Raw genomic sequence first — 72,089 nt, forward strand, 5'->3', positions numbered from 1 at the left:
GTAAATATTTATAATAATAATGTTATTATAATTAAAAAACGTATGTGTAAATATTTTTTTATTTAGTCTATAAATATATATACATTCATTTATTGAAATAATATATATACTACTTAAATCAATATCTTAAATTTTTCTATTAAAAAAATACAAATACATTAACCGAAATTAATAAATGGAAATCAAAGTACATTATTTGTACGCAATAATAAAAATATCTTATGTCGGAAAGAGAATTTATTTAAAAACATTAGAAATATGCATTACAAACACATCATCACGCATACATACACGTATAATATACATATATATATGCTCGGATAGTTAAATTTGTCAAGAATAGATTTAGAAAATATCTGCTATAAATTTAAGACTTATTTTCTATTGCTCAACTAGTGCAGCCATTTCGTTCAGTTATAGAAAACAGACCCTTAAGAGAGTGTCGACAGGAATAATATATAACAGGAATCTGCAGAACATGATGACAGATTTGACTGCAGAAACTGAGCAGCCGTTTCGTAATCATTTAAATAATTGTATTTCATTTAAATATTTACTAAATGACAGATTCTTTTCGGTTTCTGCAGATAATTTGTTATCAGATTATATCAGCAAAATCTGTCAGCAAAACACGAGTTTAATGCGGATACAAATGATACTGGATCTGTTGTAATATCTGCTGCCAATCTGTTATTGTCATACTATGGGCAATTTGTTTAATATAGGTATATATATATTCTCCACAGTTGAATCATTTGTCTATATTGCTATTTGATCCAAATTTTGATATAAAGCAAAAGAAGGTGCAAAAGAAAAATAAAATCTCTCTTCTTTAACCTGCCAATATACTTGCCATGATACTTAATTTAAGTATGTAAAAGATGCACATTTATGCAATGGGGAAATGCTCCGTCTTCTTTGTAGTCTTCTATTTATTTATGCGGCAATTATGACTCCTTGCGCGAGAAGCACAGACACCTATTTACGTTATAAACAAAATATTAGATAGCAAGATTTAAAAATAAAGATAAATATCTTATTTTATATTTTATTAACACAATTATACGAATATATTACAAAAAAACTATAGTTAAAAACTATACATATTGTGCATATAACAAATTGTATGTAACAATCAATTTTAAGAAACTTTAAACCTAAAAGACGAAACAATAAACACATGCATATGGATGTATGAGACGCGCACAAAGTACATAGTTATATATAAAAAGTTTTACATGACAGTTAATTTCAAGAAACATTAAATCTAAAAGATGAAACAATAAATCCATGCATATAGCTATATAAATGACACACACATACACATACAAAGTACACAGTTACAAAAAATGTTATGAGTTAATTTCAAGAAACCTTAAGCCTAAGAGACGAAACAATAAACCCGTGCATGTAGATATATATGACGCACGCACACACACACACATACAAAATACATATAGTTATAAAAAATGGTATATGACAGTTAATTTCAATATAAACCTTAAGCCTAAAAGACGAAACAAGAAACATATGCATGTAGATATATGACACACACACAAAACACAAACTTGGGAAAAAGTACATTATACTGTATGGACATACATGCATATAAATATATATTGGAATATATCTTTATTTCTTCTCTCCTAACTCTCAATCATTTGTCTGTACCTCAGCTACTCGATCCACCTCGGTACGAGCCAAAGAGAAAGCGAGAGAGAAGAAAAATTTTCTATAATAATTAACCCTGTATGATTTCATAGAATATATAAATCGCAAACCTAAAGAACAAACGGGAAATAATAATAAGTTATAAAAGATAATCCATCATTTGACTACTAATTAGCCGAATTTCATAATAATACGCATATTATAGTGAAAATAAGACTGCATGCAAACAAACAAGTAAAGAATAAGTCAGAAAAGAAAAGAATTATAAATGTAAAATATTAAGAAGTTTTCTATTTTTTTTAGTGACTTTTTTATCAACATTTTTGGATGCTTTATTATGTTGAGACAAAGTATAGTAAATACGCATGCGCATAAATAGTTTTATTAAATAAACTGTTGGAAAATTTGGACATGGTGCTTCAAAAGGTACGGCTTGTGCAAGTTCAAATAAATATTTACCTATATTTTTTTGGAAACAATTACTTTCAAAAGTAGTGACAAATATTTTTTCTAATTCATGTATATAAAAACAAAAATTATGACTTGCTACGTTCAAATTTCCAAATTGATTTTCTTCTGTGGTAGTAAAAGCTCGAAAAGAACAATATAAACTAGTATCATCTATGACAGTCTTGTTTTCATTAAGATAAGTTGTACACGCTTCACATGTATGTATTTGTAGACATTTCTTAATTAAATACCCGCATACATATCTAAACGCATTTTCTTCTGGCAGATCCATATTGTAATAGTCATGATTGGGGATGTCTAAAATTGGACGCGTCGCCGAAGATGGAATGAACGCAGAAGATGATGAAGGACTCGAACATGATTCTCCAATTAAATTTAACATTTCATCTGTATCTACAGCACAATTTTGCGTATCTGTATGTTGTAAAAGTTTCATACTGAATAATTTTTTAAAAGCGCGAGTAAACTGTATTGGTGTCGGATTTAAGCAATTACCGCCTTGTTGTCTAATGGAACCAAAAAAATTTTCAATACAGTCTTGATTTATTCTTCGTGTGCGAAGATATGGAAAATCATAACATTTTAATTTATTCCAAAGTAGCATTATACTTCTAATTGTTATTTGCCAACATTCAAAACAATTAACTCTAACTCGTGAACCTTTTTCATTAATTACTTTTATATTTTTCATAAAATTTATCATTTGTTCTAAGAAATTAATTTGTTTTTCGCTTCCTGTAAATACTTTTCCATATTCTTTAGGGTTATTTATTGCAGAGGAATTTAAAATATCAAATAATTTGTCAAAATGATCGATGAAATCTATTGTTCCTACTGCCTCACTTGAAAGAAAGCCAGAGGACATCTGAGTACACATGCCTGCAGCTACGCGATTACTAAAAATTTGAACGGCATATTTGACTTTCATTTTTTGAAAACTGGTAGGTTCAATATGATTTTTAGATAGTTTCGGAGCGGTTTTAATCCATTGCTTACTATCTATGTTATAAAAATCGACAATATGAGTCCATAAAGCAACTTTGTCCATTCCAAATTCTATACGATGTTTGTATAAATTATCGCGTGTTCTTTTCATTAAATGGGGAGTATCAAATATGTACAATATTTCTAAATCGTCAACTAAAAAAACTGAATTGTTTATTGAAATGCCCAATTCACGAGACAGCTGCATGAAATTAGACCCCATATCCGAAATTAAAGCATGCACGGTAGCACCACAATTATGTAATTTACGTATAATGTCAAATATAATAGGTTTTAATACATCTGCTCTACATGTTGTTTCAACAAAACAAAAGCAGACTGGAAGTTTCCAATCACCTGCAATGCTGCGTGCCATAACAACAAAAGCATTTTTTGCAGGTTTCGCTGATCTCTCGTTGCCTGTATTTTCAAATCCAACTATTTCATCTTGTGAAAGATTATAAAATAAATGAGCTTTTAAACTCATTTCATCGATGCACAATATACAATGACGTTCTAAAGGCGGTAATGAATTTAATTTTACAGATAAAGCGTCAAAAATTTTGTTGTTTATGCCGGGTTTAATTTGCCATGTGTGCGTGAATGAATGTAGACCACGAATGGAAGGTAATGCAAACTGTTTCCTAAGTTCTCGATAATTTCGCGGACTTAAAAAAAATAAGCTTAAAGCAAACCGTTTAAATTCAGGACTATATCTTCTCCCATGTTTGCTTTTAATTTTCGCGTCAATTTGTGCAGATAATAATTGTGCAAAATTAGTCGGTACCCACACAGCACAGGATATTTTGAGGGACATTTGTGCATCCGCTGGATATCCACCGGATATTAAATATCCACTGGATATCCACCGGTTATTGAGATATCCCACTTTATCTGTAGGACATCCCTCAGATAAAGTGTGCTGTGTGGGTAGTAACTTACAGCCTAATTGACGAAGAATTTTGTGTTCCTTAGATTCTTCCTGAGACTTTGTCTTGCTTTTTTCCAGGTTCTCAACTTTCTTTCGAAGCCGTCTAAGCCTTTCACGCAGCATTTTATTTTCTGCTTTTAATTTCAAACGTTGTTCTCTCCATTTCTTCTGCCGCGAAGTTTCTTTTACAGCTGCTGAACACATGCTGCTGGATGTGCTTCTAAACAATAGAGAAATATTATAACATTACAGAAATATATATTGCATGTATTGAAAAAAAAAAATAAAATTATAAAACTAGAAAAAATATAAATTTATTGAGAAAAATTAAGTAACAATTTTAATAATTTTACAATCCTGTACAGGAAAAAAAATAAAGTACAAATAACATGAGAATTTTGAAAACTTCTAAATAAATGTAATTAGATACTGAATATATTATGTAATCATGTAAATAATTATTTTTTACATTTATTTTTATTGTTTTAAAAAATTAAAAGAAAAACGACAAAATAATATAAAATATAAAACTGAGAAATATAAGTTGAAATATATTTCAATGCGTGCATGTGTATTTATAAATTGAAATAATAACTATCATAAACTGTATATCTTTACAAATAATACAATATAATTAAAATGCACACACTACATATGTTGAATGAAGTAAAAACTTACGGTTTAGCAATTTTAGCATCTCTATCCATGGCTAGCGTTGCGTTTGACGTCTGGATACTACTGAAACATATCACATACATTTTTCATACCCTACATTGATAGAAAAATAAAATATAATATATTTTGCAAAAAAAATATATTTTAACAGCAAAATCTATTTTTGTTATTATAGAAATATGTTATTTAGATAGATAGAGATTTAGATAAGTTATTTAGATATATAGAGATTGAAGAACCTGTTTGTTTCTTCTTGTTGTTCAACAACTTCAATCACTGCTTCATCTTCCTTATCATTTCTTTCTTGTGTATGTTCTTCTGATGCTGTTATCACAAGTGTATTGCTGTAAAAGTTATATTATGGATAGTATTATTATATTTCATACATTATCAAATATTGTTTATATTATTTAATGTATATTATTATTTTATATTATCAAATGTTTTTTATCTTATCAAATATATAGTATCATTTTGTATTATAAAATATTGTTTATTATTAAAAAATTTAAATATTATTTAGAATGAACAATAATGTGCAGTATAAAAAGTTTATTACTTACTCTCTTCCAAAAAATATTGTAGGTACAGCATCAGGATGAAAAGAAGCTCTTTTTTGGCCTATTTTGTACCACTTTTCTTCAAAATGCAAGTGGCATAGTCGATAGTTGCGATGACCATATTCTGGGCCCATCACTTGCAAGTCGAGTCTTCCGGATGCATGTATCCATTGCAACCATCTAAAAATGTTATGCCAATTTGTTATTAACATAAAAAATATATTACATATATATAGATAGATTTTAGGGAAATATGAAAATATTGAATTATGTGTGTAGATTCAATATATCTATATAAAATTATATACATGCTTTAAAAAATGATAATTAAAACCAAATTGTACCTATCATGTTCCTTAGGAAATAAAAAAAAGTGTCTTTTCTCCGTACTATTATTGTTGCACTCCTTCGCAACACACCATAAACTTGATTTACGATTCATCTTTTTCGATATTTTTCCTGTCTTCTAAGAAGCAGCACCTGCAACAAAGCTAAGATCAAAAGTGCTTTTTGGAAGAGAATAGAAAATCTGTACAATATTATTTATATACAGATTAACTATTCTCTCTAAGACTAAATATAATTTTTCTTGGTTAACTGTCAATTTTAAGTTTTATTTCTTTCACTCTTTATGTAATTGAACACTGAACACTGAACACTTAACACTAAACACTGAATACTCCTGCTCACTTTCTCTATCTTTCACGTCTAACTCCGATTTCTCGCACACTTCACTTCTGTAAGATGTCTGTTACCGCCAATTTTAACCGCTATATAGGTAAGAGAGAAAGCGCTATAGAAGAAATAGAGAGAGGAAGTGCGACAGAAGATCAGTTCTGTGATTGGTTATCTACTTAGCTCGCGCATGTGCAGTTGAATTTCGTACACGCTGAAATCGGGAGAGTTGCGCTACTGTATATACTGTGATAAAACGGAGCGTTTAGTATGAACAGTTATACGGCGTAAGGCGAGATTACAAAGGTGAACGAGTCGTCATGCGGTGACCAAGACAGGCCGAGGACTTTGAGCGTGTCATCGCGATTGATCGGATAGTCCGAGGATTCACGTTGGTCCTCCGGGATATCCGTCAACAGTTCGGGTGAATTCGCGGCCCATTTTCGGAGGGGAAAACATCCGCGATTCATTAGTCCGACGAGTTGCTTGCGTTTCTCGAGCAGAGACCGAAGGTCGTCTGCTCCGAAAAGAACGTCATCGACGTAGGTCGATTCTTCGATTATTGAAACCGCGTCGGGAAAATATTTACATTCGTCCTGAGCTAATTGAAGAAGGCAGCGCTGCGCGAGAAAGGGCGATGGCTTTTGGCCGTAAGTCACGGTGAGCAAGCGATACAGTCGAATCAACAGACTTGCGGGAGGGCGCCAAAGAATTCGTTGATAATCCGCGTCGTCACGATGCATGCGTATCTGACGGAACATCTACGCGATGTCCGCCATGTATACGTAACGGAATAATCGCCAGCGTAAAATTATTGCAGCGATGTCTTGTTGTAGCTTCGGTCCCGCCATTAGGAAATCGTTGAGAGTGGTTTTATCGTCCGATTTGCTCGACGCGTTAAACACGACGCGTAACTTAGTAGTCGTACTCGATTCGCGCAAAACGAAATGATGCGGAATGTACACCGGGGGGTATCGAGAGGGCTCGTTGCGTCGCGTACCTCTTCCATGTGCCCCATGGATTCGTATTCCTTGAGGAAATCGTGATACTGAGCGGCGATCTCGGGTTTCTGCGAGAGTCGGCGCTCCATTTTGGAGTATAAGAAAGAAGCCTTTCGAAAGGTGTCGCCTATGTGAGGGGGGCCGTTCTTGAAAGGCAAACGAACAATGTAACGTCCTTGAGAATCGCGAGAATGCGTACGAGCGAAATGTTTTTTGCAACGTTCTTCCTCTTCGGTGAGAGGATTTTGAGAGGGGATACTTTCGTCCTCCCAAAAACTTTGAATCAATGAATTCGTATCCTCGCAGGATACGCAATTCAGAACGGAAGCGAACTCTCCGGCTGGGCGCGCGGTGCCGGCAGGACCGGAGACGATCCATCCAAAAACAGTAAGCTGGCCCGTCGGGGTGCCGACCGGGCCTTGACAGAGGCCGTCGAGTAGCAGAGAACCGTATAAATCCGCGCCGATTAAGTAGTACATGAATCGGGCGATTACAAGAGGGATCGGGATCTGCTAACGGTAAATCGCGTAGATGCGGCCACATTGCGGCTGGCTTTGTTTGAGAGGCTGTGTACGAAGTAATTCGTTGGTATACGTAGCCCGAAAATGGGAATATCGGTCCCTGGCAGAAAAATGCATTAGTTGCAGTAACCATAAAATATTGGTAGCTTTTTTTTGGTTCCGGTAACTGTACGTTTTGTTGGGAGTATTATCAATGTTTAGTTGTCAAAGGGTATAAAGTTTGATTGGCATTATGAGGTAACGCCTACCAAAATGTATGGTATGAAGCCGACCTCAACCAAACAGTTTAGTACAAGCGAATTTGCCGCCGCGCGCTTCAGCGTCGCACGAGGCACGCTGCTGCGCGACGAGACCTCTTGTGTAGAGGTTAGATTGACATGTAGACTGTGCGTGTGTCTTGCGACTCGCGTTCTGCGTCTTATGTAGATAGGCCTTTATAAATATACTTTTTTCATAAATATATTTACGAACACAAAATTTCGTAATGAGCCGACACTGGTTTCTGACATTCACCCGACATTATAAGAAATATTATATCATATATCCAATTCAAAATTTTATTACTCTTTTTAAACTGCATTTGTTTCTTAAGATGATTTTTGAGAAATTATATATTTGCGCTGGTTGACATATGTAGACTAAATATAACACTAACATTAAATTAAGAAGTGGTCTACCACGTAAGGCAGTTGGCTCACGATCCAGAGGTCCCGAGTTCGAATCCCACCAAGGTAAGTGTGTTTTTATATGTGTTTTTAAATACGAGAAAATATTTATAATCATAGACTGCATCTTAAGAAACAAATTTAGTTAAAAAATAGTAATAAAATTTCGAAATAAATAATTTTTTTTTGTTGGGTGAATATTTGTTCATTATGGTTGTAACATCCATAAATTATGGTACTCCACACTAGTTTGAGTTTAGTAATGACAACTAAATTAATTGGTTATTCTTCAATACAACCAAAAGTGTGTTAGCCTTAACCAAAAATTCGTCAACCAATTATTTTAGTTGTTACAACCAGCGTGTTTCATTGGGCCATATACAACCAAAAATTTCTGTTGTTTTAACCAAATTTTTGGTTTCCACAACCACCCATGTGCGAATTTCAAAAAGGCTCAGTGCTGGCTTGGTACTGGTGCCAGAATTACCAGTACTGGCTAACGATTCTGGGCCAGTACAAGCTAAGATCGGGGTCATTACTGGGGCAATGTCGGAATGATAACACGGGTCCCAGTCTTGACGCCAACTTTGGCCCGACACAGAGTACTAGTACGGGGACAACACTGATTGCCAGTATTGGGCTAACTCTTGGCGCCAACATTGGCCCGACACAGAGTACTAGTACGGGGACAACACTGATTGCCATATCACTCGCGGCGTGTTGCTTCGTCCCGCGGTCGTTACCTCCGGCGCCGCTCGAGCAAAAAGCTTTCTAAATTCCCTCGCGGCGTGTTGCTTTCGTGCGGTTGTTACCTCCGGTCCCGAGCGAAAATTTTCTAAATCGACCCAATACATCCCCAGTACTGAGCCGACTTTCGACCGTAGATCAATATTATTTCTGGCCTTATACACGGTCAATACTGAGACGAGACTCACCTCGGAACAAAATATGGTTGGGAAACGATGCTCCCCGCATCGACTTCGTTGCCCCTTTCGTGTACGTATTCCACAAACGTTTTACACATTCGTACGGACCAAGCGAAACGCGTTTGCACGTCTGTACGTATCGCTCGCCGAGCGCACCGAACCTCTTATAGTACCCAACCGGCCGGCCGAGCGATCGGCGACGCACGGTCTTACGCACGATCGCTTACGGGCGTCGGAGGCGAGACGCGAAGCGAGACGAATGACACTATAATTGGGAGTACTTGTAACCGAGAGGCACGAACGCGGTCGTTACCTCCGGCGTGGGCTCTAGCGAAAAGTCCCCTCGCGGCGTGTTGCTTCCGCGCCGCGGTCGTTACCTCCGGCAATGCTCGAGCAAAAAGCTTTCTAAGTCCCCTCGTAGCGTGTTGCTTTCGCTCGGTTGTTACCTCTGGCGCCGCTCGAGCAAAAAGTTAAGTCCCCTCGCGGCGTGTTGCTTTCGCGCGGTTGTTACCTCCGGTCCCGAGCGAAAATTTTCTAAGTCGACCCAATACATCCCCAGTACTGAGCCGACTTTCGGCCGTAGATCAATATCATTTCTGGTCTTATACACGGTCAGTACTGAGACGAGACTCGCCTCGGAACAGAATATGGTTGCATGGGAGTACTGGTCACCGAGACTGGCACAATACTGATCTAGCGGTTTATCCGTACTGGGGCAGTACCATCCATCAAGTCTTGGCAGCCAATATTGTGCCACTTCTGGGCCATGCGGACAACTCTGGCAGAAGTCCGACATTCGCACATGGGCAAACACTTTTCTGCGTGTGTTTGTCGCATGGCGCGAGCGTGAGATTAACTTGAGATCGCGCGACTCCATTAAATTTCTCTCCGAAGCAATGTATTTTTAACGCGGCACGATGACGCTTGGTTCGCATAGTCTGACAAAGAGATTCGGATATGAAACTGTATGTCGAGCCCTGATCTAGTAGCGCACGTATTTTGAATGAGCGGCCCTCGATAGTAGGGTAAACCAGCCAGTGAATGAACAAATAAGCGGTGTCTTCTATTCATTAGAGACGTGAAATAAAATTATTATCCGTATCACTTTCAGCATCGATGTAGTTGATTCAATATATCATACTGATTATTAAAAAAAATATTAAAGGTGCTTTCAGAATAAAACATTTAGAATATAAATGGAAAAGTGACAAAAGGACCGATATACCAGTGAATGAACAGAATTGCCAGTAAATGAACGGCTGCTTACCAGTGAATGAACATATGTATTCCATGTAGATACATACCTACTAATGTATATAGATCTTAATAATTAAAGTTAAATATTATATTTTAACAATCACAGAATGTTATTTTTGCACTGGAATAATACTATAAAGCATATAAACCTATGTATTATAAAACGTGCGCGCGTACAGCTCTACGTACATACACAACGAGTGTCGGCGGCAGTGGCGGCTGGCGGCACGGATTATAGGTTAGGGTGACATCGCGCGGAACAACGCGATGTTTACGGCAAGCGGCGGCGGGATTGTTTTGATTACGTCGCGAGCGCGGGGCGGTCGAGCCTCACCACGAGGGACCCGTCGCACCGCGTAACGTCGAGACTCGTGGGTGAGAGACGACGATGCACGGTGACGATTAAAGTGACAGCGAAATGATTCTCTTCAGAGCGGGCTCGATCCTCGGCCTCCTCGTCCTGGTAAGCGGCTTTCGGGAGTACCGGATTGAATCATACGTATAATAGCTATAGAGACGTTTTTTTTTTAATTAAAAATGTCGAAAATTAAAAATGTCAAGTCAATTTATCCATTACTATCTAGATACTACCTAATTACCAAAATAGAGCCCACATGTTCATTCACTGGGAAAAGGTTAGAAAATCACACCAGTGAATAGACATCATTATATTTAGCGTATTTTTACGAATTTACAGAAAAATGTTTGACAAAATAAAATATTGACTCTATCTTTACTTATATGATGCAATATTTACCTTCGAAAATCAATTATAACGCTTATTCAAACGTAAAATCGCAACCTCTCCAAAATTAACCTCTTATTAGCTTGCACGTCATAAGCATAAAAATATTTCTCCTTAAGTCGACACTTTGTTTATAACCGTGACATTGATCTCAACGCCACCTGTTAATTTTTCTCTTAATTTTCATCACAAAATTATTTATCTTTGACCCATAATTTTTTTCATATTTAAAATATAAGTGATTTTGTTCATTCACTGGACCCCGTTCATTCACTGGCTGGTTTACCCTACACACACACACATACTTCCGGACATTCCTTTTTAATGCAATATTTCGACGTTTTAGAACACTCTGAACATATTAGCATAAAAAACTCAAAAAAAATGTTTTCTTTAGTTCTACCCCTATTTCATATATATATTTTTTAAATTTGGTTGACTAGATCCAACTTTATACACAATCAAAGGTTCATATACGAATTTACGAAAACAAAGCTTCCTCTATGAGGAAGCAATACAATAAAAATTGACACAACTATAATTAACGCAATGGTGAAACCATTGAGTTCGGAGTAGACATACTGTAACAATTATAATTTAGAAAAGTTAATTAAAAAGAAACAATGACAAGTATCACAAGTAGTTACAAAATATGTACATCTTAGTTTGTTTCTTTCCGCTGTGTAGCGCGCACGACTATTGGGACGCCGTGTAATGTAAAGTCCGCTATAGTAAGAGTTGCGTAGAGACAGAGACAGTCGAAGGGAGATGTAAACGACCAGAATAAATAATATATTTTGTGTAACAAGTGCGGGAAGTTGAGAATTGGACACGAGTGCGGAGTGGACGCACGAGCCGGCTTCGAGTGAGAAATCTCTTGCGCGTGCGGAATCGGCCATCCGTCGCACAGATGGCGCGCACGCAATAGGCCACTTTCCACGCACATTGTAATATAAAATAGGGTGCGTAATGCTAGGTCTACAATGCGAGTCGTAAAGTCGTAAGTCGTAAGAATTGACCAATCACAATCGAATTTGAGGAGAATAATCGACTGTGATTGGTCAATTCTTACGACTCACGACTTTACGACTCGCATTGTAGACCTAGCATAACACGTGCGGGTTGAGAATTGGACACTCGTGCGGGTGATATACATATTCGACGAAGATCGAGAGTTTGCATGCGAGAAGAAAGAAGAACATACAAGCGTACCGGGAAGCCGCGTAGAAGGATGGATCCTCACTTATTTACGGTGATTCAATTAAAAAATATTCTACAGCGGTATGGTTTGGCCACTTCCGGAAGAAAAATCGAGCTTGTTTGCGAATGCAACAACGTGATCCGACGGGAGCATGGATTGAGGAAGCAGCTAGAGCTGCTAGACAGGCTGACGTGGTGGCCAGATAGGATGAGGTTGGTGAAGACGAAGATAACGCACAGGCAGATGATGTAGATGCTCAGGAACAAGAGGGGGCACAATCATCGTCGGGGACACAATCATTGTCAGGAACGCAATCATTGTTAGGAAACGATTGGCGTCAAACAGAAGCTGCGTTAACGGTGAGAGAAAAAGCTCTTATGCAGAAGGAAATCGAGTTTTTGCGAAGGGAGAACGAGATGTTGCGGTCGTCTCCTAGAAGTATTTCTTCGACAGTATCAAGAACTACTATGAGTATTAAAAACATTAGCGAGCTGCTCAGCGAATACCATGGTTCTAGTGACGATTTTGAACGCTGGAAGGCTCAAGTTTATTTATTTAAAAAATACTTATGAATTGGATGAGAATTCTGCCAAGATTTTGGTGGGGTGCAGACTTAAAGGAAAAGCACAGGAATGGTATTATTCCCTAGTTGATAATTCAATCTTGTTATTAGACGAGCTTCTTGAGAAAATGGACGCCATGTTTAATCAACCACTGGGACGACTGGAGCGGAGACGACAATTTGAGGCCCGCAAATGGAAGAAGACGTTTAGTGAGTATTGTCATGACAAGCTCATATTGGGAAATCGGGTTCCTATTGCAGAAGATGAGATGGTAGATTACGTCATCGAAGAAATTCCGTCAGAAGATTTACGAAATCAAGCCCAGATGCATTCTTTCGAGACTGTGCCAGCGCTATTAAGAGGATTCCGAAAGATTAAATTAACAATGCCCGAAACACCTTGTCGCAAGTATGTTGGAACTCAATACATCAAACCCAAGCTAGGAGTTCCTAAAACGGATAAGGAAAGTCCGAGCAAATTAAGGGGGTCGACGCGAGGAAGCAGTAAATGTTACAACTGTCAGGAAGTGGGCCATCTCGCCAAGAATTGTACTGCTAAGAAAGAAGATTACACTGATTGTTGAGAATCTAACGCTCGCAAAGTGAAAGCGAGCGTTGGGAATATTCGAGAACGCTCGATTTGCTCCAAAACGCGTTTATTTGCCTTCCCCCCGGTTTTTTTGGTGTTTTCGCTCGCGCCCGGAACACAGGTGCACATCGCGTGATCGCTCGTACAGCGACCAATGGTCTGGTCGCTCGACGATTTGGAGCCAATCAGCGTTTCTCACGTATCTAAGTTTCCTCGCGGAAAAGTTCGGAGCTCCGGCCGCGATCGCTTCGCTTGCTCCGGCCGGGAGCTCAGTGAGCCAAGTGTGCCTTAGCCATTCGTACGCGACACTGATTGTCGACATCGAAAACGGACCACGAATCGGAGCGAGTGTAAAAGCGAGTGCTGTGTAACAAACTTTAATAAATTGACTGTTACATTTTATAAAACGAGAACCTAATTATTTTGAACTGTCCTCGACTCGCCGCGCGAAAACCCGGAGTGGTCCACTTAACATTTAATGGTCCTTCGAGCCGGATAGTGCTAAAAAACCGGCATAGACAGTTCGACCGTCTCCATAGTGATCGCTTGTGCTTCGAGACAGACACTGTCGCGCTCGCTCGACTCGCTCGCAAACGGAGTTCGCCGTTCGAACCGTCGCAAATCGAACCAGATTCCCGGTTCATCGGGTACTCCGCGATACGCGTTCGTGACTCCGTGGCTCACTCAATACATTGAGCGCTCTGCACCCGCTCTCCGAAAGATTGGTGCCCTGTGAATTGTGAAGTGCTTCGGAGTTCGGAGGCTCCTGTGCGACCTCCAGCAACCGTATCATCGCGATACGCATCCGCCGCCCGACCGGCGCCCTGCCATTGCGACGTGCTGTACGTTTCTGCTTCCCGCGAGTATCGCCCTGCTGCTCGCCGCGGAAACGCATAAGAGCGTCTTCGCTCTTCTCAATCGACAAACCCGAGCGCTCTCATGGTGGAAGAATACATGGTGTGCGCAAAACGACTCTTTCTTTGTCTAAAATCTATTGTTTCTTTCTGATTGCGACACGAAAAAATATATGTCTACCAACATAAAAAAATCCCTAGAATTCTAGGGATGTAAGTGGCGGTACATTGCAGAATTTACTATGACTGACTAGACTGTAACATATGTACATACAACTACATATGTACATATGTATGTGTATTATGTGACATTAATTGATAATTCGTTAATCGTGTGAAATTATATATGTAAAAGTAGACAGTTTGTTGCATAAATGAAAACCTCTAAATCCTGAATGTATTCCTTCTTACTATTTGTTATCTTTATTGTTTCTTTTACATCTTAATACATACTTTAATATAAAAAAAAATATTTAAAAAATATCAATATTAAAAATAAAATTGCACGAATAAAATTAATAAGTGTAAGTGTAAGTGTTTTCATGTTTTTCAATCCTTTCTCGACAGTGTGGTATTATTTTGAAACATTTCTTGAAACAACTTTTTCTTCTTGCATATTAACATAAGTTTCGAAACATTAGAAATTAAGAAAGTGAGAGTTGTATGAAATAAAAATGTAATTTATTACAATATTACTATAAATTTTACTTTTAGATACACATATTTATATACATTATTTCATTCTGTCAAGTATATTTACATAATTAATACAAAATTACAAACGTTATATATATTGTACATTGTTTTTTCTCGAGTAGACGAGATTGCGCTTTCTTTTTGCAGGAAGAACATTCATTTTTTTTAACTTTTTTGTCTTTCTTTTTTCTTTCTTTCTTATATTTTCTCTTTTATTAATTTCGTTCACTCTGATGTATGTGCGAGTTCTAACGAGGCATTGTAGCACTTCCTCAGGTACCCAATTTGAATCGTATCCGGAGTTTTTAACGAGGGAGACAACTTTTCGGATGACATAATCTTCAGTTGAAAAGCCTTCACCGTGGAAAGCTACAAAGCATTCATCCACAACTTTGCTTAGATTCATAAGCTCCTCTGATGGATGAATTAGGTACCCTTTGGAAACTGTTTTTACCCAGTCACATTCTTCCGTACGAGAATTGTCAGTAATGTTGATTGTACGCTCTCCTAAAAATGGATATTTTGATATGAAGCGATGGGCTACATAACCCGCAACATATTGCAGTCCTGCTGTTTGGACTATATCGCTGCTATTGGTACAGCTGACTGGTTCCTTCTCTTGATGTTGGATTTTGAAGCCACATTGCATAAAGTTCCACAAGTCGTTTTCTTCATTTTCATTCTCACATACATCATCATCCAAGATTTCTAAATTGTCACTTCTGTTATTATCTCTCTCATGGACGGAATCCTCCAATAATTCATCGCATGTAATATTGATAATGTTTTTAAATAATTCCTGTGTGAGAGTTATTTCTTCTTGGAGATTATCGTCTGCACATTTGAAATTGTCCTCTACAACAGTCGCATCCGTGAAATTTTCATTAAACGAATTAAGTCGTAACTCTGAATTTGGGGTTGATAAAGTCATGTTTTTCACAGATGTGCTTGTCGACGTCGTTTGAGCCGATTGTACATATCGGGATGTAGGCTGTTCTGCAGTGTGAGAAGTGCCAGCACTTGACAATGAAGACATGCATGTTGCATTTAAGTCTTCTTCCGTATTTCTGTTCATGGTAAACAAAGCTTGTGAATGTTTACCAAGGACGTACCAACGGAGTCTGTACCGAAAGTCGTACCCAGAGGGGCTGTCATTGGTTGCACCCATTCCCCTAATATACGAAAAGAAGTTTTCCAATATATCTTGTTGGAGTCGGCGTGTTATTATATATTGGAAATCTTGGGGGAATTTGATTTTAAGATAATCATGTAATGCACGTAGAGAAGCGTTGCTGATAATAATGCCTTCCTGAAATGGCATCATCTTTGTCCTGCGGCCCACTCGCATGCTCTCCATGTGCAAAGTCATCAGAGATAATATTTGTTCTTGCTTTTCCAGATCCATACCATAACCATTAACACCTGGGTGTGTGCCGTACTTGGTTTGGGAATTGTGAACATCAAACCAATTATTAACAGCCAGGACGAAATCAGAGTATTTGAGATATTCCACCTCTTTTAAAAGCTGGTGATCACCGGCCCATTTGATGGCTTTCGCAGCAGTGTGGGACCAGAGTTTTGCTGCCGGGTGCACTGACTGCCTCAAGTTTTGTCGAGCATTAAGGAGTTGTTGGGTTATTTTGTGAGCTATGCGAAGATCTCCAGAGTTACCCATCTTCACAATTTCCTCATAAACTTGAGAAGTAAATGTCTTTTTGCAGTTGCTTAATGTAAAGCCATCATCAATAAACCAGTTCCTTAGAAGCTTAAGAAGATGAGGAACGTCTGCAAAAACAAACACTTTAGCGTCTTTAATTGACGCATGTTGGAAGTAGTGTTTCTCGGGAGTGATCTTCAATTCTCCCCATACTCCCTTGTTCCCCATGTCCGATGTGCATGCAACAACTTGATATCCAGCATTATGCAAAAGTGTTAATGCATCATCCAAAATGTTTTTCTTCATTGGCTGGTCAAATTTATAATAAATGGGTTGCTTCCAATTCCCAAATAGTCCACGTACCATAATGACCTGTACTTTGGAGCATGGTCCGATCAACTTTTGTAATTTCGAGTCGAAGCGTACTTCATCAGATACTGCCATTTCATCAAAAGTGAGTACAGTGATCTTCATCATTTCAGATAGGTCTGCGCTTTTCTGCTTCATGATCGCTAGTACGTCCATTAAAAAGCCTTCGTAGACATCAAACTTTTTTAGTGCCCATCTTCGTAATGATGCCAGCGATGGTAGAGGGAAGTGTAATTTTAAACGGAAGTAACGGTATGCTTTGGGGCTGATGCTCCGAAACGAAATGGCAGAAGCATAATCATCAACTGACCACTTCACCCATTTTTTATTTTCTAATAAGCACCGTATTTGCCCCTCGGTAAAATATGGGTTTAGTACCGTTTTGACCTTTTCAGTGACACCCACTGTCAGTGCTGTTTCTTTTTCGAGATTCGTTGTCTCTAATCTTACATGAAGATCGGCAATGGACTTTTTCAGTGTTAAATTTTCGGCAAGAATTGCCTTTAACTGCTGTTCCCGTTCTGTTAATTCCAATTTTAATGCCACGTTATTCGCTTGAAGAAAGTTTTGTTCCTGAAAGTGATTCTCCGATGAATTTTTATGAAATTCTCCAAGTGTTCGATAATGGTTTAATTCATCCTTCATCCACTTAATTGTCTCATACGGATCCTCTTCCTTGCGTGTCGTGTTGTCACGGCTACTGCCGGTGCAATTGTCATCCACAAATCTGAAATAAGTTTTAGATCATTATTTTGCGTTACATTTTACATAATATTTTTTTATGTTATTTTCAAGTTACTGTACAGTCTGAAAGATATGAAGAATATTGATGTCATTTTGTTACATAAAGGAAGTGTGAAAATGAAAAATTAGTTTAAAATTTTGTAGGTGATCTCACTTTAATACTGAAAAGATTACCGCTACTGCATTTTTTAAAATTGTTTACATTAAAAATAGTTTAATACAAATGTTAGCATTACAGCTGACAGATTATTACATTTTTTTTAATATTACTTTAAAAAACAAACATTTTTTTTCTCATAAAAAATAATGCTGATAACGTAACAAAATATTTAATTATGCAGTAAATAAGGAAGTATTTCTCACCGATGCTGACGTTTCAATCGTTGACTTCCTTCCTCGCTGAAATACTCATTCTCCTCTTTTCCCGTGATCTTCGACGTCAAACGGGTTTTCCCATATTTCAATTGACGAACGGCTGAAAGTTCACTGCGCCTATGTAATACAGCTTTCTTTCTTTCACACCTACAAAAGAAATGCATAAGTAAAGTAACTCGAAAACTTAGTTAGTCGGAAAAAGTCATAGCAAAAAGACAATAGATCTCAAATCTCAAAATCAATTATAGATATTTGTTATCTACTATACAAATGTTGTCTGCAAATGTAATTCCACGAAATGTAAGAAAAAAATAAACAATCAATCCGAAGATATACCAATTTGTGTATATTCATAATCATTGACAAGGTACACTGTTCTTGAGATGAAAGGGTTGAACCGATTGACTTAACATTTTTCTCACAACTTGTTAAATATGTTTGTGAGACAACTATGTGGGCGATGAGAGATTTCTTAATTGTCATACATTTCATGGTAGATTGAATAATTCAACAAAAAATAATTTTTTATTGAATTCAATAGACATTTGTCAAAAAACCCGAATTGATATATCTTCAAAGTGAGTATTACAAACCTTGTTGAGAACGTAGAATTCCGTACGTTGCACAACGAATCAAAAGGCCCTTCTGGTGTACGGTTGACTCTGCCATTTGGTTCCAGCCAAGGATTTCTGAAAAGACATAAAAAGAATAAAGTATAAATAATAAATACTTCCTTTTTAACTTTATCTGGCATTTATTTAAAATTAATTACAAACGACACAACGTTACGACTAGGCACTTCCTAGTTAAATATTTGTAATTATTGATAGGTACACTTGAGAATAACTAGGAAGCGCCTAGTCGAAACGTTGTGTCGTTTGTAATTGATTTTTAATAAATGCCAGATAAAGTCAAGAAGGAAGTATTTATTATTTGAACTTTTTTTTATTTGCTGGCAAAGAAAAGTCTTATACGTCTTTTAAGAATAAAGTTTGTTATTCGTAGTAATGAGTGCAGATTTGAAAATTCTATTTGTATTTTTCAGCACATGAAAACTGCAGTCGGTAGTAAAAACAGTTTTCAGGCCTTCGGTCTTACCACGAGTAACAAAACGTTCTCAACGGCAGGTTTGTTTGATAATGGAGGATTCACACTGCGTCCGATGTTCGACGTACGACGATCCGACATCCAATAGGAAATTTTTGTCTCTAATAATAAATTCTGTTATTGGATGTCGGATCGTCGTACGTCGAACATCGGACGTAATGTGAATCCTCCATAAGAATCTGTACTTTATGAGACTTTATCACTGATAATGGTTTTTATAAACTTTTTATTGCCCGTGGTATGACCAAAGATCTGAAAACTGTTTTTTTTATGGCTCTATTGATATCTGTAGTGGTTTGTGGGTACTAAAATATTCATTTATGAGATTATTATTATTAGTAGCGCTAATTAAGTACTTGTAGTGTAATACATACCGACAAGACACTGACGTTGTTGGAGTTTCATGTTGACCTGTCATATCTGCCTTATCCAGCAGACCTAAATCAAGCAAAGGTTCTGTCATCATCCTTGATACGGGTGTTGATGAACGTAGCAAAGATGAAAGTTCCGGCTCAACAGATGAGATTCTCTCCTTTGATGGGCCTGGCACAGGCGACAGACTTGCAGCATTTATTGCTTCTAGAGGTGACGTTGATGGACAAACCAAATTAAAGGTCCGCTTAACAATGTTACAATTTACATTGCCTTTGTCATGTGCCCTAATAAAGAAAATATAAATGTAGTTTCATTGTCACATGGTTCTTGGAGCAACATCCATAGTCATCTTGTCATAAGCGTATGAATATTAATAGTTTATGTTAACTTTATTATTTTTAATAATTATTTTTAAAAAAGGGAGCGTCAATATTTGCTTTGTTTAATAAATTACACATCCAACTTACTGTTCGTTTGTTGTTACCAGATGCAACGTTGGTACAGCAGTTGGCAAAAGTCGTCTTTTAAAAATATTTTCTCCTCTTTTTCTCTTTGATTGAATGAAAGATCCGGAGTAAAGTGTACGGAGCAAATTCGTGCTTAAATAACAGATAAAAGAGATACATTACAAAACTTTTCTAATCTTTCAAACAATATAGTTTTTGTTACTTCATAATACAGTATATCAAAATAAACAAATTTAAATTTTATCATGCAAAGGCATACCGTTAACGATGTTCGAAGGCAATATAACCTCTCCAATGCTCCGAAACCATCCTTCACGGATTATTTTGTTATCCGGTAATTTATGAAAATTTGCTTGCTCCGGTGTGCATGTTCTGCAATTATTTTCACAGTTTTTCACTATGCAGCGCACCATTTTCAACGATTTTTCACGTTTCACGACGCTCACGTTTCGACAGAGAATGTCAACAATGACATATGCAGAAGTAAAGTAAGATCAAGTAAGATAGAAGATAATAACCAGGGAGTGCGAGAAGGATGTTTAGACACCAATCGTACCAAACTTTCAAAGCTAAACATTTTGTTTTTCGCAGTTGCCTGCCCTGTGTTTTTTCGTGCCCCAAAGGCTGAAAAGAGGCGTGGTTTACGAGTTTTGCACACACCATGTATTCTTCCACCATGAGCGCTCTGCACCCGCTCACTTAAAGATAGGTCCACCAGTGTCGAAAAAGCCCGGTGCTACCCGGCTTCACTCTGCTCCGGAGGCTCCTGCGTGACCTCCAGCAAAACGTATGGTGCTGAGATACGCTCACCGCCGCCCGACGGGCGCCCTGCCTTGAGACGTGCCTGACGTCTCTGCCTCCCGCGAGTATTGCCCTGCTGCTCGCCGCGGAGTCGCAAGCGGAGACGGGCCTGACGTCCTTGACTCCCGCGAGTATCGCCCTGCTTCTCGCCGCGGAGTCTTCAAGAGCACCAGCTCTTCGATCGGATTGACACACAGGTGTCAGATCCTCGCCTACAAGATCCAAACATCTCGCTGACATGTCTCTGGATCTCAAAAATCTGCTAATCGCCCAAGGCGATGCGATTGCTACACTTAAGCGATCGCTGATAAACTTTAAAAAGCTTCCCAAAGCTCAGGTCACTCTCCCAAAGACGAAGGGGAGACTGACAAATTTGGAAGAACTCTGGGAGAATGTTCGAGCCCTCCACGTCCAGCTGCTACAGACGGCCACTCCGGAGGAGAAGAAGTCGACCCCCTACTTCCAACAAGACGACCTTCTTGCCGCCGAGGAAGCCTACTTCGACGCGGCGAATCATCTCCACGAGATCACAGTATATACAGTAGCGCAACTCTCTGTCGGCGCCTTTGATGTTAGTGTTGTCCAAAATGGAGTGCGCATGCGCGAAATAAGTAAGCGCCCACTAGCACCAACTGAACGGCCACGTTCAGGCAGACACAACTGTTAAGTGTCGTCTTATCGACACGCTACGCTGATTCGTTGGATCTAAAAGTATAAGAGCCAATCACGTGCTATTGAGCGGTTTTACGCGCCCAACGTCTTTCTCTGAACTTCTTTCTCAATTGCTCTTCCTTTCTCCGCTCTCACTCCACTTTTACATGAAATTAATCTGAATTTAATGAAAATAATGAAGATAAATATTTATTATCTATTAAATGTATCTATCTTATATGTATCTATTAAAAATAAGAAAAAAAATTCAAAAATGAGAAAAAATAAAATTATATAAATGTGATTGCAGATTGAATAATATAAATGTATTGAGGTAAATTATTAGAAAATATAATGTTATATAACATATATTGAACAACCGAAAAGCAAAATATAATATTTTATACATTATACTTATAAGAAAACAATTATAATTATAAAATATTTAATATAAAATAGTTTTATTACATTAAATAAAATAAACGAATGATTTAATTATGCATCCAAAATAAAAATAAGATATACTATATTCATGCTTAATTTAAAATGCGATAAATGAAATTTTAATTTTAATACGACGATATGTTCCCGGATAGCACGGAGAATTGAAAAGGAATTCTTTTTAAATTCTTGATTTAAAAAATTTTTTAAGTACTTTTTCCGTATATCATTTCTGTCCCAAAACAACTCTTAAGAGTTCAAAAGAAATTCTTTTCTATGTCACCAATTCTGAGTTCTTCTTCAGATACAAAAAAAATCACTTTTCTACTCCATAAAAATTCGTAATATATTCGAAATTATGTTTAGATAGTATTCTAATAGAGCTCTATCTAAGCGCTATTTCGAATGCATTGCGATTTCTTATAGAATAGAAATATAATTCCTTTGTATCTGAAGGATAAGAAATGTATATACTAATCCATTTTATGTTCTTTCTGATGCAGAAACTGTTTTCGGATAGATTATGAAGGATTCTTTCTTATCCGATGTTACAGACAGAATATTAGGATTATAAACACTGAAATTAGGAATATAAATATAGGAAAATATAAAATAGAAGTATCCATGACTCCTATATCGATTAATGATTATATTACTAAATTGGTATACAGATTTGAAATATTGTATCATTAATTGTTATAATAAACAATTCGTATAATATAAGCGACATATTTATCGTACATACAGACATGCAAAATAAAATTTTATATGCAAAATAATCAATGTATACCTAATATGATATATTATAAAAATATAATGCCCGATCTACAATAGCTGTAGTAAGCTGTAGTAAGCCTCAAGCCGTAAGAAATTGACCAATTACAGGCGAATGTGAGGAGAATAATCGACTGTGATTGGTCAATTTCTTACATCTTGAGGCTTACTACAGCTTACTACAGCTATTGTAGATCGGGCATAAAAGTGTCCCGAAAGAGTGGTCGAGTAACGATTCGAAATTCTACAACCATATTGTTACTTCGCAGAAGCAGCGACGATCGTTGTATTTCGGAATTCGGACGCGCTTCCGCGCGTTTCGTTAATGCTTTATCGGATGAGAGTCTATATGTACTTCGATAGATATGCATCAATCAATTGGCAGTAAATGGCTTATATAAAATGTGTCTGGATAGAATAATGGACATATGTATTATATTATTATCTCGATGATTCCCATACGCCGGATTGAGCATTTCGTTTATAAATTTATAAAATTTCTCCTAAGAGCCGTTCTGATCCGATGAGTAAGCAAAAGTCCACATACAAAAATCCACATACGAAGTTGCAACACCATGAATTTAATAGCACTTTGATATTTCCATTTAAGATAGCAGATACAATGAAAGAATCTATGGATAGATTTGAATATATTCTGTCTAGTCTTAGAAGTGTCGAAGGTACACTGAATTTCGTCGGCACTGCTATATTTTGCGAATCCATATCCGTAGTTTCATTCTTCTCTGTAGGTACTTGCACGTCGTCATCAATAAAACACGATAATACCTAGAACATTGATATAATTTAGAACTGTTGAAAATATATACGAATATGTTATACATTCTTTGTTGAGTTACCTTATTCCGTATGTTATAAAGTTGATTGAGCCGGGATAAAGAGAAATGTACTTTCGTCGGTCGTCCCATTTCAATGAAAAACTGGCGGTTTTTGCCTAGAATCATTTCAGATTTTATTGTCGCAAAAGAAGGTGGAATACCCGTGTCTGGATGTGGATCTCCATGCTTTGTTTCTATCATATAAATTTTGAAATCCTTCTCGCTCGGTATTGCGTTTAGATTTTGTGCATCGCCGAGCGCTAGCTGTTATTGTTATATCGAAACGAGATATCTATAAATTCCGCAACAATATTAATTAAAATAAAAATATTTGATAATATGCCACATTAATATTAAATGACGTATTAATTTTTTGTAAGTAAGATGGTATAATATTACGTACTTGCGTATCTTTTTAGATAAATGTTGCTGAGAGAATATGTTATCTTTCCGCAATTTACTAAAAATTCAAACGGTGGAAGTATCATAGTTTCAACCATGGGCCTTCCCTACAAGAAAAAAAAATCATTACTTTTAATATAAATTCTGAATTAAATCATGAAACGCTGTTATATGATAACTTACAAATTGTATTGTATTGTGGAATGCATGCTGGACATTTCAAAATCGACACCACTATCTTTTGTGAAGTCGATATCTGAATTATCTGACGTCTGTTTCAGCCAGAAATTTGCATTTTAATAAGTATTTCAGAAATGTAACCGTTCGTAGACAACGTAGAATCAAGCAGCAATTCTTTCTAGATATTAGAGTATCACAGAGTTAGTTTCACAAGATAAATAGATAAACGATATTCTTAATTCAAGCATGACTGATTTTAAGTACAATGATTATGAATAATTATCCTACCTTCTGAGGTTTGTAACCACTTTATACTCCTAAACTCTTTTCACTTTCATCACAAACGTAGTTATTCAGAGTCTTTCAAACACTTCTAACAGCTCTCAATAGCATTTAGTGGGTAATTGAGCTAATTCTCTCCAAATTTCTGTTCCAATACAGATAGGCATTTACTTAACTGACCATTTAAATTCTGAGAGGGAGCGGAGCAGAACGGAGAAAGAAAGATCAATTGAGAAAGAAAGATCAATTGAGAAAGAAGTTCAGAGAACAACGTTCAGATGGTGTTAGTGGGCGCTTACTTATTTCGCGCATGCGCACTCCATTTTAGACAACAAGAAATCAGGAGAGTTGCGCTACTGTATATACTGTGACGAGATCATCGGTAAATTAAGTAACGACGCCCCGAGCGCGCCGTACCGAGGTAACGAATCATCTTATCGCGACGCGCACTCAGGCATGTCATTGCATCTGCCTCGTATTTCGCTTCCCAACTTTTCGGGTGCTTTCCCGGAATGGGAAAATTTTCGGGGAATTTTTGAGTCACTCGTCGACAAAAACGAGTCCCTCACGAAGACTCAAAAGTTACATTACTTAAAAGCGAGCCTCTCCGGCGAGGCTGCCGTGTTAATTAATAATATTCATATTTCTGACGCGAACTACGAGGCAGCGTGGCAACTTCTTCTCGACGAGTACGATAACCGTAACGCGATTATTCACGCGCACATCCATTCTTTCGCCAATTTACCAAAAATGAAAACCGAGAATGTTCTCGAATTGAAAAAACTTCGCGATAGCGTGTCTGCGGCTCTCGCCGCTTTAACGAATCTCGAGCGTCCTGTCGATACGTGGGACGACCTCCTAGTTTACATTATATCGCAAAAGTTTAGTCCGCGAACGCGCAATGAATGGAATTTGAGGCGAGGCGATACGGATGCATACCCCACGTACAAGGAGATTCATAACTTCATGACTCTTCGCATCCGTGGCCTCACGGATTATCCGTCGCAATTCGATTCCGCGTCGAGCAATACGCGCGGAAACAAATCTCGTACGTCGATTAATAATGTGTCGCCCGTTAAGTGCGTCCGTTGTTCCGGAAATCATAGTCTGACAAAGTGTGATAAATTTTTAATTTTGCCGATTGAGCAGCGTCGACTCGTAGCGCGACAGCATAAATGTTGCTTCAATTGCTTGAGGACCGAGCATTATTTAAAGAATTGTCCGAGTAAAGGACGTTGCAATCGATGCCGGCAAGCTCACCATTCGCTGCTTCACAGCGAGGGTACAGCCGCAATTAATTCGCCGTCCTCCGCGCCGTCAGCTGTGGCTGTCGCCGCTGCTCCCGAGCCTCCGGCCGCGCCCTCCGCGTCCGTTCAAACCGTGCATGCTATTCGAGATGTAACGCAACCGCCTCATGTACTTCTCGCCACTGCGTATGTTAATCTAAGTAGGGTAAACCAGCCAGTGAATGAACGGGGTCCAGTGAATGAACAAAATCACTTATATTTTAAATATGAAAAAAATTATGGGTCAAAGATAAATAATTTTGTGATGAAAATTAAGAGAAAAATTAACAGGTGGCGTTGAGATCAATGTCACGGTTATAAACAAAGTGTCGACTTAAGGAGAAATATTTTTATGCTTATGACGTGCAAGCTAATAAGAGGTTAATTTTGGAGAGGTTGCGATTTTACGTTTGAATAAGCGTTATAATTGATTTTCGAAGGTAAATATTGCATCATATAAGTAAAGATAGAGTCAATATTTTATTTTGTCAAACATTTTTCTGTAAATTCGTAAAAATACGCTAAATATAATGATGTCTATTCACTGGTGTGATTTTCTAACCTTTTCCCAGTGAATGAACATGTGGGCTCTATTTTGGTAATTAAGTAGTATCTAGACAGTAATGGATAAATTGACTTGACATTTTTAATTTTCGACATTGTTAATTAAAAAAAAAAACGTCTCTATAGCTATTATACGTATGATTCAATCCGGTACTCCCGAAAGCCGCTTACCAGGACGAGGAGGCCGAGGATCGAGCCCGCTCTGAAGAGAATCATTTCGCTGTCACTTTAATCGTCACCGTGCATCGTCGTCTCTCACCCACGAGTCTCGACGTTACGCGGTGCGACGGGTCCCTCGTGGTGAGGCTCGACCGCCCCGCGCTCGCGACGTAATCAAAACAATCCCGCCGCCGCTTGCCGTAAACATCGCGTTGTTCCGCGCGATGTCACCCTAACCTATAATCCGTGCCGCCAGCCGCCACTGCCGCCGACACTCGTTGTGTATGTACGTGGAGCTGTACGCGCGCACGCTTTATAATACATAGGTTTATATGCTTTATAGTATTATTCCAGTGCAAAAATAACATTCTGTGATTATTAAAATATAATATTTAACTTTAATTATTAAGATCTATATACATTAGTAGGTATGTATCTACATGGAATACATATGTTCATTCACTGGTAAGCAGCCGTTCATTTACTGGCAATTCTGTTCATTCACTGGTATATCGGTCCTTTTGTCACTTTTCCATTTATATTCTAAATGTTTTATTCTGAAAGCACCTTTAATATTTTTTTTAATAATCAGTATGATATATTGAATCAACTACATCGATGCTGAAAGTGATACGGATAATAATTTTATTTCACGTCTCTAATGAATAGAAGACACCGCTTATTTGTTCATTCACTGGCTGGTTTACCCTATGTACAGATTTGATGTTGTGGTTGCTCTAACTTCCGCAAATATTGAGATATCGGGCTGTTTTTTTTTTTATCGATAGAGTATCATTCAAGAAAGGTTGGTATTGAATTTGGCGATGATCGGTAAAGGGGTTTTTTTTTAATTTTGAATTTTTTTTAAAATGTCCGTGGTTGCTATAACTTTCGCAAATATTGAGATATCGGGCTTAATTTTTTTTAAATCGATAGAGTATCATTTAAGGAAGATTGGTATTGAATTTGGCGATAATCGGTAAAGGGGTTCTTTTTTAAAAAATTTTTGAATTTTTTTAGAAATGCCCGTGGTTGCTCTAATTGTAAATTTTGAAATATTGCGCTATTTCTAATTTTATTATATTCTTCAGTTTTTTCTACCTCTATTTCATATATAATTCTTTAAGATTTGGCGAATATCGATAAAGGATCGAGTTACCGATTTCTGCTCAAAAAGTTACATGTATAAGTTTGTAAATGTAATTTTATAAAGTATCAAAAAAGTTGGTATTTTGAATTTGGCGATAATCGGTAAAAGGATTCTTTCTTTATAAAATTTTGAATTTTTTGAGGATCGGTGAAGGAGTTACCGATTTTTGTCTAAAAAGTGGACAAGTTATACATGTAATCTCTATATATAGAGTATCATTAAAGAAAGATTGTTCTGAGTTTGGGAAGGATCGGTGAAGGGATTACCGATTTCTGCTTAACCCGTTGACTGTGTATGACGGCTATAGCCGCAACGTAAAAAAAACAAAGTAAAACTTTCTGAATTTGCTTGAAACTTGTTACTCGGGAGTTTCTGGGGTCGCTGATTACGAATCCGAAGTCAGATGTACAAAATTCAAAATGGCGGATCCAATATAGCGGATCAAAATTACCAAAAAAGGTCTGATTTTTATGAAATTTGGTACCCTTATGTTTTTTGGGTCTCTAAATCCGAATATGAAGTCAGATTTTCAAAATTCAAAATAATAATAATAAAATTCCGTCTATTTTTTGTAATTTTGATCCGCCATATTGGACCCGCCATTTTGAATTTTGTAAATCTGACATCATATTCGGATTCAGAGACCCAAAAAACATAAGGGTATCAAGTTTCATAACAATTCGATAAACTTTTTTTTCAACACACTTTTGGCCCAAATAGTAAAATTCTCTTACACAGCCAATGGGTTAAAAGAATCTTTTTACCGATTATCGCCAAATTCAATACCAATTTTTTTAAATGATACTTTATATAAAATTACATGTATAACTAATACATGTTACTTTTAAGCAAAAATCGGTAACTCTTGCACCGATTCTCGCCAAATTCAATACCTTTCTTAAATGATACTTTATCCATCAAATAACTTACACATTTTTTAAGCAGAAATCGGTAACCCTTTCACCTCGCAAAATTCAAAACAATCTTCTTTTAATAATACTCTATATAAAATTACATGTACATCTTATACACTTTTTAAGCAGAAATCGGTAATTTCTTCACCGATCCTCGCTAAATTAAATAACAATCTTCCTTTAATGATACTCTATCCATCAAATAACTTAGGATAGATTGAGGCGAATCGGATTAATATAAGTTTTAAGACAATTTTCGTTAGTGTTTTATTTTAAGCGAGCTATTTTATCGTGCTAATTAGTAATCCGATTTGCCTCGGTCTACCCTATATATTTTTTAGGTAAATGTTTACAATTAGGGCCTGACCTCCGATGACCTTGACCTTGACATATGTTGTCAAGGTCACCCTTCTGAGTGACCTTCAGAAGGTTTTAGTCGGGGGTCGCTTTTTATTAAAAAGTTATTAACAAAAAAAAGTTTGGCGACCTCACCGATTTCAATGACCTTGATATATGTTGTCAAGGTCATGACCCCGAGTGACCTTCAGAAGGTTTTAGCCGTCGCTCGTTATTCGTTAAAAAGTTATTAACAAAAAAAGTTTGGAAAATACGTAGTTTAGATGACGCGCTTTACAAGTATTTAACTGTTTAAAGCGCGTCACTAATCTACATAGGTTAGATGACGCGCTTTAACAGTATTTAATTGTTTAAAGCGCTTCAACTAACCCATGCGTAAACCATTTCGGGGCTACCGCACCTCCCCCGAAAGCAGGGGGGGTGTGGGTGAACCTCGGTTCGTGTGAAAAGTGTATGCGTGAACTATTTCGGGGCTACCGCACCTCCCCCGAAAGCAGGGGGGGTGTGGGTGAACCTCGGTTCGCGTGGAAAGTGTATGCGTGAACTTTTCATGCGTGGAAAGTTAATATGCGAGATGCCACATGGGTTAGATGACGCGCTTTAAAAGTATTCAACTGTTTAAAGCGCGTCATCTAACCCATGTAAGTATTCTCTGCTTTAACAAAAAGACTTTAATTTATCAACAATTTACTGCTTTAAATGTTGTGTTTTGGTAAAGCAGCGACTTTCTCGCGAAATAAAGTATTCTCTGCTTTAAAGAAAAACGTAATATTAGTCGTTTATGCCTCTCAGTACTTAAAATAACTGCTATATTTTCGAAACTTTTTTTGTTTATAACTTTTTAATAAGAAGCGACCCCCGACTAAAATCTTCTGAAGGTCACTCAGGAGGGTGACCTTGACAACATATGTCAAGGTCAAAGTCATCGGAGGTCAGGCCCTAATTGTAAACATTTACCATTTTTTAGGCAGAAATCGGTAACCCTTTTACTAATCTTCGCCAAATTCAAAACAACCTCCCTGATACCTTATATATAAGATTACATGTATGACTTGTACACATTTTAGGCAAAAATTGGTAACCCCTTCACCGATCATTGCCAAATATTTTTGTTACGTCGTCTAACTTTTCCGATTTTGACTTGAATTTTATTGCAATATTTGTAACGTCGTCTAACTTTTCCGATTCTGACTTAAGTTTTTTGCGACATTGAAGATGGTCCGATAAAGGTCCGAAACGTTTGTTGTTATTATTATTTGAATTAATACAGAATTTTTAACATTAACAACCTTGTTACGGCTCGGTACTCCTTTTTTCTTGATTGATTTTCACAAACTATTAATTATTTTAATAATAAAGAATTTATTTCTACTAATTACCAATTTGCAAAAAAAATTAATTTATTTTCGCATAAATACTAATTTTCACGTAACTAGACATTTTTTTCTGATAAATTACCAATTTTTTTAGTAATGCGAATTTACTTTTACATAAATGTTATTAATTTTTACGTAATTAGTAATTTTTTGCGACTAATTACTAATATGCTAATTCAATATTTAAGTAAATATGTAGAATAACGGCACCCTCTCCGATTCTTTTGAAATTTTCAAATTTTGTGCATTTTGGGTAGTAAAAAAGATTCTCAGAAGGAAAATTGTCGCTTATGTTCCGTTTGTTTATAATTATTACTTAAAATATCACGATGTAGGCAAGTAAAGAAATAATAATTTATAAATATATATTTCGCTGCTTTTACTATTAGATTATATGTTATTTATAATTTTATTCAATTATATATTTTAAAGGGGGACAAATGGCTAAGGGGTGCTCAGTGGTTGCGCATATTGTCGAGAGATGCGTAGCAATAAATCACTGGAAGCGCACTTGGGATGTAAAGTACATGCTTACAAACCTAGCAAGTCCTACTTCTATTTCCGAGTAGTGCTCCCTGGGTAAAACTGGTAGAACTCGGCTAAGGTATGGCAACCCCTACAGAAGAGTCCCTAATCCCTGGTCCTCCAGGTTTGGGGTTGGGCGCTAGGCTAAGCCTGATCCGTCAAACCAACTTGTTAAGAAACCAGAAACTCGGCCTCGGATGGGACGGTCACAACGGCGACGACTCGGATTACGTAATATAGCACTGAGAATAGGAACGTAAAACGTAAGAACCCAGTACGAGACAGCAGCAACTAAAAGCCTGGTAGAAGAGATGACAAAATGTGGAGTCCAGATCCTAGCAATCCAAGAGACAAGGTGGAAAGAAAATAGCACCATGAGAATAAGGGACTATGATTTCTTCCACAGTAGAGGTCAGAGACACTTCCTCGGAGTGGGTTTTGTGGTACACTGAAGTGTTTCCACTGAAGTGTCTCAAAAGTTAGTCTCTTCATAGGATCCTTGTTCCAGCATTCCAGCATGATATTATAAAGCGTGTCGGGACAGCCGGGTGGACACGGCATTCTATAGCCATGTTCCACCTGATGAAGAACCTTGGCGTTCGTCATACCTGGATAAGGTATTCTGCCGTACGTGACCAATTCGGTAAAAAGAATGTCAAACGACCATACGTCGGATTTAATACTGAATTTGCTGTAGTTGGCAGCTTCGGGAGCGGTCCACTTGATAAGAAAACGCGCTCCTATTCTAGCCTCGTATTTGTCCTCTTTGATAAGCCTAGCCAAGCCGAAGTCTGCGATTTTTACAACATTTCCGTCTGCTACGAGAACGTTACGGGCGGCCAAGTCTCGATGAATGTAATTCTGTGATTCTAAGTACGCCATACTGGCTGCTATTTGCGCGGCCATGTTGATCAGTTGCTGCAATTTTAGGCCTCTACCTTTTCCTTGTAAATATTCCAGTAAACTGCCGTTCTTCATCAATTCTGTGATGATGTAAATCGGTTCCTCCATCGTGCACACAGCGTACAATTGAATTAGCTTGGCGTGTCGGAGTTTCTTCATGATTTACGCCTCGGCGAGGAAGTCCTTCGGGTCCATGGTGCCCGGCTTGACCGAGACAATATAATGGAGTTTCGACCGATCAGTGACAGAATGTGTGCTATCAGAATAAAAACCAGATTCTTTAATCTTAGTCTGATCAACGTGCACGCGGAAACAGAGGAAAAGGAAGACCCTATCAAAGACTCCTTCTATAATATAATACACTGGAACGGGCATATAATACGATCCCGTCTAATGATATTAAAATGGTGCTGGGAGAGTTAAACGCTAAAATCGGAAGAGAAGTAATATACCGCCCGATCATAGGGAAGGAGAGCTTACACGCAGAGTCAAACAATAACGGCTTTCGAGTGATAGATTTTGCGACTAGCAGGAATATGAGAGTCAGCTCAACGTACTTCCCTAAGAAAAACATACATAAGGGAACATGGAACTCACCGGATGGCTTAACGTGCAACCAGATTGACCATGTACTAATAGAGAAAAGAGGAGCATCCAGCGTACTACAAGTAAGAACGTACAGGAAAGCAAATATGGAGTCAGACCATTTCCTTGTAGGAATCAAGTTCCGGTGCCGTATGTCGAGCAGGCAGACAAAGAGCTGAATACAATTATAATTAGTATAATGCCTGTATATAGGTGCCTATATATATAAAAACTTTTTTACTTTCTGTCTTTAATATTTATTTTTAATTATTTAACTTTTTTATTTAATTTAATTACCGAATTTAAAAAGTAATGGCAAACACGGCAGGTTTGTCTATAATTTTAGATAGGTGAGCGACAGAAAGAGAGTTTCTTTGAAGTCAATTTTGTCTGTATTATGTGTAGTTATCTTTACAAAAAAAGAAAATATGTTGATGTAAAAGAAATTGAAAGTAACTAAAAAGTTTTTACATTAGTTGATATGAAAGCAAACCAAATCAGTAATCTGTCCTAAAGATAGAATAGAAAATAAATGAACTGAAATAAAAAACCAGATCTTACAAGACGGAATTACGATGTCTGGATTACTGATTGAATGTGAGTCCAAATGTTTACTGAAACGTAATACCGATTATGACAAAAAAAGCATTAATGTCTATAAGATCGGTTCTTGGGCTAGAATTTCAAGCCAGAGCCACAAGAATGAAAGTAATTCTCAGATCTCAAGACGAATATGAACTCTAGCAGAGGCCCTTGTACTTTTTTGACTAATGTCTGTCTTCAAATATGGCGTCCCAATGAGAATCTCTTAAAGTGATTGGGCCATCAGAGCATGTCAAAGAAATAAATCCGAATTAAAAATATGTTATAAAGAAAACCTAAATACGCTTAAATTTGCAATTTTGAGAATATTTGACGTCTAGTTTTTGAGATATTAAATCTCAAAGTTGGCATTTTTAACATAGGTTTTATGGGAAATTGTATCGAAAACATACATTTTTCGAAAATTTCACTCACTATCTGTAAAGAAACAAGTTCAAAAATAACTGAAAATAACATTATTTGATTCTTCTAGCACTTGTTAAGTATAAGACAAAACGACGTTGACGTGTAATAAGGCCAAAAATTCAATCAAAAGTTAATGAATTATCGCGTTTCTTGTCGGCCTTTCGATCAGCTGTACGCGACGTGAACATGTGGCAACGCCGCGCCGTGTAGTGTTTTCTTTCCACAGCACTATTCTTTTGCAAGCAAATCTTCTGTTATCGAAATTGTTTGTTACCTTCCATTATTTTTCAACATAAACACAATACATAACCCCACTCAAACACATGGCACTGGCATGATAGCTGTCTAACAGCGAAGAGATGCAATGTCGCGACATTTCTCTTGTACGAATGTCAACTGAAGTCAAATTTTGAACTGTTTACATTTATCAGTAGATAAATTGATACATAATCGAATAAAAAGTTACATTATAAAACCAGTAATTATACAAGTGTCTAGAATATATCCATAAAAATGGTTTTTCTTAAAATAAAATTTAGGCCTTATATTGACTCATATGGTACTAGCCGAATCACCTTAAGGGCCTCGCTCGCTGGATCGGATTCCTCGCCTCGATCCTCCCTCTCGGACGCTAGCTGCCGCAGCTCTCTCTTTCCTGGCGGTGAGCTCTCCCTGGTGATCCGACTCTCGCTCGGTTGGTCTCCAGAACACGCGCCGCAACGATCAATCCGTCAAGAAAGAGGTAACGGACTCGACACGTTCGAAGAAACGCAAGCAAGTGCGGCCACGAGTAAGGGAGGAGGTGGGGACTCTTTGAGAGTGGCAACTCGCGCGTTGCGCCATCTAAAGTAAAAAGGTTGGGCGTTGTAAAACGCGAAAAGAATTCGAGTGCAATATCTGAACAAATTATTTAATTTTTAATAATTCCAATTATTAATATTTATTTCCATAATTAAACTTATTTTTTATTTTGATAAATGTAAATACAAATATCTTATTGTATTAATATTTAATATTAATAATTTAATTAGTTGCTTAATTTAACTTCTGGTTTAATAAATGAACGGATGCAGTACTGAAAATGTACCTATTATATATAATATTTTAATTTTTAAAATTCTCAAATTACAAACAGGAATGTTGTGACTTTTACAGTTATAAAGTAACTAATTAATGGAAATGGAAGCCTAAAAAGATTAATATTGTAACGCAATTATTATAATAATGCTCAAATCATAAAATATTTACATTATCCATGTCTGCCAATACAATATAATTTTTTATTCATATTGCATTCTATATAATGGCAATGTTATTATATTTTTAATCTAACTTCTTTTTCATATTGTTTAAAAGTTATAAAATTGAAGCAGGGTATATTCATACATGCAAACCAGTTTATTTAATTGTGACCAGCTAGCCTAATCCACTGTGAAGTGCTCTTAAAAAAATAAAACATAATAAAAATTAACATTACATTATACAGCTTTGAAATCTAACTTTTAAGTAAAAAAATAATATTTTTACCTAGTACACATTTTGAATTAATGTCATAATGAAGGTTGCTTCTATTTCCGGATTCAGAAATATGAGTTTTGCTCGTAATGACCTTATTCAACAGCAAACATTTGTGACATCTAATAATTAGTTCTGATGCTAACTCTTCATATATCTCAGTCTCCAGAAATTGTAGCGATAATACTTCTTTACATGAGATGTACCACAGTTGTTCACCTAAACATTTCAATTCAACGATACGTCGGTCCATGCATAATCTCTGGAACCTCTGGAACACTTTCTTCAGCATTCTCAATATTTTCTTTCACTGGATTTTTTGTTCTTTTATACCCATTCTTCTGTTGCGCAAGTCTTTTCTTATATTGTTTTTTAGTAGCGATTTTTCCTTTCCATCGATACATTTTTTGTGCGATAATTGCGGTTGAATAACAAGCTTTTCAAATTAACCTCCAATATAGCTTAATTTGATTTGTGTAAGTATATGCGTGTGTCAAAACAGGCCTCCCAACCTCTTGGATTGTACAGTGTTGTCACGTTTAGCTGCGTAGCTTATTAATATATTTACAGCAAATATCATTATAATAAAAATACAATTTTCATGTTTATACAATATATTTAATTTATATTATTAAATATAACTGAAATTACGAGTTTAAAGCAATTACTTTATTTTATAATTTTTCACAGATTTAATTTTTTTAAGTTGAATTCAGGGCAAATTCACTGTCAAAAATTATTTTGCCGAGATTTTGTTTAAGAAAAAAATAGTAGTAACAGTTATTTACAGTCACTAAATCTACGTTTTTTACATTTTATTAGATTTGTCGTAACTTATTTGTATACATTTTTTTGTCTTTGGATCTCTAGAGAATTAATATCGGTGTTTTTTAAGATTTCCATGACTTTTGGCTGGACCTGTCCCTATATCTTAGCTGTATAAGTTTTTCTAAAGAATTACCATTTAGCAAATTAGAAACATTAAAAAAATATGCCTAACTATTATAAATCATAAGTTGGTAATGCAATCAAATAAAAAGAAAGAAAAATATTTATAGATATTTTATGCATATAAAAATCCACAATTTTTAAATTTATGAAATATTACTTTTTCTTCTTGTTATTATTTATACCGTGTATTTATATATATGCAATGTGTTATATATTATTTAATATTTATTTTTTTGAAAAATTAGTTTTTAAACATATTATTGTTTTTCATACTTTCACATTTTTATTCTGTTTTAGAGGTTTCAAAAAACTACATTTCTCTTAAGTAGTTACTATTAATTTTCTAATAGAAATGTGCAAACGAAGTTTTTACCACGGAAACCAAATATATCTCGTAATAGTTTTTTTATTCGAAGAAATATGGTGATTGTATAATGTTTCTAAAGTCACTTTGCAAATCGTATACCGCAATAATATGTTAATGAGTTCTCTTGTGCTTAAAGAAGCTGTCTTAATTCTCTGCGTGACTAATTATTATCTTTCTCTTGCAAATGCACGCTCTTGCACTACGTATTGATAATAAACTAATTAAAGAAATAAACGTTCCGCGAACCATATTTCTTATTTTTACTTATATTTTTATAATCGTCGAATTTAAAATATTTAGAGTGTGATTATTAAACATTTAAGGGGTTACACCTTTTGGATGCTTGAAAATGAGGTTACTTTTCGGAATTTTTTTCAACAAAAATGTGATAAAAGCAATATAAAATTGATTAAATACATTAGATAGATTGTACTCTAAACTATAAAAAACAACTTATATTTTTCAAATATTATTTATTAATTTGTGCTAATTATAATATTCTCCTATAATAAATTCTCAAACAAGTTTTCTTCCTCTTTCTCTTCAAGCCCCTCTGGTTTGCACATCTCCGAGCAGGGTTATCTGAAATCAAGTTACTAAAAAGATTTATATTTAGAATACTTAATTGTGTTTATACCTACCTACTGGTAACCATTTTTAAAAATTTGAAAAAATGTACAATTTATATAAATTAAAAAAAAATTTAACCAAAATTCCCGTAATTTTTTGTTAATTAAAAAAATGTTTTTTTTTTCTCCAAAAAAAGCCTTATAGGAAAGGGCATTCATTACAAGTATTTTGGTTTATTATAGAAGTGATCAGTTTTCGAGTTATAATGCAAATCAGTTCGAGAAACAATGGTTTCGAGAAAAACCACGTTAAAAGTTTTGAGAAATATAGATTTATATATTAAATGTAGACATATTTTATTCGACAATACCTGCACCATATATTGGGCTTTCCTCTTCTGTTGTTGGATCAACGGAAGCCAATTGTTGTCCGCATTGTATTCTCCCTTCTTTTAACACGTTGTACGCTTGTTTCTCATCAAAACATAAACGGATTTTGTCTCCTTTCTCGCACCTATATTTTACGTATTCGATGGTTAATCCCGTACGGACGCAATTTCTTTTTTAAAACGAGAAGAAGTATTCCTTAATGCTTTTCGGTCAATTTTTCTTACTTCAACTCTAATGATCTCTGATAAGCAATTGACTAAGACTTGAATACTAACAATAAGACCTAATTGATATTCTCCCTTTACAATTCTTGTCTTAGAAACAAGAAAAAAGAAAGAGAAAGAAAACTGATAAAGAATAACAAAAGTTAAGGGATCCTTTGTTGTCCATGTGCTCGAATATTTCCATTTGCTACCTGAATGAGACCTCGATTAAAAGAAGCTGTAACTCGAAAAATACTGCAAATTTTCAAACAGAACGTTTTACATATTATTTCTAAAACTATATAAACGTTAATTTGAAACAAAAAAATAAATTTTTGATGATATGATCTGGGTGGTCTAACCCCTTAAACTGACAATGAGACGTAGTGCTTCAATCGCTGCTGCGCATAGACGACGCTGACGACGCTGACGCATTGCGAAAGACGGGTTCGTAAATCGGCCGTGTCATAATACGTCACTAAAACGTAGGTCGCTTAACGTCGCTTTTCTTGTCAACCACCCGCAAAGTGCAACAAAAATCGGTTATTACGTCTCTCGGCCCGTGCCACGCCTCCAATATTAATATTTATGACACGGCCGGGTACTTTCGAGAATCGAACGATCGTACGATTCTCGCGAATAACAACGCCGCGTGGTGGTCTCCCGTCCACTTATCGCACGCGGAGGGGGCGCGCGATTATCAACATGTTTTTAATTCCCAGTGCGTTCGCGCGCGTGCGAGCGAGCTTGTGTATACCCTGACGCAATTTTTCCTCCCCTTTCCCATGATTATGCGTCCGATATCTCCTTCTCGTAAATCATCAACTTGTCCCCATCTCTTCTTCCCTTCCTCTTTTCGTCAAAGACGATCGGCAAGCGGCTCGATTGGGAAAAAGAGTAGAGACGCTGGTTCTTAGCGGTCGCGTTTCTGCCTTCCTCTCTCTCTCTCTCTCTCTCTCTCTCTCTCTCTCTCTCTCTCTCTCTCTCTCTCTCTCTCTCCCTCTCTCTCTCTCTCTCTCTCTCTCTCTCTCTCTCTCTCTCTCTCTCTCTCTCTCTCTCTCTCTCTCTCTCTCTCTCTCTCTCTCTCTCTCTCTCTCTCTCCCCTCCCTCCCTCTCTCCCTCTCCTCCCTCCCTCCTCTCCCTCTCTCCCCCTCCCTCTATCTATTTGTCCATCTTCTCTTTCTCTCTCGTATACGCCTTGCTGATAAATAAAATATTAACCGACGTTTAATTCGAGCACGCTGTATTTGTGATCGGACGATTGAATCAGTAATCAGTGAGCGAGCGAGGAAGCGAGTGAACGAACAAACGTTCCATCTGAGTAAACGCGCTCGTTTTTCCACTCGTGAATACTCAACCACCGTCGGCCTCCGTGTGGGTATGTGCGCGATTCGTTCAAATTAGTGTGCAATTTCAGATACCGAGAGTGAGCCCCGCTTTTCCAATTTTTGATTGTTCTTTCCACATTTTTTATCGTCCCTTGAGACACGTTGCAAGCGACGACTTAACGTAAAGGGTATTGTCTGTTGGCTATTTATTCCGTTGCTTAAACCCGAGATTGAACGACGCTCGCATCGGGAAGAGAAAGAAAAAAAAGAAACTACAAGAACAGGACAAACGTTCACGTAGAATGAGCTGTGCGGATACTCGAAACAGCGCGAACAAACAGCAAGGATCGTGTGTTCTTTATTGAGTCAATCTCTTTTTCTCTACATTGGATAGATATTCCGCTCAACATGGTTCACCTGCGGCGCAAGGTAAGTTAACCCACTTCTCCAGTTGTATTCATCCTTCGATCAAAGCTGCTATCCTGAAAATTGCTCGAAAAATCGAAAATTCAATCGGCAATTTTATGCCCCTCCACGAGAAAATTTGAGACCTCTCGAAGATCGGAAGAACGGAACTGCAGGTGCCGGAGATTCAAATTTAATCCACTCGAGTTAGTACGATTATATCAAATCGCACTTTATCTATAATAGAATAAAATAAACAAGAAACCGGCGAGAAAAATCGCCGAGAAACTTCAAGAACCTTCCAAAACGGGAAATAATTTTAGACCTGTTAGATCCGTTGCTCTTTTCCTTGTGCCGTTTGCGAGTTGGATTTCGTTGGAACCGGCTGAAAAATGTAGTTCCAGCAGAATCATGCGACAATCGATCATTGATTTGCGTACTTCAAACGCGATAATAAAAAGCTGCGCTATGGACAATTGCGGACATTTACATTTTGTTATTATATTTTAAACACGCGTATTTAAAACAAATATTTAAAATGTATTTTCTGAGGAGAATTTAAAATATAGATTTTAAGATAAAAATATATTATAAAAATATATTATTATAAGTATTTTTAATATATTTAGATATACAATGTTGTAGTAATTTATTTCTTAAAGTTTGTTAGATTTTGTAATACAAAAAATATAGGAACACGTTTTTTGTTTGCGACAGGCAAATCAAAAGATGAACGCGAAATGTTAAACTTAATAGAAAATTGCGTCATTCGAACGGTTAGAAATTTCACATCTGACGTAACTAATTGCATGTATGTGGATATTTAAATATTGAAAAGATAAGCAAAAATATTGCACACTGGTTGAAAATGTAATGAATTGTAATTGAACTTTTCTTTAAAAAAATAGAATTTTTCAAAGATAAAATCCGAATTATCATTTTATACTTATCCGGATTATTCTAGTACATTATACAATATCTCATTAATTGATACGATAATTTAGTTATTCCATGTAGATAATCCGGGAGGGTTCCGTTTGCCTACATTCCCGATTGCCAACAGTTCAATTTGTCCACAATATTTTGCTGATAGCTTTGTTTGCCGACATTCCCAATTGCCTATACAAAGCGATTGCCTACAAGCATTATTGCGCACATGTAATAATTAAAAATACGAATGTGCGTTTGCGCACATGGCTTTATTATGCACAAACACATTGCACATATGACTTTAAGCGGGGAGCACAGACTTTTGCATAACGCATAATGCATAAGTATAAGAAAATGGATTGTTCTATTTCCTTATGCACATATATATGAACCAATCAATTTTCTTATGCATTATGCGTTATGTAAAAGTTTGTGTTTCGACCTTTATTGCACACATGGCCATATTGCATAAAATAAGACACATAAAATAAGAAAATCATGTTAACACTTTGCACACACGACTATGTTGCGCACATACATTTTGCACACATGACTTAATTGCGCATATACACATTGCACACATAACATTACTGTGCACATACACATATTGCACATATGACTTTATTGCGTACATACATGGATTTCCACGTAAAGCGAGGTCTACTCCACCCCATCCCACCCCTGCTTATAGGGGCGAAACGAGGTCTATCATTGTACAGTTCGGGTTTTCTACTTACCACGAAGCGAGGTCCACCCCACACTTCCATTTACATTTATGATAGATTCGAGATCAAACGTGTATTCAACTTAAGAATATTGGCGTCAATATTGCTTATTGATGGTATCTATTGGTCGTGGAATTTTTTAAGTATTTTTCCGTATTCTTCGCTAAAAATACCTTCAAAAATAACTTTAACATTATGACGCCATAGTTATGGGAATCTTGTCCATAAAACTAGAGCAATAACATTATGTGTGCAATGTGTATATGTGCAATAAAGTCAGGTATGCAAAGTATATGTGCGCAACAAAGTCGTGTGTGCAAAGTGTTAATATAATTTTCTTATTTTGTATATCTTATTTTATGCAATATGGCCATATGCGCAATCTACATGTGCAATGTGTTTGTGCATAATAAGGCCATGTGTGCAAACGTAAGTTCGTATTTTTAATTATTATATATGCACAATAATGCTTGTAAGCAATAAGAAATATTGGCAAATAAAGTTGTTAGCAATCGAGAATGTAGGCAAGAGGAGCACCTCTTAATAGTCCAATATAATACTAAGATGCCTTAAAAACATTCTAAAAATATTGTAGAATATTGTATGAAGCAGAAAAATGGTTTTATAACGTTAAAACGTCTCGTATCTATTCAAAAAGCATTTACAAATTATCCTATATAAATAGATCTTACATTTTATCTCAGATCAATTTTAAACGTGCATATGTTATCAATAATATGTCTTTTCTTTTTTTAATTTTAATATTTTCAGGGATAAGATCTTCAATTACCGGTAAATTTACGATATATTAAGGTGCATTACATGCAACAATATGCTCAGTCAGATGATACAATATTATGTAAAAATACTTGAAAATATTCAAACTAAATTGGCGTAAGCCTAACTAAATTTATAATGAATTAATGTTTATGTAATATTAAGATATGACGGAAGATTACATTCTCACGCGACGTCAAACGTGCGTCTCTTCGAACGAGTTTTATTTGCTAATTTATAATTTTAATTCAACCAAAGTATATTTAAATACGAAAGTAGTTCATTTAACTACATTTCTTATATCATTTATACTTACAATTAAAAAAATATAACATATAGGTATACTACTACATATTTATATTGCAATTATATATACTACTACATCTATATATATAAGTACCGGACGTCTGTCTGTTTGTCTGTTTGTCTGACTGCGAACTACTCATTCGTTAGTGGATCGACTTTTTATCAAGGGTACATGAAATAGGGGTAGAATTTCCCGGGAAGTGCGATAAAGTGTATAGTTTTTCGTTGCCGATTTTCTGGAAACCGGTTTTTTTAATTTTTCCAATTTTTCGGGAAATAATTGACCGAATCTCAAAAAATTGTGTATGAAGTAGGGGTAGAATTTCCCGGGAAATGCCATAAAGTGTATAGTTTTTTGTTACCGATTTTCTGGAAACCGGTATCAGAAATTTTTACAATTTTTCGGGAAATAATTGACCGAATCTTAAAGATTTATAGATCAAACAGGGATAGAATTTTCCGGGGAGTACTATAAAGTGTATAATTTTTTGTTACCGATTTTTTTGGAAGCCGGTACCAAAATTTTTTAAATTTTTGGGGAATTAATTGACCGAATCTCAAAGAATTGTATATGAAGTAGGGGTAGAATTTCTTGGGAAATGCTATAAATTGTATAATTTTTTGTTACCGATTTTTTTGGAAACCGGTTCAGAAATTTTTCCAATTTTTCGGTTCAAAAATTTTATTAATTTTTTGAGGATGGGTTTAATTGTCACTGGAAACCAGTTCGTCTTCTGTCTGTCTGTCTGTCTGACCGCGAACTACTCATTTGTTAGTGGACCGAATTTTTACCAAAAGTGTATGAAAGAGGAGTAGAATTTTTCGGGGAGTGCCATGATGTGTATAGTTTTTTGTTACCGATTTTCTGGAAACCGGTTCCTCACAGAGGAAACTTTGTTTTCATAAATTTCGTATATGAACCTTTTATTGCGTATAAAGTTGGATCTAATCAACCACATTTAAATGAATTATTTATGAAATAGGGGTAGAGAAACCAAAGAAAAGATTGGTTTTGAGTTTTTGATGCTAATATGTTCAGATGTATAATTTTTCGTTACCGATCTTTTTGGAAACCGGTATCCGAAATTTTTCAAATTTTTCGGGAATTAACCAGTCACTTCAATTCGCGACTGTCGCGAGCGATTAAGACCGGTTTTTGGAAACCGGTTACGAAATTTATCAAATTTCTCGGAAAATAACAAGTAGTTCGCGGTCAGACAGACAGACATACAGACGTCAGGTACTTATATATATAGATAGAGGTAGAAAGAACTAAAGAATGTAATAGAATTAGAAAAATTGCTAATAGTAGTGGTTTACAATTTCTGTTAAAAAAATATATACGTAATTGCTCCAATTTCCGCAAACTTTAAAATATTAAGCTGAATTTTTTTATGGATAATTTTTTTAATGAATAATTTTTTGTTACCGATTTTTAAAAACCGGTTTGGAAATTATAAAAATTTTGAGAAATAATAAGTAGGTATTAATTGACCGATTTTTTTGAAACCAGTGCCAAAATTTTTAAAATTTTTGGAGGATAAGTTTAATTTTTTATTAATGGATCGATTTTCTTGAAACCGGTGCCAAAATTTTTCTAATTTTTTGTTGATGATTTTGATGAAATTGGTACCAAAAGATTACTAATTTTATAGAGATGGCTATTATGGGATTGAAAATTGGGTTTTATGGGGTTCTATTGGTGCTCCTAATTAATGAGAGAGTTTGGGGAGAGGGGAATAGATTTTGAGCCCGCGCTTCGCGCGGGCTCAAAATCTAGTAATATATATTTATATGCATTTATATATTACTACATAATACATACTATTACATAATTATAATATAAAAATATATTATGATTATATTGTAATATATATTTATATATACAATTATAATTAATATTTATATCATTAAGAATAATTATTTATAATTTATAATAATTTATAATATAATAAATTATATTTGTATATTTATATAAAATACAGAGGTACATATATATATATACATATACAATCTATAAATTGCATTTATGCACACAAGTCAATATTTTTAAAAATTTGACACACTATGGCTTTTACCCCTGCATGTATAAACTTGAGTTTTGAGGAAAGAAAATGGAAAACGACAAAGTGTAAAAGATCCCTTTTAATTAAAAGTAAAATGAATAGAGTAATTAATATTTGTGCAAACGTCAATAGATCGTTTGATTTGAATTTAATCAACTCATGTTTGTTCGTTAGCGCATGATTTCCGATGAGTGACATTGAATGCAATGTATAGATTTTATGTGCACATTGATCTATAATTATACACTAAATTATATCTACATATCAAATACTATATATCTAATATATACATATCTCTAACCAATTCATCGAGCGTCACGTAAAAAATATATTTGTTGCTTTTATAATCATTTTGCATATATTGATATATGGTTCCTTGTTTTTTATTGCATAATACCGAATACGCTAGTAGTAAGATAGAGCGACATAATATTTCAACGAAAAATAGATAGATCGACATATTTCAACGAAACATGCGACGTTCAACCTGCAATCTATGCATAGATATCCCAGATATCTGGGATATCTATGCATAGATTGCAGGTTGAACGTCGCATGTTTCGTTGAAATATGTCGATCTATCTATTTTTCGTTGAAATATTATGTAGTATTGCATATGCAATACTACAATCTTTTTAAATAGGGTAACGGAGGGTAGCCCCGGACAGTGGGTATAAGCCCCGAACATTATTAAAATTCAAGTATACCGCATATCTATGGCCATTGTTTAAACATTCTAATATGCCCTTCTGCGTATCTCGACATATACCCATGCAGACATATATTTAAACAATGGCCATAGATACGCGGTATACTTGAATTTCAATAATGTCCGGAGCTATCCACTGTCCGGGGCTACCCCCCATAAGAAAAATTTTTCTTTTCTTGAAAAGCGAAAATCCATTTAAAAAACTTTTGATTCTTGTCCATGATGTATACGAGCTTGTAATATAAATCTCGCCGTCGCAAAGTTTAATCAGTAAGACACATACACAATGCTTTAACTTATTTTATACTTCTTGAAAAATATTAAAAAACTCATATTTCGCTTGTAACACTAGTCGAATGATCAAACAAATATGTAGCGCCTAGTTGATATTTGTGTCGATGAACATACAGAATTGCAATCGTGCGTTTCTCTTATCGACGTATTTTTTTAACTGGTAATCTAATTTCATAACAGCTTTTGCTTTTTTTACTTTTTCCTTCAAAATGCATATCTGTTCAAAGTATAACGAAGGCATAACATTTTTTATAGTCTTACTTCTACTTTCTACAGTCTTACTTCTAATTCTACGAATAATTAAATAATGAAGACATGGCATATCTTAAATAAAAGGTCATCAAGAATTTTAAATTTCTCTTGAAAAGATACGCATTCTTTATTATATGTATACAGAAATAAGTGTGTACATGTTCTTATTTTAGATTTTATCCTTTGGAAATCTGATTAATCAGCTACAGCAGAGCGTTAGATGGAGCTCTTCTTTGAAAACTAAAGACAAGAACTCTATACAACCGCAACGTTTCTTTAAGGTATGTACTTGTCACGATAGCAATGATATAGTAGTTAAATCTAATAAATATAAAAGTAAAAGTATAATTTAATTTACAGTACGCAGATTTGTCTGTCCGTCTCGCTGGTCCAGAACAGTTAAATCCTAAGCCCGACGTTAATAAGCTTTCATTTGGAAAATATTTCACTGATCACATGCTCAAGATACATTATTACGAAGGCATGAATGGTTGGCAGGCACCAGAAATTATGCCCTTCGAAAACATAGTCCTTCATCCAGCTGCGAAAGTACTTCATTACGCTGTAGAGGTATACATAATATTTTATATTTTGGAAGTTACGTAAAATAGGCTTAAGAAAATTGATTTATATTTAGTGATCTATCTCTTATTCTTTTATTACATTATTATATCTCGAAGAGACTTTGCAAAAAAATATTGCTTATCTAATTAAAAATAAATATCTATTTCTGCTTTGTTGTTATATCTAATTATGTATGTATGATTTTTAGTATTTATAATGTCAATGGTTTTTGTATCTCATTAATTTAGGATAATTAGAATAGAATTATTTACTAAGATGTGTATCTAAGCGAAGCTGATAAATTTTCTTTTATCAGATTAAATTCCTATAAAGAAATTCTTGAAATATCCTCCATATCAAAAATATTCAAGCAAATCAAGAACTTGAAGTGTATTTTACTATCATCTGTTATTCATATTAAATTCAAGATGTACATGTAACATGTTTAAAACTATAGGATATCCAAAGATTGTTACACTTGTACGTATACTAATTGTTACGGAGGAAATTTCTTGCTGCGCTTTAATTTAACAGTAATAATATATATATGAATATTTCCTCAGTTGTTTGAAGGTATGAAAGCTTATAGAGGTGTTGATGGCAAAATAAGATTGTTTAGACCAGAACTAAATATGGAGAGAATGAATAATTCAGCAATAAGAGTGGGTCTGCCTCCTTTCAGAGGGGAAGAATTAATTAAGTGTATTTGTAGATTGATTAGTATAGATCAAGAATGGGTTCCACATTCTACCGCCTCTAGTCTTTACATTCGTCCCACGCTTATAGGCATCGACGTAAGTATCGTTTTATCATTGTAAGTGTCAATATCACTCGTGTGTCAATGTGTCATCGAGTAGCGCCCTGTTAATATTTATATCGTTAAAATTTGCATTGTAACAATACTTTACAATAAATTATGCAATTGCATGGCCGTTTGTGGATCAAGTTACAAACATAATCAGTGAGAAACTCATATTACTTATGTCACGGACGTCATCAAGACTGTTGTATACGCGCGCGAGAATAATCGTTATATTTCTCAATACCTAATGATAATACTTGATAAACGGAATCAGAGTCTTTTGTTGGCGCGCGGTCACATGTTGCATATAAGATGCATGCCCCTGCAATCATGTTATTTGGACGTAGTCTGACTTATCATTCAAGAACTTTTTCTCTTCTTTTCTCGGTTTTTCCGACAAATTTGATATAGCAAAAATTGGACGTCTTTCATGAATATCATATATCGTCGTATCAGTTCTTATCATATCAATACGTAATTTTAAAAAGCCCATTTATTTTCTATTATATTCTTTAATTTTTTACCGTTTACTTTTATAATTTTTTTAAGTAACATATTACTTGCGTTTTTTAAATCTTTTCAACAATACGCGTTAATCACGACACGTAAAACTTTTTTATTCAACTTTAACGTTTTGACTTCCTGCCTGCAAGATAAGTGTTGCTAAGAGTATTTATTAGACTTACAATTAGTGATAACAGCATTCAGACAGAAATTTTTCCTTCTTTCGTAATCGATTTTCGTGACCTTCTTGAAATGGTCGCATGATGACTATTTCTGATATTGACTCTGAAAAACTGATGAAAATCTGATGCAATAAACTTTTGAATTTGTATTATAATATAACATAACGATATGTATACAACTACATATTTATTTTAAATATTCAAAAATATATGTTGCAACTAATGTGATACCTATCTTAAGTGATGCTTTAACAAACATGTTTTGAACACATATAGATAAAAAATTTGCTTTGATATTACAAAAGAGAACGTAAAAACACACATAAATTTAAACTATTAACAATTAATGCAATATAAAATGTCTTTCTAAGTGATAATACGTTTTAAAATTTTAATAGAAATTTTTTTATCCTTTTCAAAATCTGATTTAACTCATTTTACTTGTCCCTATATAGCCTACGCTTGGAGTCGTAGCCTCGGATTCAGCTTTATTGTATGTAATCCTATCTCCCGTCGGCTCTTACTTTAAACCTACAGATGTGCAAGTCGGGGTTTCCCTGCTTGCAGATCCTAGATATACGAGAGCATGGCCTGGCGGTTGCGGTAATGCTAAAGTAGGCAGTAATTACGGACCTACGATTCAAGTTCAACAGGAGGCTACCGAAAAAGGTTTACAGCAAGTACTGTGGTTATACGGCGAAAACAATGAACTCACAGAAATTGGCGCTATGAACGTCTTTGTTGTTTGCATAAATGATAATGGAGGTAAAAAGTATTTCCTGGTGAATTTTGTATTATAAAATATTTTATATCATACGTGCGTGGAAAGCTCGCCTTCGGCTCGTGCGTCCACTCCGCACTCGTGTCCAATTCTCAACTTCCCGCACTTGTTACACAGATAACTATATAAAAATCATCATAAAGAAAAGAGGCTTGACCTGATTTAACGACCCAGTTTAGTGACCCGATTATTATTCTTGTTATTTTCCGCAGAAAGAGAATTACTTACACCACCCCTAAACGGCTTAATTTTACCCGGAATTGTGAGAAAGTCGCTTCTAACTATATCTAGACAATGGAATCAATTTCAAGTTACGGAGAGAATTATTACGATGAAAGAGATCATACAGTTACTTTCAGAGAACAGGGTAAGATTTACATATGCAACTTTCCATTTTCTCTCTTTTTCCCATTTATCGCATTGGCTATTATTATAATTTCTTTGTTTTAGCTGTTGGAAATATTCGGAGCAGGAACAGCATGCGCAATTAGTCCCGTATCTTATATTGATTTCCAAGGTCAAGGGTTACATATACCGACAACGGAACAACCCGAACCAATTTATCAAATGCTCAAGAAATATTTACTAGATATTCAATACGGTGTTATACCCGAACATCCATGGAGTTTAGTCATCGAGTAAAAAAATTATATATACATATATATATATATATATATATATATATATAATATTATATATATTTTATATTATATTATATATATTTAAAAAGTCATATACATATTTGTATATACACATATATGACTCTTTTAATGACTTATGTGGAACGAGTTAAATTAATATTTATTTATACTTGTGATTACTCCTTGTGAAGAAAGTATACATAAGTATGTAAAGTTTACTGTGTAAAATACTTTTTTAGAGACCGTGCTATGTTTAGAAACTTTTCGTTTCACATACTATTGTAGGTAGCTTTTTCTCTCTAATATAATCATTCATTATACATAAATTTTATACATAATGCTGACGACTATATATATAATATACTTGTATACAGGGTGTCCGAAAAATCGCCTACTCCACTTCGGGAGGTGATTCGGGACCCAAAAACAAGCAAAAAAGTTCATACAAACATAGGTCCAGAAATAAGCCGTTTCCGAGTTATAGCCACTTTTATGTTCAAAAATCGTAATTTAGAATCCGCTTGGCATCCCTCTTTCTTAATTATTTCTTATTAAAAATTTTTATTTTTAAATATTTTTAATTTTTTTAATTTTAATTTTTTTATTTTTTTTTTCAATTTTTTAATATTTGTAAATACGATTACATTATTTTTAAAAGAAATCAGTTGTTTTCACGGCTACTTGAAATCAGTTGTTTTCACGCCTATTCAAAATCAGTAAGTAAATCACGGCTTTTCAATAAGTTTCAAATTATTATTTAACAACACCTTACTTTTAGATTGTATCTAATCTTTCCGTATTCATCAATGGATCGTTTAAGTTTTAATGAATTAGCTGATATTTAAAAATAAAAATTTTTAATTTAGGAAATAATTAATAAAGAGGGATGTCAAGCGGATTCTAAATTACGATTTTTGAACATAAAAGTGGCTATAACTCAGAAACGGCTCATTTCCGGACCTATGTTTGTATGAACTTTTTTGCTTGTTTTTGGGTCCCGAATCACCTCCCGAAGTGGAGTAGGCGATTTTTCGGACACCCTGTATATGTCGGAACATATATTTATATATAAACTTAGACGCATCTATTGTTGTACATATTTTTAGTGTACATTTTATACATATATGTAAATTGTATTATATATGTTAGTAAACATATGTTTCTAGATTTTGTAAAAACGCCTGTTTTTAATAATAATAATAAAGGATTGTATAAAACTTATTTATTTATGTGTCGCAATTATGTAAAATCGTCCTTGAAATAGAGATCTCTTTTATCCTTGCTTTCTTTGCTTTCAAAATTACTGAATATATCTAAAGAAGATCGTCATTATTTAACATATCTTTTTTTCTTGACGTAATCTCATCGGATGTTTTATGATGTAAACACTCAATGTGATTCTATGTGTCGTAATACTGACATTTTGTAATAATACAAATGTGTATCGTGCGATATAGATGCATATCAAATAACAAATATGTTTTGAATCTTGTTCGTCATGATAAAGAAACGGAATTTTGTTAGTCGTTTCTAATTACGTTGCTCGAGTCAACGATCGACTTAACCCCAATGACAATATCATTATTCGGTATTGTCACTTATTATATGATGGCATTTACACAGATGATTGATGAACAGTTATTTATCATAATCTTTATCATCAGTTTATCATCTTTATCTTCATCGTCTATTGGTTCGATCCTCAAAGTGCCACGCCTAAAAAAGGTATGTTTTGACAAGCGCGTATAACAATTAGAGTGAATACACAAGCACTGTAAATTTCTTATATCAAATTTTTACTGTCAATGACCGTTTCGATGATTTTCGTTTTCTTATCGACACAAAAGTGTCAGCGATTTGATTAGTCTTGGAACAAAGTAATTTCTCTTGTTTTAATAGTGTTGTTGATGAAATGCAGAGTCTAGCTGCGCTGTCTCGCTGGAATGAGCGTTGCGGCGCCTTTATTGATCTTGTCGTAAAAACACTTATGTTGGAAGAATTTGATTAGTGCTGAGCTTTTATATATTTATTGTTTTTTGTATAAAGAAATGTTTTAGAAGAGTCTGGCATGCAACTGACACTGGAAAATGAGTCTGGCATTTTCTCAAAGTCGTTGTAAAAAGTCGATTTGTAGAATCATTTGATTAGAGCTGTAACTTATCAAGATAGTAGTTTAAATATATAAAATTATAAAAAAATAAGTCTGGCTACTTGTACTGGCTGGAAAATTGGTCTGGCACCCCCTCTAAATATTATTAACGCATTACTTATTAAAAAAGATTTTACTTGTCCAAAAGGAAAAACGTAAACGATTTCGTGCTTATTAGTAGTGGAATGATGTGTAATTAATTATGTAATAATCAGAAATAAAGTAATTTAAAAATAAAACTATATTTTAAAGTAGTCAACATCATGCAAGTATACGCTTATAAAAAATCAATTAACTTTATATATTAAAATTATTAATTTATTCATCTGGATAATCTGTAATCAAACTTTCAATTTCTGACGAATTTTTATTTTCATCATCGGTGAGCTCGGTGTTGTCGGTATCGTCATCGGATTCTTCTTCGATTTCCTTTGATTGAGTACGTTCATGATCCGAAAATAATTCAAAGTTGAATTTATTATTAAAATTACACGATTTTAATAAGCTGCGATAAAAACAAAACTTTTACGAACTAAACTAATTAACGTTACAAAGAGGCGATAGAGATGGTAGCAGAAGAACGAATGGTGAAGGTGGTGAAGGAGTTCAAGGAGGAGATTAGGGAAATGAAAAAGGAAATAGAGAAGCTAAAAAGGAAGGTATACAGACTCGAACAATGCTCAGGTAAAAGGAAGAGAAGCGAGAGTGAGGAGGAAAATAGTAAGGTATGTAAAACAAAATGGTGGTACGAAGAAGAAGAAGAGAAAGACGATGAAAAAAGAAAGAAGAATGTGATAATTAGGGTCGAGAAGAAGAGATGGGGAGGAGGTAGCTCGAATTTGAATAAGGTGAAGCAACTTTTTACAGATGGGCTTAAGGTGAGGGCAGAGGTAAAGGAGGTGAACCAGATAGGACATAGAGGGGATTGGATAACATTCCTCGTAAAGATGGGAAGCGAAAAAGATAGCAGGAAAGTACTGGAAGCGAGAAGGAAGGAAGGAAGTAGGATGAAGGTAAAGATAGATGCAGATAAGTCGGTGGAAGATAGGATCAAAGAAGGAAAAGAGAGGGAAAAGGGAAAGGAAAGGAAGGAGGAGGAGAGTGGGGGGACCAGGAAGTCGGCGGAGGACGAGATCGTAGAGAAGATGGAAGACCAGCTGCTGATGAGCACGGACGAGGACGAAGCGGAGCAAAAGAAGAAGAGAGAGGGAAGGTCCTAGAAGGGGTGGGATGGGTAATAGGATATGTAAGGTCGTAAAAAGGCCAGGTGATAAATAAGTTGGGTTAAGGGATTTATGTAAATGGTTGGGTACGTCCCTATAAAACGCCATGTGAAATGTGTATTATGTGTTTATATAATATAATATGTAAGGGTTTGGGAACGTTTGCCCAAAATAAAACGCCTTTCCAACCCCGGAAGGGGAGAGAATAAAGGATTGAATTAACTAATTAACTCGTTTTATTTGCAAAAAAATAATTATTATCTTAAAATCATATTTCTAGTCATGATTAAAGATTTATTAACAGTATTTAAACCAAAATTTTTTATATTTTTATAAACTAAAATATTATAATATTATAAATGAATATAAGCTATTATAATGATAAGTATCTTTATTAAGGGTCCATATACCTTAGTAGGTCTAAAAAATAGGTGATTTTTGTGAATTTTTTGTGGAGAAAGTGAACAAAATAAATCATTCAATATTTTTGGATTATATTTATGATACTTTTAAGTAGTTATACAAATTTTTTCAGCCCATTTAAATAATTTGGCGAAGCGGGATACTGGGCAACGCGCAGAATAGGTTGCTCCATGGCGGAAGTCCTCCAGGTCGTAAAATGTGTCTGAAACATCGAATCAATCGATTTTCCTGTTCAGTACAAGTGTCCCTATATAGAGTAGACTAAAAAAAATTATTTTGAATAAAAATTCATAAAATAGCGGCAGTTCAAAAAGAAAAATTAATTTTCACTATAAATTTTCGATACTTTTTTGCTTATAAAAAATTAAATATTGCATATATCGATATGATTGTAGTCTACTCTATAGGGACACTTGTACTGAACAGGAAAATCGATTGATTCGATGTTTCAGAAACATTTTACGACCTGGAGGACTTCCGCCATGGAGCAACATATTCCGCGCACAGGTCGCCGTTGCCCAGTATCCCGCTTCGCCAAATGGGCTGAAAAATTTTTATAACTACTTAAAAGTATCATAAATATAATCCAAAAATATTGAATGATTTATTTTGTTTACTTTCTCCACAAAAAATTCACAAAAATTACCTTTTTTTTGAACCTACTGAGGGATATGGACTCTTAATTTCAAATTATTTGTTGCATCACGATTATAACTTTATTATTAGTTTGTTTATTCAAAATTAATTTTGCATTTATTTAAAATAAAATTAATTTATAAAATATACCTTTAATTTCTTCCTCATTCGATTCAAGTAATATATCGCTCACGAACGGGGGCAGTTGCACTCCTTCGAACCAAGTAAACTCGTACTTTTCGTCAACTTCTTTCCAGCCATTCTCAATCGGAGACAACTTTGTCATATACTGCAAATAAGCATTTCTCCAAATGGTTGCGATGTATGACGCTTTCAAAAGTTGTTGCTTTAATTCGAATTGACATGGAGGTATAGTTACGGATCAAATATACTTCAATGTCAATTCGAATTAAAGCAACAACTTTTGAGAGCGTCATACATCGCAACCATTTGAAGAAATGCTTATTTGCAGCATATGACAAATTTGTCTCCGATTGAGAATGGCTTGAGAAAAAAGGTGACGAAAAGTACGAGTTTACTTGGTTCGAAGGAGTACAACTGCCCCCGTTCGTGAGCGATATATTACTTGAATTGAATGAGGAAGAAAATGAAGGTATATTTCATAAATTAATTTTATTTTAAATAAATGCAAAATTAATTTTAAATAAATAAATTAATAATAAAGTTATAATAATGATGCAACAAATAATTTGAAATTAATAAAGATACTTATTATTATAATAACTTATTATTCATTTATAATATTATATATAATATTTTAGTTTATAAAAATATAAAAAATTTTTGTTTAAATACTGTTAATAAATCTTTAATCATGACTTTAGAAATATGATTTTAAGATAATAATTATTTTTTTGCAAATAAAACGAGTTAATTAGTTTAGTTCGTAAAAATTTTGTTTTTATCGCAGCTTATTAAAATCGTGTAATTTTAATAATAAATTCAACTTTGAATTATTTTCAGATCATGAACGTACTCGATCAAAAGAAATCGATGACGATACCGACAACACCAAACTCACCGATGATGAAAATGAAAGTTTATCAGAAATTGAAAGTTTGATTACACAGATTATCCAGATGAATAAATTAATAATTTTAATAAATAAAGTTTGTTATAAGCGTATACTTGCATGTTGACTACTTTAAAATATAGTTTTATTTTTAAATTACTTTATTTCTGATTATTACATAATTAATTACACATCATTCCACTACTAATAAGCACGAAATCGTTTACGTTTTTTCTTTTAGACAAGTAAAATCTTTTTCAATGAGTAATGCGTTAATAATATTTAGAGATACGGCGTGCAACGAGCTACCAGCGCGCTCGTGCAGACGATTTTAAAGGGGGTGCCAGACCAATTTTCCAGCCAGTACAAGTAGCCAGACTTATTTTTTTATAATTTTATATATTTAAACTACCATCTTGACAAGTTACAGCTCTAATCAAATGATTCTACAAATCGACTTTTTACAACGACTTTGGGAAAATGCCAGACTCATTTTCCAGTATCAGTTGCATGCCAGACTCTTCTAAAACATTTCTTTATACAAAAAAACAATAAATATATAAAAGCTCAGCACTAATCAAATTCTTCCAACATAAGTGTTTTTACGACAGAATCAAAGGCGCCGTAACGCCCATTCCAGCGAGACAGCGCAGCCAGACTCTGCATTTCATCAACAACATTATTAAAACAAGAGAAATTACTTTGTTCCAAGACTAATCAAATCGCTGACATTTTTGTGTCGTTACCTCCCGGGCTAATAGCGCACTGGTCTATTGAGCCAAAGCAAAGGTCCCAGGTTCGATTCCCGGTACCGGCAAGAAAAATTAATTCGTTCGTTCTCCTTTCGGAAGGCAATGGCAAACTATCGAGAGTATGTCTTACCAAGAGAACAAAATAAATAAATTTTTCTTGTAAAAAAACTTGGCGCTGCTTTTTTACTCCTGTCGCATTCTTCCTTAAATTATGTTTATTGTTTTTTTATTCAATCAAAAATCTTAGTACTAATGTTTAAATTTTAATGTTTCAATTTCAAAGTCTAGCAGCGCCAAGTTTTTTTACAAGAAAAATTTATTTATTTTGTTTTAATTAAATATTTTTATTTTGTACTGTTACTTCTTTAATTCTTTGTAATTAAAATGATTCTTTGTAATATTAAAAATTTGTTAAAAAGAGAATTAAGAAGCTATTACCACGTGGGTTAGAATAGGAAGACCCTTGAATAGGAATACGAAGATACCACTTGGGTTTTATTTCTTTAAAGTATAGTTGCATAACAATTATCTTTCAAAGCAATATACATATTCTCTTTACAATTGGCGCAATTTAATTTAAAGATTTCACATCTTTTTTTGAAATACATATCACTTGAGTTAAGTTAGGTAATATAATTTTGTGAAGAAGAAAATAAAGATTTCACATCTTTTTTTTTAAATACATGTCACTTGAGTTAAGTTGGGTAATATAATTTTGTGAAAAAGAAATTAAAGATTTCACATCTTTTTTTTTTAAATACATGTCACTTGAGTTAAGTTAGATAATAATAATTTTGTGAAAAAGATATAAAGCTACCACTTAGGTTAGATTTTTGAATTTACAAAATACATTGCGTGTACTTGGCACCTTTTTTTACCTTTTTTGAAAAAGGTAATTTTGTACTGATATCTATTTTGTAGTGTTAAGCAAGGGGATCTGCAAAACATTTTTATTTTTTAATAATTCACAAAATTAGCAATAACAACATTAACAACAAATACATAAAAATTAATAATATTTAAGTAAAAGTAAATTATACATTTCTCACAAAAATTGAAGAAACACTAAATTTATCTTTAAAAATAGGCAAAATTCAAGCAGCTGTAACTTTGGTAAAAATGAATAAAATTTAAATTTCAAGCTTAAAACCTCTACTTTCAAAAGGTTACTATTATTTTTTAGTTTCTGTAAGTTTGGTAACTTTTACATATAGAAAACTATGAGATGGACAAAATAGAAAATTTTTCTCTCACTTTGTAGCTAGGCCTGTCACGTGCAAAAAAAAGTCTGCGAAAATTTTCATCTTCCTAATGTAAAAGCTTGAAGTTTTCCTTCCAAAATCTTCTTTTAAAAATGTTTCTACGTGTCTGCGTTGTTGTTCTGTACAATTGTTTTCTGGGTAGTGAAAAAGATAAAAATCGTTAATTTTTACATTATTTTCATCAATTTGTATCATATCTACGTTATTTAAAAAAAATTTGGCAATTATACCGTTTAATAGAGCAAAGTTTCAGCTTTAAGATTTGAATTGCAATACGATAATTTCTAAGGGAGTTATGAGCAACCAAAGTCAAAAAGCTTATTTCTTGTTCAATCCGCGATAAATTAGTAACAAAAAATTGTAGAAACATTTTTAAAAAAAGATTTTGCAAGAAAAACTTCAAGCTTTCACGTTAAAAAGTCGAAAATTTTCGCGGATTTTTTTTGTGAACATGACAGGCCCACAAAGTGAAAGAAAAATTTTCTATTTTGTTCAGCTCGTAGTTTTCTATATGTAAAAATTATCAAACTCGCAGAAACTAAAAAATAATAGTAACTTTTTGAAAGTAGAAATTTCAAGCTTTAAAAACCTTTTTTTAAATTTAAATTTTGTTCATTTTTAACAAAGTTACAGCTGCTTGAATATTTTGCCTATTTTTAAAGATTTAGTATTCCTTTAATTTTTGTGAGAAGTGTAGATTACCTAAAGAATTAGTAATTTGTCAGAGAAAAATATCTAGTTTGTAAAAGTTAGTATTTAGGTAAATATGATTTATATTCTTTTGTAAACTGGTAATTAGTAGAAATAAATTCTTTATTATTAAAATAATTAATAGATAGTTTATAAAAAATAAATAACTATTTATTTAAAAATTAATAATTAGTGAAAAATAATTATTAATTTTTTCAATAATAAATAAATAGTTTCAGATAAATTACTTGTTAATCAAATATATACAGTATGCGTACATCTGGATTAATTCAAAAGCTTAGTCTCCATCTTTTAAAACATAAAATAATTTTATGCCACGACAGTGAAGTGCGGAATACAAGTAATTGAACAATAATATTCAAAAGACGAATCTTTAAATAAATTAGCAACCTTTAAATAATTTGAAAAAATAACACAAGATGTTAAATAAAATGCGCCATTTAACAATAACTTGTAAAGTAACAAGTTTAATCTACGGTGACCTAAATTTAAATGTAAAAAGAAATTAAATTATTTCAATGCGTTCTCGAATCGTCCCCAATCAGAAATAGATATTAGTCACGTAGAAACGAATTTCCTAATTCGTCTGAGTTATTCAATACAAATGTTCTAGTTTAAATGTGACATTACTTTGTAAAATGTTAAGTCATTGTTTTCTCTACTCTACGATCAATATAGCAATCTTTATAAATTTCTTTCTTTTTAAATATAAATATTCTACACAATCGGAAAACTATTTTACAACATGAGTAAAAAACAAAGTCAAAAAATAATCAAAATAATCGAAATAATCAATTTTGACGCGATTAAAAGGGATCATCAATGGCGATTGTATTAAACTCTAGTCCATACTGACTAAGAATCGCGGATTATGCGTGAAAATTGTAGAGTTTCTTGATAACTCTTATGTACAGATGGATTCAAGTGTTTCTAGCTTCATGCTACTTGTTCAGCATGTCCTTTCATTACCAGTTCTTCAGTAAGAAAAATTAACTTAAAAAAAATTCAATTAATTTTAATTAATTTGCGCTTCTGGAAAAAGATTCTCGAAGATTGGATAATAATAACTACTTACCCCATAATTTTGTATCATAAAATAAATATTTGCATAAATATTAGTTTGAATGCGACCTTCAATCTGAGCTTGAGCAGCAACTCCCTTTGAAGAACAATTTTGTACCACATTGTAAGCTTCTGTCGACCATTTACCTGCAAAAGAGTAACATCAAAGTATAATTACATATCTAAAGATAAATAATTTTGAGTAAAGATGTGTAATCTGGAAGAATAGTATACATAACGTCAATATATAGTTACCGTTCTTTGGCTGAATATTTGCTAAAAAGATTTCGATGGCTTGAAAGGATAGGCTCAAATAATTATACATCAATGGCCTTACGAATTACTAAACTGCCAGTAACCACCGTAATCGAGTAATCGTACTACGCTTCCCTGGTAACCATGTCTGATAGTTCAGATACGTCCCGAAGAAGTGCGCAAGAAAACAGTCCAAAATTGCGACAAAAGTGCATAATATCTGTGATTGAACGATACTTACTGTACTATTGCAGTAGTCTGTTGTAAGAAGCTACTGTGAAATTTTATACCATTTGTTAAAAGTAAACATGCAGCAAATGTGAAAACAATATGGAAGTATCTGCCCAACAGAAAAATAACAGCAAATCGCGTTAGACTCTTCACGCACACTCGACTGCTTTTTGCAGCAGAGTTTTAAGTACAGATCCGACCGGCAGAAACGTGAAAAGAACGTGCAAGCATCTGCCCGTGAGAAAAAAAGCAGTCGAGTGTGCTAGACTCTTGAAACATATTTGCAGCAAAATTTCACAAGTGTATAATGTCGCTTAAATTGTTGTTTTTAATTACAATTACGTTAATTTAGTAAACGCGCAGAAGGCGCCGTTAAGATAATACTATAAGTACATTGTAAACTGAAGCCAATATCTTTTTTTATGGTCATTTATTATATAATCAAAACAGAAACATTAATGAAAAATAGCTGCATTGAATCATCATCATAAAAAATAAATAAATAAACTAGGAATCTTTTTCTTCTTCTTCTTTATCACAATCATTTAGGTCATCTTCATCCTCAGAAAGGTCGTCATTCGATTCTGTAACATTATTTCAAAATCATAATATGATTGTTTGACTACTGATTTTTTTCTTTTTCGAAGAAAAAAAATTCACGCATACCTAGTTCACCTTTCTCATTGCTATCATCTGACGGCTGAATAACGATGTCGTTGATAAGTGTTGGAAACTGATTGCCTTCAAACCAGACAAATTCATATTTTCCATTATTTTCTATCCAGCCATTTTCTTGTGGATGCAGAGCTGTCGGATATTTCATGTGAGCATTGCTCCAAACGCTTGTGATATATTGTGCTCTCAATAACTGCTGGAACAACTCGGATTTACAGGGCGGCAAACTCGAAGGATCGTAATTCTTTAATTTTGGCTTGAAAGACTCATTGAGATTTTTGAACTTGTATGTTTTGCAAAAAAGTTCAAATCTTGCTTCATTGACTGTGTCGATATTTCGAATATTGTAAATACGGCATACAAATTTTTCAAGTTTATCAAAAACATTTTCTCTTGAGTTCGAATCCACGCTTTTCAAGGAAGTTAAAGCCGTCTGAAATTCCAACAATTTTTCCAAAAGTTTCAGTGGTTTTGATTTCCCTTTTCGGAAGAATGCTGGATTATAATCGCAACCAGTCATTGCATGAAAACCGGGTAAAGCGCTGGATAAGGATGCTCCCAAAGTTGTATACAACATCGTAATATCAATATGGCGTTGATGATTTCCTGTACCAATCTCCATCCAAATGTTCAATTGGCAAAGAAAATTCTCCATATTACCCAAAATTATAACGAGGATATCAGTATTATTGCACCTGATCAACACGTTGGCATCAAAATTAATTTTGCTCAAGTGGAAAATAATTTTTGTGCCCGCTTCGTCATGGTCTTCGCAGGTAAAATCGTCATCAATTGTCCTTTTCACTTGGTTGCCGGATGATTCAAAACGGTAGCATAAGTCGAAATTCAGGTGAATAACTTTATCGCCAATAAATGGAGCTTTTTTATCAGAGGCCCAATCCTCAATTAAAAACTTCACCAGAGCTTCCTTGAAATAATTATTTCTCAATTCTTTAGCGAAGTCGTGAGGTCTTGACTGATCTGGTCCGGAAATATTGTAGGGTATGTCAGTATTGTTCCTCAGATCACGCTCATAATTTTTTATTGACGGAGAAAAGTAACGATCAAAGACAATATCCACTCGATTACTGCCAAAGTTTGTGACAATTTGCAATATTTTCGTGGAAATTTTTCCAAATGTCTGAGGAACCTCTTTTATCAAGTGAAGTATAAAAAATCCATCTAAAAGCACTACATCTTTGCTGGTTGGTGCTTGACTCTCCACTTTGGCTTCCAAATATTTCATTAAGGTTGATTTGTCTGTTTTGCATATAGTCCCATCTAAATGACATAGGGACATGGGAACAGGAGTTAATGGATATGACAAAACTTTCGTTATATCTATATTTTGCTCCAATGAAATGCCCAGCAAACGTCCAAACAAATCTCTCTGCATCCTTATTTCTTGTACTTTACCAGCAATTTGTACTTTCTTCTTTTTGTTTTCACTGGCAAAATTGAAAATGAGATTTCTCTTTATTGAACCTTCGAATCGGTTAACGTCTTGAAAACATTCAGAAATGAAAGCTTCGCGTAGATTGTTGCCTTCTTTTTCAATATTTAACAGGAAATTGGAAACTTCATTAGACGCAGCTCTGCCAGTATTGATGTTGTAGAGAAATATGCTGGATCTAAGTTTGGATCGAACGGATTGGTATGATTCTCAATACTTTCTATGAACTTCTGAAGTTGTTCACAATTAATTTTGATCTTATTCTTTTCCAATTCAGCAGTTACATCTTGTGCTTTTGTCATCTGAGCGTATCCATAAACGTAAGTTATAACAGTTGAACGGATCGAATGACTTTTTGACCAACGTTGACGAGCAGCGATCGAGTTTGTAAGATTGATAATACCTATCATACCTCGTGCAGCATCAGCATTTATTGTTTGCTCCAAAACTAAATCTATTGGCTGTCTTGAAAAAAATTTGTCCGTTCGTTTGACTCCAAAGCCACCTTTCTTGAAGATGTTTTCTAATCCAGGGTGCGTCTCATTAACTTTCATCAAATTATCGACGTATTTGACTGTCCAACGAGCATAGTTTGGTTGATTCAATGCAAAAAACAAGTTGGTAATCCGAGGGAGTATATATTTGTATAGTTCGAAATCACTCGTTCTAATACTTCTATTGAGAGTTAAATAATAGTTAATGAGATTCTTATAAATCATGTAGAATTGAGCCGTTTTTCCGAATTTGCCATTCAAAGTTTCCTCTTCATAAGCTTTGTACTCTGCCAGCAAAGTCATAAGGTCTTGGCTAATCTCCACAGAGTCTGAAATCTGTTTTTTCGAAAAATTTTCAACTTTAGTAATTATATCTGCATTCCAAATTATTCCGACACAATTAAGAAAAGATTGGAAGTGTAGAATTTGGAGTCCGAGAGCCATAATAGGATGAAGTCTCTTGCACCGATTAAAATGCTTCCCAGCGATGAATCCAGCCACAGAACCACTTGCTAATAATTCACTTTTGACCATGATATGTGATAGCCCACATTCATCGATAAATTTTCCAATAGCATGAAAAAACGCCATCATAATGTGGAAACTACCCATGTGAATAAACAGATTGGCAAATCGAAGTTTTTCTGTCGATTGAAGTTGCATTGCAACTTTGGCAATTGCCAAATCGTATGTTACTGGCATGTATGTTGCGTTGCATTCTTCAGCGATTTTCTGACTCTGTTTCATTGTTTCCAAAACAACATTGGTAGCTGTAGGACTCACATTTATTGGTGTCAAGTAAGCTATTTGTTGTTTAGGGCTGTTATCCTTGATTATCAAACTGTTATATCCAACCCACATGGGCGTTTCTGGAACCTTCAACGCATGGGCCAACATCCAGATGAGATCAATATTTTTCAATCAATCGAGGTTTACAGGTATGGATTTACGCCTCGGATCATCAACAGCGATAAGAGTCTCAATCATTCTTGGCTTTTTAGCATAAGATTCCAGTTCTGGAATTATTGCATCAAAAATTCTTCGTCTTTTTGATCTGTTGCGTTGTCCTGATGAAGCTCCAGGTTCAGTTGATGGTGGAGATGATACAGTTGACTCAGACCCAGTTAAATTTTCAGCTGCAGATCTATCGTCGCAATTATCCAAATTCGAACAGTCAGTACCGGTGTTGGAACTTTCATTTTGATACAGAATCGCGACTGTGTCATGCAGAGTATCTTTACCGGTGCATGTATCAACAAACCGATCAAAATTGTCAAATGCCACTCCTGTGCCCAAGTCTGGAGATCTGACAACATTTGCCGGACAAAGGTCAAACCGATTAGTTGATGCGAAAGTCATTTCTGTCTCCATTTCCTCTAATACGTTGTAACTACAAATATAACCATACCTGTTTAAAATATTAACAACATTCTTGCTGCTTGTTAGGCTCTTTATTGCCAACCCTAGCGTTAAATGTTTGGATGTTTTGATATTACCGTTGGTCACGTTATGAATGAGATCATAGGATGATGTCAAAACTTTTCTCTTCAATGTCTGATTATTTTGGCGTCGAAGATTAGGACAAGCGAACAGCATTTGAAAAAATTTTGTCACTTCTGGAGGTATTGAACACTCCCCTTTTATGAAATCTTGTACATTCAATTCTTCGAGCAGATGGTTAATTTCTATTTTTAAAATTCGTTTTCTCAAAATAAGTGCTGACCGCTCTAGAACTTTATTGTCGTCTAGAATTGAAAGATTTATGTCATCAAAAACAACATTTTTACTTGGAGCGATAATTTTTTCCTTGGCGTTGATATGACTTGAATTTTATTGCTAAATTTTTGGACGATTTTCTTCTCCAAGTGTTGATTTGTAATTTCACAGATATTATTTCCAAGGGCTTGTTGTAGTGAGGCATTGTACATACTGCACAAGAGTGATAAATAAACACATTTATTCTCGTCAATGACATGTTTTTGAATATATGAGCACAATTCAGCCTGAGCTCGTTTATGACAGTCCCGTACTTCATGCCAAAGTGTGTTCTCCACAAAAAGTGATTCAAATTTGTGGTAATAATCTCGCTGACATATTTTATGGTACATGGCTTTGGTCTTTTGAGATATTTTCTGCAATAATACTTGGTCATTTAATGCTTTTGCTTGCTCCTCTACAGTAGATTGCAAGGTTATCTTATCAAAAATTAAAAGAGGCTGAATGTGACGTTTTTGTTTCTTCTGTTTTTTTATCACAAAAAATGCAAACATCTTGTCCGACCGAAGCAGCCTCAGATAAATCCGATGATTTTCCCTCACAGTGTTGTTCTTCCTCTTCTTCTTCAACAATCAGTGTTTCTTGAGACTTACCTGAATTTGTTCTAACCTCAGAATCAATATCTTCAGTGGTAGTATTAAGCTTGCTATCGACAGCAGATCCATCATTCTTTTCATTATTCTTCTCAGAGGCAGATGATGGCATTGAAAACGAGGATGAAAAGGATTCATAGAAGGAAGTGGCGGTTTCATCACTACGTGGGAAAAAATTTTTCATATAAAAATATATATAAATTTATATAAATATATATAATTCACGTCAAGCCTTTTTCAATATATATTGACTATATATGGTCATATATGATTATTGATTATATCTATTTACATATATATAATCTTATTATATATGTTCATATATGATTATATATGATTATATATAATTATATAAAATCATACGACATGTTACGACATGTTCAATCAAAAGGAAAACATTTATACGGTTCGATTTTAAATCGCCTTTTAATTAAATAACGTCGTTTGAAGAAAAACGACGCCCGGGCGAAGCCCAGGTAACCAACTAGTATGATCATATAGAGACAAAATTCATTATTATTCATATTTATATATAATTATATATAATCTTTTTCCCGGGTTTAGTTAAAACCGCAAAAATTTGATTAATTGTTCGAGAATGGGTTTAATTGCCAAATTAATTTCTGGGGAGCGCTATAAAGTGTATAATTTTTCGTTACCGATTTTTTGGAAGTCAAAATAAGGATATTAAAACACAAATGACGTCGTTTGAAAAAAAACAACGCCCGGGCGAAGCCCGGGTAACCAGCTAGTAAATATATATAATTGTATACAAAATATGTCCAATATATGTTCATATTAGTTTCCTTTTTCTTGTTAATTTTTACCGGGTAATATATTGTTTTTTCATTGATGAGAAAAGCCTGTAGTACTGTGGATGGTAACCTCTATTTGAGTCTGAAGCGGAAGGTAAAATGACGTCACTGTATTTCAGCTTCCATTTTAAACGAATTTTCAAATAATTGTAACATTTTTCCAATATTTCTTTAGTAAAAACACGTATTTTATTGTCATCGTCACGACCACAAAAAACACATTTAGATGCCATAGTTTATAAAGGTTATAAATATAAACATAAACATAACGTAACAACGTAACGTAAACATTTTTGGGCGGCCCTACCACTCACAAGCGACCCATTTTTTTGTCAGTCAATTATGCTAATAGTCATAGAATATATCAAAGAATTATGTTGCAAAATGACTGACATACCAAAATGACTTGAAAAAAAAAATTTTTTTGCACAAGTGAGTGGCTATACCACCCAAAGCGCCCCACTTTTTTGTCAGTCCCCGGAGCTTTGATCATTGAATAACATTCTGAGTCACCACAAAAAGTTTCATAAGTACCGAAATAATCACGAAAAAATGGAGCTAGCTCCCCTACTATTTTGTTTATTTCTGCCAAAATCATTTGTATTTCTGCTGCTCTACTTCTTACGCACTGCCGTAATTCTTGTTGAATTCTGCTGTATGTGCTAGTTTGCAACGATGCCGCTAGGCGGCGCATAATGGTAAAACTAACTCGCAAGTAAATTTCAGTTGGGATCTAATATAAGCAGGCCTCCGGCAAAGCAAAATAATGACATTTGCGACAATCTTTGCCAGCAATACAACGCAAGGATTACGCAACACCACTGCGGTGCTATAAATATAAAAAATATTTTTGTAAATTATTTTAATCTTCCTAAAAAATATTTTAAAAATATTTTGTGCTGTATGGGTAGCAGTAGGCGCTGCTACAAATCTGGCGCGATTATGTTGCACTGCGATTTGCGCAAGCATCTGCCGCGGTTTCTTTCTTGCACTATTCTGCTATATGTAAATGCATACACATATCTTCCACAATTCTGTTGCACTACGACGAGAGCAAGTTTCTGCCAACAGAAAAATAGTCAAAGTTGGAAATAGAAAACGCATGATCTGCCCGAAAGTTAATGCACGACTTTTCGTGCAGTTTTTTACAGCAGAATTGCAATGGACTGATTACCAGGGTTCTCTCTCCCGATGGATTTGGACGTTCAATGCATCCTCTAATCCATTTGTCGCTTCAATATACAGCCACGTAATCATCCTCTGCAAAGTAAAAATATATAGTATAATCAAAATATCCTGATTTCTTTTTTATTCAACGTGTTAAGATTATATCACTTACTGTTCTCAATACATCTGGAACTGGCAGCAATTCATTGTTATACCAACCAATACATCATGCTGTCTTCCAAATTTTGCAAAAGGAGAAATGATGAATGAATCGGAAGCTGAACGAAGAGCCAATTTGGCTTGACAGTGTGAGAGATATTAATGTCATTATTAACACTCTCAACCAGGGACAGGGGCCGTTGAATCGGGACATTATACACAACTTCGATCACCTCGGCTATTGTGCGATATATATATTCACGCCAAACCGCATATATAACATCGTGTTATTTTTACATTTAGGAAAATTATTTCATATTAACTCAATAGGCTTTAAACTTGCATACATAAGTGAATCTCACGTTTTATGTAAAATTTGGTTAAACCGGTAATCTAACCTATACTACTTTTACGCGAGCGTTACTTAATTCTGTAGTAACTTACGAACGATACGATAATTCCTCCGCATAAACGGGAGATTTTATAGTAACTACGATGATATCGTTCATATAAGTTACTACAGAAGTAATACTCACGTATTCCTGTCACATGCACTTAGTCGCGTAAAAGAGTCACGGTGCGGTCTTGCTTCGCGTCGTATAATAATAGGATAATTACATGTATATAAATAAAACAATTACCTTGAATCAGAAAATCAGAAAAATTATTAATTGTCGCGTCGCGTAAAGCGTCACAGTCGGTATCGCTCCGCGCGTACTTGACGCGAGACCGGCGAGACAGGGGGTTTTAAGGTTCTCCCTCGGATGAAGGAGGAATAAGGTGTCTTCTACACGAGGTATTCTGACACAAACAGATTAGACCATTCCAAAAGGATTCTAAACAACCAGTGCACATAGGACCCTAAACAACTTTACCAATTTTCTTTAAAAAATTAAATATAATATATATCAAACTCCAATTCTTGTCTTTAATAAGGCGATATAAAACAATTTCAGCAAGGTAAACCCATTATACCACACTTCTCAATTCTTCGTCCATCTTAATTCTCAGATCATCATATCTATTGCAACGCAACAAAACATGGTTCAAATCTTCACATTCACATCCACATTCGCATCTCTCCGAGTCCACATATCCCTTTCTCTTGAGAGAGACTCCCAGATTGTAATGATTAGATCTCAGTCTATTAATGAGAGTAACGAAGTATCTCTCTGCATTAACTTTGCTAAACCAAGGCTTGCGAGTCGACTCATCGTAGAATTTGCCAAAATAAAAGGCGCCCTTAAAAACAGAATCCCGTTTAATAGATACCTGGGTTGCAGACCAGGTCTCCTTCCTGGCAAGGGCCATCAAATCCCCAACTGGGATCTCAATATCACGATCAGGCTCCTCATGAGCTGCCTCCTTGGCTAGCTCATCGGCAACCTCATTACCGGCGATGCCAAGGATCCAGACCATGACTACTCTTTTACCGTATTCCATTTCCAACGCGTGAATATATATTGCCTAGCCTCTGTGGCATATCGATTCTTGTGGACATTAAGCAGGTTATTATTAATTGCCGAAAGGGCAGATTTACAGTCGGACATAATAACGATATGTCCATTGTTATGCCGCGTCGCCGGTTGGTGACGGCTTACGGCAAAACGTTTATTATTTTCGAGATCTCTTGACCTTACGAGTTGGGACTCGGTAGGCACAGGCGGGCAGACTAGGAAGCGGTCGGGTTCGCAGGTGGAACGGGGGTGTATTAGGCGTCGTTAAATGAACTTCACTTCGTTTTACTTTATATTGGAGCTTTATTTCAGCGCCCCTTTTACACTCACTAACTTACACTTGTAATTGCCTTTCACAATTACTATAACTCGCACGCGCTTTGTTATAATGTAGAACTTCGCGACACGACTTACGAGAACGGTCACGGGCAGAGTCTCCGGTGTATTACTCTCCGTCGCGGCTTCTTCGACGGTCCCTTATATTGTTTTGAGTTATGCCCTGTCGGCGCTTTTCTGCCGGGTTCGACGGTCCCCCGAATGAGGTCGGTCAGTGACCGAGCGCATTCGCAATCTCGCTGTACTCCGCGGTTCCGCGATTGTCGAAATGCGTTGTCGCACATTCTTATGCATATCGCAATAGTTCGATTGACGCGGAAGCTTGATGAACTTCCGCGTCCGCGTCAGCGTAAATTGAGGAGTCTTTCGAAAGACAATTTCCTCGAAGTCTTTCGAAAGACTATTCTATAATTTTATTATAAATAATTTAATAATTACCCGTTGTAATTTTAGATTACAACACCATCTCTAGAATCCCTTTGTCGGATCATAAGCTGAAGGGCGGCTTTGATGGCAAAAACCTTCGCTGTAAAAGAAGAACAGAGACTCGGCAGACTTATCTTGTACGCAATGTCCTGACCATCCAAGACCAAGCTGGCGCCCGTGGCACAGCAGGAAGGGTCATACGACCCATCAGTGAAGATAATCTCCGAAGAGCGATTCAGACCATACTTGTCCAGGATATCGTTCACCATCGAGGTATCCGAGTATTTATTGTTTGCCTTTTTAACCAAACCAATAGAAAAATCAGTAGTAGGTCTATACGTGTGTGCCTCATAAGATCTCAGGAATATCTCATGCTTTCTGCTAATGCCGACACTCCTCTTAATAGGGATAAAATTTTTCCAGACCCGAGATAACAGAGACATGCCATACATGGGCTGGCGGTATCGAACATAGACTTCACAATCATACATTTTCTGTATCCTATTGCATAAACCGGTAACATCATAAGCAGCAGATCTGTAGATAAAATTTCTGGCGAGCATCTCAGCACGATCTCTTAATAGTCTAACCTTTGCTTCGGCAATGATGACGTTGTTAGGAGTGCTATTTCTATAGCCCAGGGCAGTACGTATGCCCTTGTATTGCGCTCTCTCCAATTTGACTTGCGTAGCCGAGTCTCTAGGAAAGTATACGAAACTACCATATTCGGTGACCGACCTCACGAGACTCTTATACAGCATGAAGGCCGTATTGACCTCAAGGCCCTTAGAGACCCTACAAAGATATCTCAAGACAGAGTTGGCTCTGTCAACCTTACCCCTGACCTCTTGAACTTGATGCGAAAATTTAAGTCCGTTGTCAATCCAGATGCCGAGGCCAATGTCGCGCAACCTTCCCGCAATCATATTTACCGCTTGCTGCAGTAGCGTCTTATTGCGCTGTCTGTTAGGGCCACGTATGTAAAGAACAATATCATCGGCGAATTCACCAGCTTCCACACCCTCCGGTAAGTCGGAACAAAGGCCTCCCGTGTAAAGGGAGTACAGAGCAGGACTAAGGACAGCACCTTGCGGAAGACCCTTAAAGACGAGACGTTCTATGAATTCCTGAGAATTGACAATAGAACGGACCGTTCTCAGGTATAGCCATTTGCAAATGAATCTGACGATACCCGCAGGGCAATCAAGTGCTGCCAGTCTATCAATCATGATGCGAAAGTCGACGTTGTCATATGCAGATGAGACGTCAAGAAACGCTGCAAGCGTGTACTCACCTGTGCACAAAGAGGCACGGATGTCCGATGTGACTTAACCAAGTTGTCAATGCAAGATTTACCTCTACGGAAGCCGTTCTGGGAAGTACTGAATTTATCTTCATTTACTGCCCACCAGATTAGTCGTTCGTTGACCATGCGTTCACATAGCTTACCCACGCACGAGGACAGCGAAATCGGACGAACCCTCTCCTTACCCGGCTTATCAATAAAGATAACCTGGTACTGTAACCATTCCCTGGGCAGGGTATCTGAAGACCAAACTACATTAAACAACTCCAGCAAACAAGCACGACCAGACTCCGGCAATTCCTATCATCTTATATTCGACACCATCAAGGCCAGGGGCCGAATTTTTTCTTATCACATTGATCGCTCTGTCCAGTTCGGAACGCCGAAAACGGGCGTCCACGGATGACTCCACGAGACGACCACCCAGCGCGCAGGAAGGATCCACGCCGACGAAGGGAGGGGCAAGGCCATCGATAGACTTTCTAATCTCGGTTTCTCTGTCCTTGGTGTGCCAGCAGTTCCACTGTACGTTCTTTTTTGCATTTTTCATGATACGGATGGAATTCCATACATAGCTGAGGCTAGTAAAACGGTTGATGCTTGCACAAAAGGCCTCAAAGCTTTCCCTCTTCTTACGTTTTATAATTTTTCTGGTAAGCGCACATAATCGCTTATATTCTACCCAGGAATGTATAGATTTGTTGCGTTTGAAGTTAAGGAGAGCACGCTTTCTATCTTGTATGGCCCGGTCACACTCCTGGTCCCACCATTTATGAGTACATTTGCGTTTTGAGGCGGAGGGACCTCTGGCCCTCGACTCCGCAGCATTTCGTCTTCCAGAGGCACGATCCACAGCTCTTCTAAGAATGGAGATAAATGTATCATAGTAACCATCCAAATCCTCCCCAAACAAATCAATAGATGGGAGTAAGTCGGACTTGATATCGCGATCCACCGCTTCCCGGAATAGCGACCAATCTGTTCTTTTAGTAGAAATTCTATTAGTGAGTTTCCTATACAAAAGCGTGCAATTATCAAAAACAAAAGAAATAGGGTAGTGGTCGCTACCCCAGAGGTCATCAAGCTGCAAATATTTAATCCTATCCATAATACCCTCCGATCCAAAAAGGAGGTCAAGGTTATAGTCACGTTGACCACGTAGGCCCATTCTTGACTTAGTGTCAATGTTGACGCAGAAAAGGCCCAGATCCTGCATTGTGTCGAACAGTACCTCGCCACAGGGTTTAGTAGATACGCAGTTCCAGACCGTATTATGGGCGTTGAAATCCCCCAAAATAATCGTATCCTCGCAGCGGTCCACACATTCATGAATACGCTTTAAGTCACGTGACAAGACGGTGCCATGTGGGTGTCTATATACTGCGAAAATATTCAGGTTTTTGTCCAGATTCCTAGTTCTGATACCAACAGTATCATAACCAGCAGGGGCCACATCAGAACCACGAATAGACACAAATTCAATATGAGAGCGAACAGAGATCGAGACACCTCCGCTAACAAGGAAGTTGTTACTATGTACAGTATTGAAACCCGAAAAACCTACTCGGTAAATATCAGAACACTTGGTCTCAGTCAGGACCACGATATCAAAGTCAGAAATATGTTTCAGCAACTCACTTCGACAGCTCCTATATCCCCGGCAGTTCCATAGTAATAATTTGAATGTTACTGCGAAGAGAGAGGAGCCCTCTCACAAACTCTATCATCTGGCATATCTTAACCGAGATTAGACCCTCTGAATTCCCCTGCTTCAACATAATTTTCGCTTCGCGACTTACCCCTTTCCTGAGGGCAATTATACGTGATTGCCTTTATAAATAATTCTCGCGCCTCAGGAATTCTGTATATTAACTGGAGAATACCAGAAAGTGCCTCCTTGAGCGAACGCCAATCTTCACGGCGCTCAGGGTCCTCCTGGATAGGAAGAGATGCATCACCAATCCTCCCTGCGGAGACCGGCCACGACCCGGCCGCTCCGCCATGAGCCGCCGACAGCAGAATACCCCGTTTATCGTTACCGATCTCACCGGCTCGCAGATCGAACTACTTATAATAATCCTGAAGAGACCTGTCAGAAGCCCTACGTCGTTTCCTCGGGGTGTCAGTATAACGATGGCGATGGGCCGCCACTTCCCCCGGACGGTTCACAAAAGCGGCATCCGGCATGCGTTCACCCTCAGACACGCTACCGCGCGTCACCACCTCCGAAAAAGAAACGCCCCTGGCAGGGGGCAGACTCGGCCAAGCCCCAGAATTCGACAACACGTCACGGGAGGACATCGAAGGACGTTCACCACCCTCCACAATACGTCTGGCACTATAAAACGATAGATTTTTTGAGCCATAACAATGTTTATATTTTTATTTTTTTCAAATATAGGACAGTTTTTGAATGTGGACTTGTGTAGATCCACAATTTCGACACCTGACCGGCTTGTCACAGTTGCCGTGCGCCTTTTCACCACAGACGATGCACCCGAGTAGAAATTTATTCAGGCGTGCCTGTTGTCATGTACGGCCCTGATCAGATATAAATGAGGCATGCCTGACTACGACATGCCAAATCAGGTCCCGACTGGTGCCATATCAAGCATGCCTGGTTATATATAACCAGGCAAGCCTGATAAGGCAATAGTCAGGACCTTATTGAGTATCCCTTAATACACAAATTTTCAAAGGTCATATCAAAATTAATTAATAATTATAATTAATCTGATATTATTAATATAATATCTATAATAAAACATTGAAGGCCTTTTTTATTTGACTAATATTATTATTGTAGGAAGTACAATTCGTCTTCTTTCATCATATAATATTAATATAATATTATATCATATAGCCAATTCAAAATTTTATTACTCTTTTTAAATTAAATTTGTTTCTTAAGATGATTTTTGAAAAATTATATATTTGCGCTGGTTATGACATATGTAGACTATATATAACACTTACATTAAATTAAGAAGTAGTCTACCACGTCAAAAAGTGTCACTTTTACAGGAGATCTTCGTATGGCCGAAGCGATAACAATTGAAACACTGCCTAACTTGAGAAACAAATGCTCTAACTTTAAAGCCCCTTGCACAATGCCAGGCAACAGGCAATAGGAACAGGAAATAACCAAAAAATCGTTAATTA

General features: G+C 35.6%; 5 protein-coding genes and 1 long non-coding RNA gene across 6 annotated transcripts; 1 reads left to right on the forward strand and 5 right to left on the reverse strand.

Moving 5' to 3' along the window:
- Nucleotides 1–93: 93 nt before the first annotated feature.
- Nucleotides 94–6,222, reverse strand: LOC139814782 (uncharacterized). Its single transcript, XM_071781267.1, has 6 exons — nt 5,637–6,222; nt 5,296–5,472; nt 4,972–5,076; nt 4,736–4,795; nt 4,069–4,277; nt 94–978 (listed from the first exon to the last, which is right to left on the reverse strand). Exons 1-6 carry the CDS (start codon nt 5,732–5,734, stop codon nt 929–931), a joined length of 699 nt encoding a protein of 232 aa, XP_071637368.1. The 5' UTR covers nt 5,735–6,222; the 3' UTR covers nt 94–928.
- A 23-nt stretch (nt 6,223–6,245) lies between these two features.
- On the reverse strand, nt 6,246–7,057 carry LOC139815429 (uncharacterized). The gene is made up of 2 exons (XM_071782357.1): nt 6,968–7,057; nt 6,246–6,728 (listed from the first exon to the last, which is right to left on the reverse strand). The coding sequence occupies exons 1-2, from the start codon at nt 7,055–7,057 to the stop codon at nt 6,246–6,248; spliced, it is 573 nt and encodes a 190-aa protein (XP_071638458.1).
- A 7,763-nt stretch (nt 7,058–14,820) lies between these two features.
- LOC139814744 (uncharacterized) lies at nt 14,821–19,889 on the reverse strand. The gene is made up of 4 exons (XM_071781219.1): nt 19,611–19,889; nt 18,723–18,818; nt 18,118–18,276; nt 14,821–17,737 (listed from the first exon to the last, which is right to left on the reverse strand). The coding sequence occupies exons 1-4, from the start codon at nt 19,700–19,702 to the stop codon at nt 15,073–15,075; spliced, it is 3,012 nt and encodes a 1,003-aa protein (XP_071637320.1). The 5' UTR covers nt 19,703–19,889; the 3' UTR covers nt 14,821–15,072.
- Nucleotides 19,890–22,687: 2,798 nt separating this feature from the next.
- LOC139814745 (uncharacterized) lies at nt 22,688–34,056 on the reverse strand. The gene is made up of 3 exons (XR_011732578.1): nt 33,848–34,056; nt 23,603–23,697; nt 22,688–23,531 (listed from the first exon to the last, which is right to left on the reverse strand). It is a non-coding gene; the product is annotated as an uncharacterized lncRNA (long non-coding RNA).
- A 4,448-nt stretch (nt 34,057–38,504) lies between these two features.
- On the forward strand, nt 38,505–49,754 carry Bcat (Branched chain amino acid transaminase). The gene is made up of 7 exons (XM_071780872.1): nt 38,505–39,024; nt 45,233–45,340; nt 45,420–45,629; nt 46,187–46,417; nt 47,567–47,876; nt 48,105–48,259; nt 48,343–49,754. The coding sequence occupies exons 1-7, from the start codon at nt 39,004–39,006 to the stop codon at nt 48,532–48,534; spliced, it is 1,227 nt and encodes a 408-aa protein (XP_071636973.1). The 5' UTR covers nt 38,505–39,003; the 3' UTR covers nt 48,535–49,754.
- A 17,890-nt stretch (nt 49,755–67,644) lies between these two features.
- LOC139815430 (uncharacterized) lies at nt 67,645–68,850 on the reverse strand. The gene has a single exon (XM_071782358.1). The coding sequence runs from the start codon at nt 68,848–68,850 to the stop codon at nt 67,645–67,647; it is 1,206 nt and encodes a 401-aa protein (XP_071638459.1).
- Nucleotides 68,851–72,089: the final 3,239 nt, after the last annotated feature.

The sequence above is a fragment of the Temnothorax longispinosus genome, chromosome 6, assembly GCF_030848805.1.
Source record: "Temnothorax longispinosus isolate EJ_2023e chromosome 6, Tlon_JGU_v1, whole genome shotgun sequence".
Lineage (NCBI taxonomy): Eukaryota > Metazoa > Arthropoda > Insecta > Hymenoptera > Formicidae > Temnothorax > Temnothorax longispinosus.

Coding starts and splice junctions, on each gene's coding strand:
- LOC139815429 (XM_071782357.1), bottom strand. CDS start 7,057: ATGGAGCGCCGACTCTCGCAGAAACCCGAGATCGCCGCTCAGTATCAC. Junction 6,729..6,967: donor CCATGGGGCACATGGAAGAG/GTACGCGACGCA, acceptor GACATCGCGTAG/ATGTTCCGTCAGATACGCAT.
- Bcat (XM_071780872.1), top strand. CDS start 39,004: ATGGTTCACCTGCGGCGCAAG. Junction 45,630..46,186: donor TACTTCATTACGCTGTAGAG/GTATACATAATA, acceptor ATATTTCCTCAG/TTGTTTGAAGGTATGAAAGC. Junction 47,877..48,104: donor TTGCATAAATGATAATGGAG/GTAAAAAGTATT, acceptor TATTTTCCGCAG/AAAGAGAATTACTTACACCA.
- LOC139815430 (XM_071782358.1), bottom strand. CDS start 68,850: ATGATTGATAGACTGGCAGCACTTGATTGCCCTGCGGGTATCGTCAGA.
- LOC139814782 (XM_071781267.1), bottom strand. CDS start 5,734: ATGAATCGTAAATCAAGTTTATGGTGTGTTGCGAAGGAGTGCAACAAT. Junction 5,473..5,636: donor TTTCCTAAGGAACATGATAG/GTACAATTTGGT, acceptor TAACATTTTTAG/ATGGTTGCAATGGATACATG. Junction 4,278..4,735: donor GATGCTAAAATTGCTAAACC/GTAAGTTTTTAC, acceptor TCTATTGTTTAG/AAGCACATCCAGCAGCATGT.
- LOC139814744 (XM_071781219.1), bottom strand. CDS start 19,702: ATGATGACAGAACCTTTGCTTGATTTAGGTCTGCTGGATAAGGCAGAT. Junction 18,819..19,610: donor ACAACGTCAGTGTCTTGTCG/GTATGTATTACA, acceptor ATGTCTTTTCAG/AAATCCTTGGCTGGAACCAA. Junction 18,277..18,722: donor AATTCTACGTTCTCAACAAG/GTTTGTAATACT, acceptor TTTCTTTTGTAG/GTGTGAAAGAAAGAAAGCTG.